Here is a 72,089-nt window from a genome sequence, read left to right as displayed (position 1 = left end):
TTTTTTTTACATGCGCATAAAACAACATGTGCAAGCCATACAGCGAAATGCTTACTTACAATCTCTTCTTTACTATGTAGTCTTTTTTCCCCGGAAGTGCACATAATTCATGCTGAATTCAATTGTGTAACGTTTGATTTTAAATCGTCTTTTAAAATAAACATAGGCTATCGTTGATCAAGTAATCTAATTTTACCCTGTATAATTTGCTCGATTTTAAAGGGTGACTTGGATATGTCCAACTATGTGTTGAGATGTGGCATTAATGTTTCAAATGTCGTCAGCAAAAAAAGTATACTGACAACTATTTTCCTCTCCCAATGGCCCATCGATTTATTTAAACACATATTGTAAATAATTACATTTTCATATTTTTAGTATTGATGGTGTTCCTATCAATTCTAAGCTATAGGGTGTGATAAGCTATAGGGTGTGCAGTGGTTTATTTGTCGGCTAAATCAAACAAACGGTTGATTTCATGTCCTGGTGGTTGTGCCTCGAGAGTCACAATCTTGAACTTGAACTTTGGTCTTCTAGAGAGGACCAGTTCATTCTACCAGACGTTGGATACCACGTTAGCTGCAGATAGGCTTCAGCACTGGATACAACACGGGAGACTGATATGGGGAGAAATGGGCCCATAAATTAGTTTATATAGGTGTTTTCTTACATTTCAACCATTATTATTATGAGAAGGTTATACTATGCAAAGAATATACTATTTGCGGATGGGTATGATAACATCATGTTGTCCAATAATAGTAATATAACACTGTCCTGATAATAGATTTATTACAAGACCCTATTTTTAATAACTAGGTCAAATTTGACAAACTCTGGATGGAGGAATTAAGAAATTGAGAGAGAGATGGTAATGGCTTAATAGATAGAGATCATGCTAAAAGTAGGTGACTACAGTAATGCAATTGTTTACCACAGTGTGCACCATACTGTGCTAATACTACAGTATACTGTAAGTTAATTTTCTATATATGGTATAAGTAAATATAGCAGATTGTGATGGACCTCTTTACTCTGGGTCATGCTTGGTTGCATCCCAAGAAGTGGTGGTAAATTAAAGTTAACTTCATTGGCATGGCTAAAATATGTCATTTATTTGAAACTACTACTAGTAGTAGTACTATAAAGCCGTATATAGATGCTATATCATAATGCTAGGCTATACATTTGCAACTGTGTTTCCCCCTCCCTAATGTGGCAGCAGGGTAAGTGCTCTGTATAGACAGGGTATCTATTTCCAGTGCTAGCTCTTAAATGTAAGGGGAATTGAATGATCACCTGATGCTAGTGCATAGCTATCCCTCATTATACCCTAAAATGGGGATGCGTCTCAAATGGCACCCTATTTTTTATATAGTGTACTACAGTCCTATAGGCCCTGGTCAAACGTTGTGCACTATGATGGGAATATAGTGCCATTTGGGATTAATCCATTCCTACTCTCCATCCCATATGGACCAATGCCTCCTCCCCAAGATGGACCTTCTCTTTGACTCTTTCCCCCAAGATGGCCTCTCCTCTTTTTATGAAGATGGACCCCATGCTCCTTGTCCAAAGATGGACCTCTTCCAGTTACGCTGGGCCATAGTGCTCTGTTACACCTGACTCGTTACACCTCCTCTTCTTATCCTCTACATCTCTTGGTTATGCTTGAAATTAAAAAGTTGGTTTTAAGATGTTGCATAACTTTTAACGTAGCAGTTGTAGAATAAGATTGCTAAGAATAGATCACTTGATATCTAGGTGCACTTGCTTCTTGTTTAAGATTATATTGTACTTTTATATACTATGTTAGTTTTTGAATTGCTCCATGTATACTGTTACCATCAATATCATTATCCTCAGATATAACTCACAAATAAACCCATTCCGTACCATATTACCCTCTTGTGTAGCAGTGGAATAGTTTTAGTGAAACTATCTTTATTTACTGAAACTGTTTAGACAGTATGACTACTCTTGTTAGAGAGGTCAATGGAAAAACTTGGATTAACCATGCTGCTCCTTTTTCTTACATTCAAACTATATCCTTGACATTAACTTCAAATTTGCTTCCCTTAGCGGCTCCTAAAAAAGAACCATAAGCCTACGTTTAAAACTTTAACAAGCTTCCATTGCAGGCTATGGGTGTTACTCTGGGCAAAGGCTCAGCCACTTAAACAAACGAGTCCTCACATTTAATTAAATCTGTTACTTTTCCACAGGCTTAAATCTGTGGCTCTCTTACCATACCATACCATACCCCTTAGGAATTTTTTTATAACAACTTAATGTTGACATCGCTTGTAATGACATAACCCTAATGGCTGTTGTTTTGTTTTATCTTTTCTATAAGTTATAGGCTACATGGAGGTACTTCAACCATTCTAAAGGCATCCAGGAGCTGATTTCACATATTTTACCTGTATCCACAAGTGCATTTCATATTTTATTGCTTATATAAGGTTTGGGTAGGAAGGTTTGTGTAGTCAGCATTCACAACAAACATGTTTATTAAACTATTGGGTATACAGTGCCTTCAGAAAGTATTCACACCCCTTGACTTTTTTCCACATTATGTTGTGTTCCAACCTGAATGTAAAATTGATTCAATTCATATTTGGTGTCACTGGCCTGCACACAATACCCCATAATGTCAAAGTGGAATTGTGTTTTTAGAATTTTTTACAAAATAATAAAAAATGAAAAGCTGAAATGTCTTGAGTCAATAAAAAAATCAACCCCTTTGTTATGGCAAGGCTAAGTAAGTTCAGGAGTAAACATTTGTAAGGGCATCTGTAAGGGCCCTCAGTCGAGCAGTGAATTTCAAAACACAGGTTCAACCACAAAGTCCAAGTAGGGAGATTTTCCAATGCCTCGCAAAGAAGGACAACTATTGTTAGATGTGTACAAATTTAAAAAAGGTCAAATTGAATATCCATTTGAACATGGTGAAGTTAATTACACTTTGGATGGTGTATCAATACACCCAGTCACTACAGAGACACAGGCACCCTTTTTAACTCAGTTGACGGAAAGTAAGGGAACAGCTCAGGGTTTTCACCATGAGGCCAATGGTGACTTTAAAACAGTTAGCGTGTAATGGCTGTTATAGGAGAAAACTGAGGATGGATCAGCAACATTGTAGTTACTCCACAATACTAACCTACATGACAGAGTGAAAAGAAGGAAGCCTGTACATAACAAATATTCCAAAACATGCATCCTGTTTCCAATAAGGCACTAAAGTAAAACTAAAAAATGTGGTAAAATAAATTAACTATGTCCTGAATACAAAGCATTACTGTTTGAGGAAAATGCAACACAACACATCACTGAGTATCACTTTTCATATGTCCATGCATGGTGGTGGTTGCATCATGTTATAGGTATGCTTGTCATCAGCAAGGACTAGGGAGTTATTTAGGATAAAAACACAGGCAAGGCCTCCTGAGTGGTGCAGAGGTCTAAGGCACTGCATCATAGTGCTTGAGGCATCACTACTGACCGGGATTCAATCACGGGCTGTGTCCCAACCGGCCATCACCGGGAGACCCATGAGGCGCCGCACAATTGGCCCAGCATCGCCCAGTTTAGGGGAGGGTTTGGCCCGTCAGGATGTCCTTATCTCCTCGCGCTCTAGTGACTCCTGTGGCAGGCCAGGCGCATGCACGCTGACACGGTCGCCGGCTGTACAGTGTTTCCTAGGACACATTGGTGTGGCTGGCTTCCGGGTTAAGCAAGCAGTGAGTCAAGAAGTAGTGCGACTTGGCAGGGTCATGTTTTTGAGGATGCATGACTCTCGACCTTCTCTGCCATCAGCCAGGATGTGGCCCTGGATTTAATTGATGGCAACACTGCAAATATTGACTCTTTGCATCAACTTCATGTAATTGTCAATAAAAGCCTTTGACTCTTATGAAATGCTTGTAATTATACTTCAGTATTCCGTAGTAACATCTGACAAAAATATCTAAAGACACTGAAGCAGCAAACCTTGTGGAAATTAATATTTGTGTCATTCTCAAAACTTTTGGCCACGACTGTACACTGGAGTTGCTTATCAAGACAACTTTGAATGTTCCTGAGTGGCTTAGTTACAGTTTTGACTTAAATTGTCTTGAAAATCTATGGCAAGACTTGAAAATTACTGTCTATTAATGATCAATAACCAACTTGACAAAGTTTGAAGAATGTTTAAAAGAATAATATGCAAATAATGTACAATCCAGGTGTGCAAAGCTCTTAGAAACTTATCCAGAAAGAATGCCAAAGGTGATTCTAACATGTAATGACTCCGGGGTGTGAATACGTAAGTAAATGATAATTTTCTGTATTTCGTTCTAAATAAATGAGCTTAAAACATGTTTTCACTTTGTAATTATGGGATATTGTGGGTAGATGGGTGAGAAAAAATATATATTTAATCCATTTTGAATTTAGGCTGTAACACAACTAAATGTGGAATAAGTCAAGGGGTATGAATACTTTATGAAGGAATTATAAATGTTATGAAACATAAAAGTATTCCAAATGCATTTGAACATGTTCAAGTTCAAGGTGTGTTCACAGGTGACTAATCCTGCTTCAAATTCACTGGTTAAGGTAACTGCCAATTTTATTAAGCAATTTTAAGGTATGATATGGGATCTGGGAACCTGTTCAATAGTCATTTCAATTCTTGATGTTTACACATTCTTGAAATGGGAAACTTAAACAGTGCATTCAGAAAGTATTCAGACTCCTTGACGTTTTCTACATCGTTACGTTACAGCTTTATTCTGAAATGGATTAAATCATTGTTTTCCCTCATCAATCTACACACTATACCTGTAGCGCTCGTCGATGGTGGAAGCGTGGAAAGTGTACATGATATTTATTTTCAGGCAACACTCAAACAAAAATAACAAATTAAAAAATGAAAGCGAACATTTCCATCAGGGACAGACACTAAACAGAAAATAACACCCCACAAAACACAAACGGAAAATCACAATTTATATATGATCCCCAATCAGAGACAACGATAGACAGAATGCCTCTGATTGGGAACCACTCGGCAAAACAACAAAGAACCATACAGAGAATAAATAAGGATCTCTAAGGTCAGGGCGTGACAATACCCCATAATGACAAAACAAAAACAGGTTGAGGAATTTTTGTACATTTATTAAAACAAAAAAACAGAAATGCCTTATTTCCATAAATATTCAGACCCTTTGCTAGGAGACTCAAAGGGGACTTGGTCAGGAAGGTGACCAAAAACCCAATGGTCACTCTGACAGAGCGCCAGTGTTCCTCTGTGGAGAAGGGAGAACCTTCCAAAAGGACAACCATCTCTGCAGCACTCCACCAACCAGACCTTTATGGTAGAGTGGACGAGACAGAAGCCACTCCTCAGTAAAAGGCACATCACAGCCTGCTTAGAGTTTGGTGTTTGGTGAAAAAGGTACCTAAAAGGACTCTCAGACTATGATGAACAAGATACTTTGGTCTGAAGAAATCAAGATTGAACTCCTTTGCCTTAATGCCAAGTGTCACGTCTGGAGGAAACCTGGCACCATCCCTACGGTGAAGCATATTGGTGGCAGCATCATGCTGTGGGATGTTTATCAGTGGCAGGGACTGGGAGACTAGTCAGGATCGAGGGAAAGATGAACGGAGCAAAGTACAGAGAGATCCTTGATGAAAACCTGCTCCAGAGTGCTCAGCATCTCAGACTGGGGCGAAGGTTCACCTTCCAACAAGACTACGACCCTAAGCACACAGCCAAGACAACGCAGGACTGGCTTCAGGACAAGTCTCTGAATGTCCTTGAGTGGCCCAACCAGAGCCCGGACTTGAACCCGATCAAACATCTCTGGAGAGACCTGAAAATAGCTGTGCAGCAACGCTCCCCATCCAACCTGCCAAAGCTTGAGAGGCTCTGTAGAGAAGAATGGGAGAAACTCCCCAAATACAGGTGTGCCAATTTTTCAGCGTCATACCCAAAAAGAAGGGGGCTTCAACAAAGTACTGAGTAAAGGATCTTTATACTTATGTGAATGTGATGTTACCGTTTAAAAAAATATACATTTGCAAACTGCTTTGTCATCATTGGGTATTGTGTGTAGATTGATGAGGGGAAAAAAATGTTTAATCGATTTTACATCTATGTTAAAAAAAATGTGGAAAAAGTCAAGGGGTCTGAATACTTTCCCAATAAACTGTAAATCCCTCATAAGCTTAGCACAACTGTATTACTGTGTAATAACCTATATGTTATTACTCAATTGTTTAAAACCAACAAACAATCCCCCAATAGCTTCAAACTGAAACGTAGATGTCTTGGACTGTCAATTATTGCATCTACATTTCCCCATGCCTCTGTATACAAATGAAAACAACAGGCAAGGATATCGTTTTACTCAAAGTCGAATCCCAGATTGTAGCTTTAATCCATGCATTTTACATGTAGACCTATATTACATATTTAGAGGGTGCATGTGGCCCTATCTTTTTCAAAACTAAACTAATAATATTAAGACATTTTGAAGGCATCTGTAAAGGTAAACACATTTAGTGATTTTAGTTTGATTGCAGCTCTATCCTAGTTGACAGACATGAGGGATGATAGAAGTGACATTTAAATACCAGTATTTTCAAAACATTTTGAGGGAGACGTGCACTTCTGACCTGTGAATAATCTCATCAAAACCAGTGATGTGGCCTATACCACCAGATCTGGTGCAGTATTGTGTATTTGCCTATGAACCCTCCCGGCCCCAAAAAAAGTGAAGCTGTGATTACTTTCCATTGTCCATTCAACAAGTGAAAAGTTAAGTAGAGACTTAAACTTCAAAATATAAACAGTAATATTTGCCTATTTATTATGACACCGCATTTGCATACCATTTCCTCAACCGAAACAGTGTTAGCAGAGAAATGTTTCCATGAGAGAAGACCGGCCCAATCCATGTCAGATGTATTGGCCTAGTGCACATGGTGGCCTAATTAGAAAGAGGTGGCCTTTTTGTGTTGCCGTCTGGAAAGAAGAAGGCAGTGGAGTCTCTTTTAACTTGAACTTGGACGTCTGAGGTACATGTGACAGGTATATTACCATCGAGCTATACAAAGAAACCACCTCCACATTGAGAGTGTAGTGTTTTACCATATTATAATAACGGATGATGTTGATTAGAAAAGACCGGCCAAATCCATGTGAGATGGAGTATAGTGCACATGGTGACCTGACCATAATAACGGATGATATTGATTATGCTAATTTGTGCCAATGTTAAATATTGCCTGATTAGCCTAATACAGTAGGTCCAGTTTGACCCTAATCCACTAACGGCCAATTTTAGACTCGCGCGCATAACTCGAATTCAAGCAAATTAAATTCGGTGTACAGAGATACCTCTCAAGATAGGTTGCAACGCCACGTGTGACAGTTTGATATAGTTTTACCCTTGTACAATTCAGCATTGTAAATTTAATTGAAATTGTAATATGTTTACAGTTATGATTTGGTAAAAGTGGAGATAAGGTAACCTCCAGTACCCTAAATTAGCAATATAGGATCATAACCCCGGCTTTTGGCTATACAAAGATTTCGATTCTCATATACTCCCAGAACATATACTATTTTCATCCAGGCTATTAGTACATCTTTATACAAATACTTTGTGGGCTTTTTTCTGTAACAACCTTTGCATTAACTTTTTCATGTAGGCCTATCTGACACGAATGAGTTTCTGTATTCTTTTTATGTATTTGATTTGACCTTTATTTAAATAGGCAAGTCTGTTAAGAGCAAATTCTTAAATATATAAATTAAATTTGCAATGACGCTTTTATCCAAAGCGACTTACAGTCAGGCATTCAATGGGTGGTCGGGGATTAACCCTGGCGAGCGCCATGCTCTACCAACTGAGCTACAGAAGGACCATTCTTATTTGCAATGCGCCTACCCAGGCAAACTATGGGACTCCCAATCACGGCCGGTTGTGATTCAACCTGGAATCAATCGAACCAGGGTCTGTAGTGACGCCTCTAGCACTGCGATGCAGTGCCCTAGACCGCTACGCCACTCGGGAGCACTTCTACAACTGGCACTTTCTGTCGTTGACGCAATTATATACTGGCGTTATCATTGTCTCTCTATTTAGGTTGACTGGTAAGCGTGCTGAAATTATCTCAAACTGCTACTTCGACTAATTCATGTGCGTAATGTTACATGTTCCAGATTTCAAATTGGAGTCCATGCTGTATAATATGACAGTCAATGTTACTGTAACTACATAGGAGCATGAATAACTAGTTTTGAATGTTATGAAGCACATCATCTCATTTACCTGTTGCATATTTTACATTCTGGAAAATATATATTATGACCTTTTCATGAATTCGTTTGGGAAATCCATTTGATGACGACCAACACTGATGTAGAAGTGTGGTGTAGAAGGGATATTATCTTAATTGTCATGTTTTTTGGATGCTTGTGATAAGAAGAAAACAATCAAAGAAATATATTGTTTTTTAAAAATCGACGTTTCAGGTAAGTGGACCTGGCTCACGTTCAGACGTGAGTGAAAGCATGTAGGCTAAATCAAAACCATGTTTTCCGTTAAGATTTAAAATACCTTTGCCATGATCCATGATCACGATAAAACCAGAAACCCTATCTCGTTTTTTGCATGAATCAAATGAATCACTTTAAAATAAATAAAAACATGTATGGACGTGAGTTTTCTATCAAGATTCTACAGAGGTGGATGTTCAATAGGCAACTGTCACAACCAATGCAATGACCAAGCTTAGATTTATACTAAATCTCCACCTACTGTTAGTTGTTATAACTGGGAGAAGGTATATGGGAAACTACTCTCTCCAACTTGACATTTGTTTCTGATACAAAAGATGTCAATTGGCCTTCGGGGGAAAGTGTCTGCCCAGCTCTATGAGGGACTCCAGCCAGCACTGGAAGCGAAAAGCATACCCACCCATGATAGGCTTACCTGGTTTGAACATATTGCCGGAAATAAGACTGAATAGCCTACTCATTCAGCGGCTTGGGTTTGTTCTTCAGTTACCCGAACTTTCATTAAATTAATCCTCTAATTTAGATGGCAGCAACATTGTATTGTTGAGGGTTCCGAGGTGGCTCTGCACAGTGTTATCATTCGAACACTGCTGAGGATCAATGAAAAAATCTTCCAGAGGGCTGAATCTTCACTAGGCCTTTGTTGTTTGCATGATGCCACGTGTCTGTGAGACAGTTCATACTTTTCACCAGGCCTATCAATACATGTAAATAATATACAAGTGTAGTTTAGCTTGCAGCTATATGGAATTATGTGATTAGTAGCTTATGTGTCTTCTAACTTTAGTCCGCATGAAAGCACCCTATAGGTCTAAGACTGAAACCAACTAATATAATAAAAACAAATATTGAAGCAAATCAGTAGGAGTTCCTCATTGGTATCTTCAGATAATGTTATGTCTTTTTTTGCAGAAAATATTATCTCAATGAGAATATGCCCCTTGATGTTTTAAGAGTTTGCCTTTAAAATTAGGTTATAACTGTGATGTAGTTGACTCATGTTGGTTCCTTTGACATTTCTAAACTTTGTTAACAATTTATGGACGATACAAATAATTAAGCTCTCACGGAATGCTGTGTACCCTGCATAGCAACACTTCTCATAAAACAATCTAGTATCGTGTTCCAATCACAGGAAGTGCTATTTATGAATGGACCTCGGGAATATTGCCCCAAAATGTACGTTTTTTTCGTGGTCCCATTTTTGATGGTATATTTATGATATTGTAGCCTATAGACCTATACCACGCATGGGAGATAAATATATTTTTCAACTTTAGTTAGTCAGCAACATTTCAAACAAGTTCAAACAATCCAGTCAGGCTTTAAATAAACAAATATTAATACAGTAAAAAGTAACAAAAATGAAGTTTGTACTCTGTAGCTCCATAGCATTAACAATTAACGTTAATAGCAAAAGGACCTCTGCAACTTCCAAAATTATTATAATAAAAGGGTTTTACTTGTTTTGTTTGTTTATGTTTTATTGGAAGACAGAATACATATTTATTTATTATGGACTGTACAATGAAATTCAGCGCTAAGCCAAAGTTTTTACCATGGAAATTAACTCAACCTTAGGCTACTATATATGCCTTTCAAGTCGTGAATTTTGAATCGCAAAATTGTGTCTTAGACTTTTAACATCCATGGATAAAGAAAAACACGTTTAAGTGTATCTTTCGAAATACAACGTGTCTTAAAGATGGCAGACTTATGTTACACTGTACCTTACAACTTTTACTTATAAAATATAGACACATTTCTGCTATACCTATGTCTACTGCTTGTAATTTAAAATAAATCCCCATGTGTTCATTATATAGAATTCGTTAGCCAGTTGATTTTGTGTCATTCTTGCTGAAAATGGAAATGCAATTATATTGTGTGTAGTTCTAATAGGTCTATGTGATCACAAAAACGGTTTAAGAAAATGTTTTGTTTTGCCATCTACCCAGATGTTGTTTCCATGATAGCTAAATGTTTGTTTTGATGTAGACTATGGCAAGACAGAACAGGTCCGTCCAGATTTTTTTTTCTGATCTAGCTAGTCGGAAGCGTCATTGATGGCTCTCCTAATTGGAACAAGTTTACACTTAAACTCCACAATGCCGGTGTGAAGTTCATTCTTGCCTGTCTAGACTTATTACGACAGTGTTTGTCCGCGTTCCCTACATTGACCTTGGACTTCCTTGTGTCTGCCATTTTTGAATGAATGATCAATATTTGTGAGTTGCTCCGCTGGCCGATATGAGTTCCTATTTCCTGGGACAAACTGAAGAGTTAGTCCAACGATTTTATTCCCTGTATCGCTTCAATTCCAATAGCCTAGGCCAGGGTTCTCCAACCCTGTTCCAGGAGAGCTACCATCCTGTAGGTTGTCGCTCCAACCCCAATCTAGCACACCTGATTCTAATAATTAGCTGTTTGATACGCTGAATCAGGTTAGTTACAACTGAGGTTGGAGAGAAAATCTGCAGGGGGTAGCTCTTCAGGAAAAGGGTTGGAGAGCCCTGGTAGGCTATGGTTTGTTTCATGTTGCTTTTGACACAGCGCCCATACCTGGTGCATTTAGCTATACAGGACTGCCTCGTGACCACCGTGGTGTCCTTCTTGTGCTGTACTAAAACTAACTGGGATTTTAGATGGGCTTACATAAAATCACAATTTGTGTGTTTATAGTGCGACTGAAACTTCACGAAACACGTTCTCACCCAGTACATACACGCCCCCCAAAACACTATTCTTAGAATATAGCAATATCCTACATTTTTGGCAAATATAGGCCTATATTTTAACTAGGTTTAGCACATCGTCTATGCAATTATTACTAAACCTGAAATGTAAGGCATTATGGTTGGTCAATAATGTATTGTCCGATTAAATCATTTGAGTACAGGTGCAAGCATGGCGTAAGACCAGGGCCTTGAGTCCCTAACACAGATTCTTGACTCAGATGACAAAAACGGCCAATACACATCTTTATTGTTCATTAGCCTATTCTGGAGAAAATAATACATTCTGTTAGATTGACGAATATGCATGGACCACTGCTTTGGAGAAAACGTTCATGTTATATTAGACAATATGCATATTTAGGAGGGGTAGATAGTCTGTAGCCTGTTTTTCATATTTTCAGTTTTGCCAAAATTGCACCGCAATTTATGGTTAATACCCCCAAATTATAAAGACCAGGCAGTTGCAATGGTGCACTCTAATCTTCTGGTTAGATTAGACATTTTGAGTAAATAGACTGTTGTTTAATGTCATATGCTACATTTAAAAGGTCCCACAGCCAACAAACTCAGGTTCTCTTTACAGACATTGTAACTTTTAAAACTCAAAACGTAGCCTATCCTTTCGCTGATGGTTGCTAAATGTTGTATTTCAAAACATTAGACTATAAGTGATGTACTTTAGCCTAGTTGATTACATCCGAATATTGGTTAACCAAAATACGCCATTCAAGCCTAATCTTTACCTTATCAAGAACCGAAAATCTTCACAAGTATCTAAATAGTATCACTGGCCCGGCGAATTCTTCGACATCGCCAACGTTATGTGGTTTAGATTAAATACTTTTCCGTTTTGTAAAATAGGAAGATTATGGCCTCTTCCACCTTCAAACTGTTGAGCATGTTTCACGTCCCCTTTAAGGATACTTGCCTCTGACAACCCAAGCCAATGAGAGTATCCGCTGGACTTTACAATCAAGAAACAAACACCAGTGGTGGTTTAAAGGGATGAGCCACTCGCCCCCACCCCGAGCACACTCTCGTGTCGGTCTCGTTATTTTATCACGTGTCAGCGGATGTAGGGTCTCAATAACGAACTGGACACTTGGGTATTGCGCATGCGTAAAATGTGCTTGGAGATGAGGTGTCAGTCTTGGAGTAGTCGACTTTTAAAAAGCTTCGGCAACCCGTGATATGACGACTTCGCTGGTTCTGCATCCACGCTGGGCGGACACCTTAATGTACGTATATGAAAAAAGCCCGAATGAAAATAATCAGAATAAAAACCAATCAATGGAGGGACTAGGCGGGAATTGTCCTGCTACTCACTGCAGGGAACTGATCTCGCACTCAGCGTTGGGACGACACTCCGGCAGCCTAAGCCACCAGGGTTCTGTGTACTCGGAAATACCCTCCCAGGACACAGGGCGACATTGCCCCGCTACTCAGACTTCCTCTAGCACCACCCTGGGTTATGGCTACCCGTTCGGAAGTCCTTATTACGGTTGTCGATTGTCACACTCGCACAACGTTAACTTGCAGCAGAAGCCATGTTCTTACCACCCTGCCGAGAAGTATACAGAACCAAGCGCGGCACTGCCCACGGAAGAGCTGTCAGGCAGGGCAAAGGAGTTCGCCTTTTACCCGAGTTTTGCTAGTTCATACCAGACTGTCCCAGGTTACTTGGACGTGTCTGTGGTTCCCGGTATCAGTGCGCACCCGGAACCGAGACATGATACTTTGATTCCCATGGATGGATATCAGCATTGGGCTCTATCTAATGGCTGGGACGGACAGGTGTACTGTTCTAAAGAGCAAACACAGTCAACACATCTCTGGAAATCTCCATTCCCAGGTATGAAAACCTTTTAACTTTTATTAAAATGCATGGTTCATGTAATGTTTAATAATACCAAGTGTTTTTTACGCTTCACACTTGTTAGTGTTACCTGCACTGCACTAAGACGAACAGGACCAGCAGTGTGTGTGTGTGTGTGTGTGTGTGTGTGTGTGTGTGTGTGTGTGTGTGTGTGTGTGTGTGTGTGTGTGTGTGTGTGTGTGTGTGTGTGTGTGTGTGTGTGTGTGTGTGTGTGTGTGTGTGTGTGTGTGTGCGCACGCACGCCCGCAGTGTTTCCCCTATATTCATTTAGCAGTGGTAGCCCACCGTTGCTAAATTGTTGCCACACCTGCAAAAAATGTCATAGAAAATGTGTATATATATGCATTTTTTTGCAGGGGTGGCAACAATTTAGCAACTTTGGGCTACCACTGTATACATATCTCTCTAAGAAAGGATCGACATTTCATGACATATATTTGCTTTTATTTATTAATTCATTTATTAATTTAAAACTCGTTTCTTTTGTATAGCCTTGTCATATAAAACAGCTTATGCACTTGAAGTGCATGATATCACAGGGTAGTGAGAGTGTTTGTTTATGTTCGTCTTTGCGTTCAATTCCGGAGAAGAGGCCATTTTTCAATAGCCGGATATTGAACTAGAAACAATGCAAAAAAACAACACCTTTGATTTCATAGTCGCTACAATGAGGTTTATGGATTGGAGCAGGGCACCGTTGCCCTCCCAGATAAAATAACAGATATTTGCTCATTGCAGTAAATCTAGTCATAACAGGGAGTGGTGCCTTGAAGCTCGCAATTTTTACGCCTTGCGTTTATTCTCAATTTGCTATTGTGTGTGTGTGTGTGTGTGTGTGTGTGTGTGTGTGTGTGTGTGTGTGTGTGTGTGTGTGTGTGTGTGTGTGTGTGTGTGTGTGTGTGTGTGTGTGTGTGTGTGTGTGTGTGTGTGTGTGTGTGTGTGTGTGTGTGTGTGTGTGTGTGTGTGTGTGTGTGTGTGTGTGTGTGTGACAAATAAATTATCCATAGGCTATGAATGCGTTGAGTCAATTCCTATAAATATGCATTTTCAGTTTTGTTTCCATTTTATAAGTAGCCTTAGAAACCTTTCATGTATAAATTGTCTAGTTCAACCGAATTGATCCGTTAGTTATGATGTGACACTCCGTTATATATACAGCAGAGAGACAAGTAGGCCGATTGCCACTATTGAATAGCACATTCGATTTCTGAATACTACCTTGTTGACGAATAGCTCATAGATTGATGGGCTTGATGACATTTGGAGCTTGTATTACCTCTTGTCGTAGGCCAATACAGTCAATAGCCTATTGTAATATAATGTAGTATTGGGGCTATATGCCCATAACACAGAATAGACTTACTGTGTTTGAACAGTCAAACATATTCATATATACTGTACAGTTTTATTTTTTATTGCCCTTGGTTCGATTGACCAATTAACCATTCATAATGTTGTTCATGACCTCATTAAAATAGTCCTTTATATAATCTCTGCTGTCCTATATTAAACCCTCTGAAATAAAACTCAGTAGAATGAATAAATATGCTATAATAGGACTGTTAACAAACCAAACTAATGAGCTTGCGTGTGCACATGCACAACCCAGCCGCATGATCAAATGAATAGGATGTGATGTCCTCTACTACATCAATTGAAGCTGCATTCAAGTTTAAAATCAGGGGCCATAAATATAGATAGGATTAGCTGCCCAGCCTATACCCAACCTATTACAAGTGGGTGAACTTGGGTGGTTCGAGCCCTGAATTCTGATTGGCTGACCTCCATGGTACTGTATATCAGACCGTGTACCACGTGTATGACAAAACATTTATTTTTACTGCTCTATTTACGTTGGTAACCAGTTTACAATAGCAAAATGGCACATCGGGTGTTTGTGGTATATTGCTAATATACCAAATCTAAGGGTTGTATCCAGGCCCTACGTGTTCTGTCGTGCATAAGAACAGCCCGAGGTGCTTTCTTGCTAATCATAGCCCCAATTCAGATTATTAAGGCTTAATATTCGCAGTGTTTTCCTGTCACAATGCCAATTTAATTTTTATGCATAGGTTACATATCTATGTTTGGACTAAATGGTCACCATGGTGTGCCTAGCCAGCAGGTCACCGTGATAGAAGTCAGTATTAGACATGCATCCATGTCTGAGGACTTCAGGAGATGGGCTTGGCAAGGCTGATGTAATTTAAACATTCAGATAATACACTATATATACAGAAGTATGTGGACACCCCTTCAAATTAGTGGATTCAGCTATTTCAGCCACACCCGTTGCTGACAGGGGTGTAAAATCGAGCACACAGCCATACAATATCCATAGACAAACATTGGCAGTAGAATGGCCATTGCTGAACAGCTCAGTGACTTTCAACGTGGCACCATCATAGGATGCCATCTTTCCAACAACTCAATTTGTCACATTTCTGCACTGTTAGAGCTGCCGTAGTCAACTGTAATTGCTGTTATTGTGAAGTGGAAACGTCTAGGAGCAACAATGGCTCAGTGGCGAAGTGGTAGGTCACAGAATGGGACCACTGAGTGCTGAAGCGCGTAGCACGTAAAATATCTTCTGTTCTCAGTTGCAACACTCACTACAGAGTTCCAAACTGCCTCTAGAAGCAACGTCAGGACAATAGCTGTTCATCTGGAGCTTAATAAATTGGTTTCCATGGCCGAGCAGCTGCACACAAGCCTAAGATCACCATATGCAATGCCAAGCATCGGCTGGAGTGGTGGAAAGCTCGCCACCATTGGACTCTGAAGCAGTGGAAACACGTTCTCTGGAGTGATGAACCACGCTTCATCTTCTGGCAGTCCGACGGATGAATCTAGGTTTGGCGGATGCCAGGAGAACGCTACCTGCCTCAATGTATAGTGCCAACTGTAAAGTTTGGTGGAGGAGAAATAATAGTCTGGAGCTGTTTTTTATAGTTCGGTCTAGGCCCCTTAATTCCAGTGAAGGGAAATTTTAACACTACAGCATACAATGACATTCTAGACGATTCTGTGCTTCCAACTTTGTGGCAACAGTTTGGGTAAGGCCCTTTCCTGTTTTAACATGACAATGCCCCCGTGAACAAAGTGAGATCCACACAAAAATGGTGTGGAAGAACTTGACTGGACTGCACAGAGCCCTGACTTCAACCCCATGAACACATTTGAGATGAATTGGAATGCCAACTGCAATCCAGGTCCACATACTTTTGGTCATGAAGTGGATATTTTGATATAACTATACCATAATGACTGCAATATAACCATAGCCTACCTCAAATATTTAGGCCCAGATTTAGGCCCTTAATAAAGTAGCCTATAGCCTAGCCCTGCCCAATCTACGGGACCATTTTAAATGCAATGCATCAGAATCCAGTGCTGGGTGCTTTCACATTGTTCTGCCTGTAATAAAATATAATAAAAAACAATATTTCCAATTGTTTCTTCTCATTTTCAAATGTTGGCTAACAGTCATTGTTTTCTCGGCCTTTCTTTCAGTGTGTTATGCCCTTCTTTTCTCAGATGTCGTCCCTTTGCAGCCAGAGGTCAGCAGCTACAGACGAGGCCGCAAAAAGAGAGTTCCTTACACCAAGATCCAGCTGAAGGAACTAGAGAAAGAGTACGCAGGCAACAAGTTCATCACCAAAGACAAGAGACGTCGAATATCTGCCACTTCTAATCTCTCTGAACGCCAGGTCACCATCTGGTTCCAGAACCGGCGGGTGAAGGAGAAAAAATGTGTCTGTAAATCTAAATCAAGCTCTCACATGCATGCCACTTGATTCAGTCCAATCTCACTGGCATGACAACTCAAATACTTTTTATCACAGAAACGCTCGATATTTATACATCGACAGAATTCTCACCTATGATGCATTGCACAACACAAACTTAATCTCACCTCCCTATTTGGACATAAACTGGGGGGAAATACAGAAGATTGAATGAAAACTGGTTGGAACGAATGATCACATCCTTACAGGGGCATCGAAAGCAATACCAGCATTGTTGGTATAGCCTCAGACCTAAATTACAAACTTTTGTGCCTGATAAAGTAAACTGAGGTCTTTGGGGATTTCATCCAGTTATCTTGTTCAGACATTGTCAGGTGTTGGACACATCAAGACTGAACTCACTTTTCAATTATATTGTATATGGCCGTTTTAGTTTGATCCCACGGGATTGAGCAAGGTTACTATTGTCTATTGTACAGTACCATGCATATTTAATTACAAGTTGTCTCGTATGACAGGGGTTGTAAATTGCTACAGACTATTTTATGGTTCTCCTATTTTGATCATTTTTGTCAGTGAAGGATATGTCTCTGTAATGCAACTGGAATGATTGTAATCCGTATAAGAATATTAAAAAGTATTGCAGAATATTTTGCCATTTGGTTTGTATAGTGAGTTAGGTCTTATAGCATTCGGGCTGTGCATTCCGATTGTAAGACGTTTTATTCCTTTTATTTGGTGCAGTATTTGAACTGTGATGTGGTGCTCGATCGTAATGTACTCAATGGAGACATGTTTCATAAATAAAGAAATATAACGATCAAACAATATCAAATGTACCTATGTTTTCTATGGAATCTGTTTTCTATTTTATCGACATGAACCTCTATCTGAACCCGTCTCCCACTTATCAGGTTTTATCGCTTAATGTCTACTCTGGGGTGTGGTGCCAGGAAGACGACCTCTCGCTCAACGTCAACAAAACTAAGGAGATGATCGTGGACTTCGGGAAACAGCAGAGGGAGCACCCCCCTATCCATGTCGATGGGACCGCAGTGGAGAATGTGGGAAGCTTCAAGTTCCTTGGCGTATACATCACTGACAAACTGAAACCCTCACAAACTTTTGCAGATGCATAAATTAGAGCATCCCGTCGGGCTCTATCGCCGCCTGGTACATCAACTGTATCGCCCACAACCGCAAAGCTCTCCAGAAGGTGTTGCGGTCTGTCCAACTCATCACCGGGGGCAAACTTCCTGACCTCCAGGACACCTACAGCACCCTATGCCATAAGAAGGCCAAAAAGATCATCAAGGACATCAACCATCCGAGCCACTGCCTGTTCACCCCGCTATCATCCAGAAGGCAAGGTCAGTACAGGTGCATCAAAGCTGGGACCGAGAGAATGAAAAACATCTTCTATCTCAAGGCCATCGGACTGCTAAACAGCCATCACTAGCATATCAGGGGTGGCTGCCAATAGACATAGATTAGGAATCACTGGCCACTTTTAGAAATGGATCATTAGCCACTTTAATAATGTTCTGTATCTAGCATTACTCATCTCATATGTATAAACCGTTATTCTACGGTATCTTAGTCGCTTTTAAATTGTGTTTACATATTTCATCACATTCATCGATTTGAATCTTTCTATCTTTGTCTGACGTCTTCACCAACTGACACACACTGGTTGAATCAACGTTGTTTCTATGTAATTCCAATGAAATTACGTGGAACCAACCTGGAATTGACGTTGAATTGCGCATTGACAATTAGTTGGTGCATGAGAGCTAAGACTGTATACGCAAATGTTGTGCAAATTAGAAAAGCATATGGACTTCTGTTGAGATACCAAATTATGGACCACAATCTAAAAAAAGGAAATAATAACCTATGTTGATATTCTATAGTTAGGTTATTATGATGCATGTTGGAAAATGTTATTATTTGGTAAATAAACAGCAGTCCCAACCTCAAATGTTCAAGTGGAATCGTTCATAAAAGTGCCGTAAATTGGCCACAGTCTAATTTGATAACAATACCTCTTTGAACTTGCATGCAACCACCTTCACTGACGTTAAGCAGGGATACTCCTGGACTAAATGGTTAAGAACCCCTCAACTGAAAAAGGATCCATGACTATGGTTTAGATTCCAGAATGATTACGCAATCCAGACTTTGTCCTCGTCATATCATTTTAAATTCTGCTTTCAAGAGCAAAAAGTCGATCTACTTCAGGACCATCTGATACAAATGAACCTCCTTACTATCTTAATTCGATATTGGAAGATTGCCATGCCAATTAAATCACTTTCAAAACTGGGTTTAGTCGGTCTATAGGTTAAGTGAAAATATCTCAGTGAAAACTAAAACTACATATTCTGAATATGATTATGTCAAAATGGAATGATAGGCTAGGTATTTTGTCAAAAGAAGAATTGTCTGTGTAGATTATTAACAAAATCTTTACCCTAAAAAAATCTGTTACGTCGCTTTGCCGCTTGGCTGTTTCAGTTTTTATTCTCCGCAGCAATGTGATGAATTAATTATATGTTCCAAGATATGGCATTAACTAATTTGAGATTATCATATGACTCTTATAGCCTACATTTGTAATATTATAATATATTATATAAAGCCTATATATACCTATGTAGACTACATTTTCTTTTATCGAAATTCGACAATGGAAATGCCACACAGTTTTGAAACAATCGGTGAATAAATGGATAATATTCTTGAGGAAATTGGCCTTTTACGCACGCGTTTAGTTGTGCGTTAAAAAAATAACCCTCGTGTAGCACGTATTCCTTGAATACCGTTCATTTTACCCTAAGACATGTTAGGCTATAATTTATTCATCATTATTCAAAAATTATTTTACAGGTTCATAATAATCCATATTTCAACTCTATTATCTTGCATCTGTGTCTCAAATTCACTTTTTTTGCGGAAAACCTTTAGTGAACATGCGAGCCCACCATTTCAAAATGAAGGTGTAAACGGATACCGAGCTACTAGTTGCGTGCGAAGACTGCATGAAGCATCTCCTATCTGAATTGACAGATCCTAATGGTTTCATTTTTAAATCTCGACTAAATACTCTATAGGCCTACGTGATAGTGCTTTTGGCATATTGCTTGTGGATGACCGTGTGATTAGAGCACACAAGAGGCTATACGTATCTTTAAATATGCTATCTAAGGTATCCTGAGTGTTTCTTAATTTAATCGAGCAGTAGTCCATGAGCTCAAATAGTAGCCCAATTTGCGCCATAGTCGTGTTGATTATTAATGTAGGCCATACTCTCTAAAACGCAACAAATCCGTCCTACGTTTAACCATAGGCCTTGTTTGCTAGTATATTTTGTTAAATGAACTTTTAGCAAAAGTTTTTGGGCTTGTATCCTACCCTGAAATGCAACTGCGGAGCTCCTTGTCTTTTGTGTCTGTACGTGACTTCTTGGCTACCCTTGACCATGACTATGCAGTCACTTTGACCTTGACATAACAACAGCTCGCGCATAGCAAACTTGGGAAGGTTGTGCTTCCTTTCTCTGGTGGGATGGATGGTGGGCCTCGCGGTTTGTTTGCAAGGCAATAGAATGTTTGTTCTAGTCTAGACAGGTTATCGCTAGCATCCCATAAAAATAGTTTACTGCAAATGCTTATTTGATATCATCCCCAAAGTATAGCCATTTGAATCCGTTTCTGTCGTTCATTTATATTTCTTATTCTTAGTATGTTTCCTTATTTTCTGCCTGGCGGTTTTACAGAATAATCTCGCCCCGGTCTCCAGACCTTAAATTATACAGCACACTTACACAGTCATCATAGGGAGTGTGTCGTATTTTGAGCATGTATAACAGGTAGACAGACCATTGACTCATTGACTTCTGCAAGTCCATCAGGGTTGACACTGACAAGTTTGAGCTGAAGCGTTCTTTTCAAATCGAGATTTAAGGTGTGCGCCTTGCGATGAGCTGTGCATCTGCCTTAAAGGAAAACAGACGTGGCCCATGAACTCATTTTGAAGGTATGTAGGCTGTTTTTATACCTTGAGTTGACATAGATGTGCAGAACTGTATGGCTATATCAAGAGTGTATACCTGCTCCGTTTCAGATTTAGGACTTCAATAATAGGAAAGAGAATAGCAGCATGAGATTTGTCCTCTTAAGATGTAACTTTATTTATGTGTGCATGCACACCTATGGTCGTATTTTTGCATGTGGGGATTGCAGTAGCCCAAGGTTATGAACTATCACTCATTTTGCTTACACAATTTCATGAAGTAGCCTAGATGGCACTGGTAGAAAACAACCTTAAAGGTTCTGTAATAGGAATAGCATGTTTTAGTGAAGACAGGCATCGTAGAAACTAATTGGTTTGTTATTTTGTTTAATTTTAAATAGCAAGAAAAAACTATTTTATTGCAATATATTGCGATAATTGTACAATCATAGGCCTATTGGAAGCGTTTAAGCGCACACTTTTGATACTGTTCATATTGGAATAGCACGGCCTAATTCTTGCTTGGTTTCGATCACTGCTCTTATAAAACCAAATATCTGAAAATCTACAAATTCATTTCTAGAATGGAAATAAGTCACACACACAACCATTTGAAACAGTTGTTGAACAAATGGCAAACATTTTAAAGAAGTAGTGAGCCTTTTACACACGTGTTTATTTGTGTGTAAAATAGTGTAGCATTCACTTATCCAATGAAATATAATACAATGTGGATTATATTTTCAGTTTAGATTGTTCATGTTTAGGCCCATGCATTACGTTTCTGAGCTGTGGGCAATCGGTATTCATTAGACTATCTGGAGTTTCAATTTCACATTTCGGTATATCGAAACATTTGAAATGGCTTTTGACAAATCACTTTGTTATGTCTCTGTAAAGCACGTAGTTGAGCTGCTTGTTTACATTTAAAATCACTGGGCATCGATACCGTAATACTGCACTATTTTGTCTCACTTGTAGCCTGCCTACATTTGAACAGTGTTCCTTAACTAAAAAGTCCACAATGTAGCACGTTTTTGGACAACATCTTAAAATATTAGGTTATATTTCTTTGTTGAATATCTTGTCACATTATGTCTTCAGTTTTGTTTTATAATTTACATAATTTACATGATATAATTTAGCCTACATTAACACGAGGATTTTGTCCACTCGTGTGAGTCAATATCTTACATTAGTACCATGGGGACCAATCTAGGGAAAGAGCTCAGAGAGAGGAGGCTTTCATGGTCAGTCGACCAGAGTTTAAGCCGGAGTATGAGTGAGTGAATATGTGCAGTCCTGAGTGGGCATGCTGAACTGAGAAAGAGGATGACAGCCTCTGGTGGTGGATGGATGGAAATTTCAGGAAGTAGTGGATGGATTAACCCTTGGCAGTATATAGGTGAGCAGAATTGGAAGAAGAACAACACTGTCGCGTTTTAGATTTTTTTATCAAAAGATTTGTCTTAATGATCTGAGATTTTATTACGTATTGCCTTACTCTAATCCAAACAACCACCTCAACCACCCAACCAGAAATGTTTCGCTTTTATCAATTGTAGTTGATAGTAGTAGTCTAATTAATCTTTTTTTGAATTGAGGTTTTTATAGCATGTCATGTTGCATGATTTAAAGCTAGTTTGTCAGCCAGAAGAATTGCCTTTATCCTGAACAGCTGAACTGTGTTCGAGTTGACATTGCATCAGCAAAAAAGCTGCAGCCGTTCCTTTCAGATGACGCATTCACACGCAGGGAAATTACATATTGTAACATATTATGGCAGATGTTTATTTTAAACAAAAATTATTGGCGACGAAATATGATTAACAGTTTTTATTGTTATAACTAATTCTGGATTAGTAATTTGGTACTTAATCGGAAGTCTTTATGACACACACAATCATACACACACCACACACAGACAGATTTATGAGATTTGTATCACAGTGCAAAAACCGCATGTGGGTCCATAATATGCGTTTGTGCCTTACCAAACAAATCACACGGACTGTTACAAAATAGGTAATATATCCTACAAATAGAAAACATAATTCCAAAACTATTTGAAGCCATCCCATTTGATGTCTTGGGCTATGTATTTGTTGTATATATTCAGGGTTTAGGGTAAACAAAATGTAGCCTACCAAATAATGTAGGCCTATCGATTGGAGTAAAGATGCAATTGACTTAGTATGAATATTTTCTTAATCAATGCCCATGAAGTATATAATGTGCCCATGAAATATATTATGTGCCCATGTAGTAGCCTAAATTTCATATTACGAATTGCAGATGTCCTGTAAAGTAAACCTTATAAGCCTAGTTAAATTGAGGCTTGTTTATTTCATCCAACTGCTTAATATACCCTCTTCCTTTTGTTTACTTTAGCTGTCTTTATACGATAATACATTATACGTTACCATTTTGTTTAGATCAAGCCATTGATTGTGGGATAAATTGGTACTTAGGTTTTTCATTTAAATTTGACTGAAGTAAAAACAGGTTCTGTTTTTATTGAGTTGTAGACTAATCAAACGTGGATTACATTTAAAATAGCCTTGTAATCTGTGTCAAACTCAGATTAAAATTGTACAAAATGATATCGATGCCATGTTGATGAAGTTGTTGAAACAATGAAGAAACAATCCAGTGCTAACATGTGCTCTGATGAAGGCGCCCCGACACGCGTCAGCATTAAACATTATTGAAGGAGATTAAGTTGCAGTCCTAGTTTCTTTTACATTCCAGTGTCCAATTGTGTTTCTTAGATTTCCCATTTAATATTGCTATTGGTGTTGCCTGTACGAAACCTATAGGCTGTAGACTGAATAATTATATAATTTAATTCTCACGAAAAATCATTACAAATTACAAATATAATTAGGCTACTCAACTATTAGATAACTCAAGTGCTATACTTTTCTATATGCTACCATCTAAGAATGAGCTATAGTGGCCTAATGTAAACACGTCTGATAAATATTTGGCTTCAGGATTATTTTGGGAGGGACAAACGAGTTTCAAAACGGTGCTGTGACTTTGACGACGTGTTGTAACGAACTCAAAGGAAGGAAACGCCCTTTGTTGACGCTATTGCCCCTGCCTGGACATGGCGAGAGATTCCAGTTGTGTCAATGAGCCAGCAGACATCAATGCACTAGACAGTGACCTTGAACTGCCGAAGCGCCAATTGGTAGGCCCATTGCGTTCTACGTTTTTTTTTTAAACGTAAAGAAAGAACTTGAGTCAGAGAAACGCGAAAGTTCCATCACCTTTTTACAACTAAACTGTATGTTAAAATGTTGTGTTCAATAATAATATAAGTGATCTTGTTGTTTTTTCTTCCTTTCGAGGCGTCAGGTTTTGTAGTTATTCTTTTTGTTCAATGGTTTTCATTATGCGGCATTATCTTCTCTTTCACCAAGGTAACTTCTGTGTTTGCCAAACGGACTGTTCTTTAACCTCATAACTTGTGATAAGCACTGTGTGCGCTGAGAAATGGATAGGCTACATTAATGGATAGGCTAAAATATATATATATTTTAACGAATCCGAACGCTATTGATTTGAAAATCCACGGCAAATGACCCATACACAAAATTTGTTTTGAACGATCCAATAACTACATCAGTTATTTGAGGCAGAACAAAACAGCTTACAAGACCACAAACACTCCTTGGAAATCCATGTCATGTGTTTTATTAGTTTTGTATTTGCAGTAATTTGTTTATGGAAAGAGTCCTATTTGGGTAGTCTATTAGGCACGACATTATTTTAAATACTCGCCCCGTAATCTTTACCCCCCCCCCCCCCCCACAAAAAAAAACATACTAGCCTGGGAATCAGATATTGTTTATTTTTTATTCAATTGTCTTTTATTATAGATAAAAATGGGACACATTGATTGACAGCTGAAACAGGCTATGCGTGCTCTTTGAATATCTATCGCATATTCAGTTTAAGACCCGTGTCACAAAAATTAAAGATTGCACGTATTGTAGCTATATTTGAACTCCTTCTGACCTCAGGAGCCTTCCTTCCGTAGCTCTAATGCAAAGCTTTCGTTATCCCATTTAAATGTTCCATACATAACAACAATCTTTATCTTGTGACTAATGTAATATTTTCTTTCTCACAGAAGTATGCAAATCCTTACAGACACTATAATTTTTTTTTCGCATCGCAGAAGCTGCTGCAGAAGCCAACGCTTCCATGAAAGTGATATGTATAGCAGGTTTATTACACATTGATAAAATAGCGACTCCTCTCTTTAAGATGTGGAGTATGCACACATAGGCCCACTATTGCACTGTAACAAGAATGGCAATCCATTAGCAATTTCTTAATATACAATGTTTTGTTTACAGCTTACGTAATTGCTATCATTTTGGCAAGTAGGCAAATTATTAGAAAGCGGTGAAGGTTGTCAGGAATTTCGAGAATAGCAACATTAGGACTACACGAGTAATGTTAAAATGAAAAGTGGGTAGTGGGTAGTGGGTAGGCTTATGTCTAAACCAAAAATTACGTCTTTGTTCAATTTCATTTCATACACGTTGTTGTGTTTAGAGGCAATGGAACACTTTCCTAATTGCACCAGCCAGTCTCCTCATGGAAATGCACGCACGGCTCAATGCATGCCTATTTTGCCATTTCTTTCCATGAAATATTATCATTAATCATTGAGCCCTTGTTTCGCAGTATCATACAGTTGTTTAGTTACCTTACTCAACTTGTTTGGGACAGGGGCGCTCAATTGCAAATCATTGAATAAAAACGCACTGTGATGAATTTCGACTGATGAAGCGCTTTTAGACTGCTTTTACCACCTTGTTAAACCCACATAAAAATAATAGTTTATAACAAGCTACCCAATGTATGGCTACGAACGTTTAATGGGATAAATGTTGAAGTTGTTCCTTGGAAATGCTCTTAAAATAACCTTATTGCAGATCATCCTTTTTTACAGAGCCAAAGGTTTCAACTTTACTGACCCTGCTACTGTAAATACGAGAGAAGTGAGGCGGTGAGTATCAGTCGTTCCCTAAAATAGACCCGTAAAGTGGAGCATCACAGCTTTATATGACATTCAGTTCGTCTGTAATTTGCTCTAAAATAAAGAGTGAGGCATGCACACCCAACAATGGTAGATATTTGGTGGGGGGGGGGACAATATAACACTTACAGGCCTTTGTGCAGCTGCCTTGTAACCGTTAAATGACATATTAAAAAGAAAAGGCAGGCTCTGGGAAAACTTTACTAAGATAAATATGGCCTGTAGCCTAATATTAATGGATTGGGTCATCACTTGAAAATTAAAGAGTAGAGTATTTTGAAGCAATAAAGAGAAATCAAACAAGCAATGAAGAGAAAACAAACCCAGATTTTATTTGGCATAAAATCTACTTTAAAAAGCATATAAAACCCATAATACAGAAGTGAATGTTTTGTTTGGTCAGACATGGACATAGTGGGTGGCACCTTCTGTAACGCAAGTTGGTGAAGACATGTGACTATTCCGACCAATCAGGCGCGCCGCTCGGTTTCACTATGTTAAATGTCAGATCGCTATAAACTAGAAGCTCTTGGTCGGCCCACCGAAATGGGCGAGCATAATCTTCTTAATCCCGGTTCCGGGTTTGTGGGACCTTTGGTAAACATCCACACTGGAGACACATTTTACCTCCCCAATTTCAGAGCGTCCGGGGGACAACTGGCGGGTCTAACCTCTCTCTCCTACCCAAGAAGGGACAATGTATGCTCGCTCCCTTGGACCCCTTCGGAGCCGTGCCATGGATATCCTCAACCCTACTTTAGCAGTCCCATGCCCATTAATCCCTCTTTCAACCGTGCATGTGAAATCACCAGACAAGATGAAAGCAAATGTTTTTACAGCAATGGTGTCGGCAACAGGGAACCCTGCGCTGAAAGCGCAATCCTCAAACGTGAAGAGAGGGCAAGAGGAGACTCTTCCTCCATAACGATGGAGCATGGACTGCACAACGGGATGGGCAACAATGGTACATTTTCCAAGTACGACTATGGCCCCGAGCAGTTGACCCAAGATCCGCCATCCTGTCAATCCCTAGAATCTGACTCCAGTTCATCGCTGCTCAATGAAGGGAGCAAATCTTCTGCAGGCATCACTCAGGCGTTGACATCCCCTGGCAATGCGGGTGGAGGTGAGTTATTGGACATTAACAATGGAATGTAATGCGCTTGTTTTGTCATTGGAATCTTATTTCTTGATTTGTTGATAGTCCTGTTGCTCGTCTTTATAAATTCTTAGGATCCTGAATTTACACGAGGCTTGCATGTTGGGGTGAGCGCCACTAGGGGAAGCATTCAAGGAAATGTACATATTTTCGTTTACACTCAGCCTTTTACACACCAGTAAACCCTTACTTACAGCACCATAAAAATTCGATGTTGTTTGTGGTAAAAATGAGAATGTCTTGTGGTAAAAATGAGAATTGACACACAATATTTTGAACAATTTCAACCTATAGGATTTCAGTAACAACAATAGACTCAAGGTTTTTGATAGTTTGTTGCAAATAAAATCAGACACCGAAAAAAATACATGCTGTTATTCACAAGAACTCGAGCTTGCATGCCTTTGGCAATTCGATATGCTTGCATGCTTGTGTGAGACTATCGTTATTGACGACCTTAACTGCCACTGTAAACCTGACACAGACTAATGTGAATTACAGTGTATCAATCCACAATCAAATTACAAGATGTCATGCGTCCCACTGTCTCACCACACATTCTTTGGTGAAATTCAAAATTGTGAATACCTTTTACATAATAAACAGTAGTGGTATAATATAATTTGTTTGTTTTAAATGAGTCTGTTTTAAGACTGGGCCAGGAACTGCTCACACTGTTGACAAAAGTATTCAAAATACGTTTGATAACCAGCTCTATAGAATCAACTGATGCAGTGCAGGACTTTTACCTTAGCTTGGCGATGTATGCCAAACTATAGGCTATAGAGCCTATACGTTCATCCATGCTCACCCATCCACTTCTTCTCCCCCTCCCCAGGCGCCCCGTGGTATCCAATGCACACCCGAACCCGAAAGAAACGTAAACCCTACTCCAAACTCCAGCTGGCTGAGCTGGAAGGCGATTTCATGCTCAATGAGTTCATCACCAGACAGCGGCGGAGGGAACTCTCTGACCGCCTAAACCTCAGCGACCAACAGGTTAAAATATGGTTCCAGAACCGGCGGATGAAGAAGAAGAGATTGATGCTTAGGGAGCAAGCCTTATCCTTCTTCTAAAAGGGAGAGAGAGGCGAAAGAGAGATTGTGAAGTACTGTATTTTGGTGTAATCAAATTCGATCGCATAGCATGCACAGTATGAAGTCTGATGTCCTTAAGAAGGAGGACGCATCTGGTTTATCAATACATATTTCGAAAAACAAATGAATAGTCCAAATATATGTTTATCTGACCTTGAGTCGCATAAAACGTTACTAAAGTAGTGACAGTGCAAGGGGTTAAGTATTCCCTAGCCTGTATTCTGTGTTCTTTGATAGGCCTATAGAAAAATCTCATTCCTAAACGCCCTGGAATGAAAGGCACAGTAATTTGGCAAAATATAATTTGTGATTTGTACATTTTTTGATACACATATATTTGACTTTGTAGTTTCCCATAACTTTACCAATACAATACCTACACACTTGTGGCTCACTCGCTAGGGCGGAACGTCCTAGATCAACCATGATCACAATCATTGAAAAAATGTTTTGGAACTAATCAAAGTTTACCTGGGGTTTAAAAATGGATTTGATTTAAGATATGAACAAGTAGCCTATAGATGTGAAGAATATGAGGCTAACAGAAAGTTACGGATTTCATGCTATTGGATTCAAGTATCAATTAATAGATCAGTTCAATTCACGAATGCATAGCAGCCTGTATTTATAAACCATTTACGTCCATCGCCTGAGTTTAGTGGAATTATGATTGAACTCACCACGATTCTGTTTCATAAGTTAGAGTTTATAGGGCTTCTATAGCCTACACGCCTATGTAGGCGACGGTACATTATGGCTATGGCACATAATAGTTTACATCTAATCTACATTCCACCAGTAGTCTATTTAATAAGTCTTGACATGATATTTTTCCAAAATCGACCCAAGAACCTATAACAATCATTAAATTACAGAATCCTAAAATAATTACAATGGAAATGCAAGGCTGAATTTGGGCTATGGTCTAAATAAGCATAGGCCTATTATTTGATAGACTATTGTCTTGATCGTATAAGACAGTTTTGGGGCATGCAATTGAAATCCTTAGTTGTGTATTTTCAATCGGTCACGGGCTCCAGGGGACGTGCATGGCCACGGTCAAGGACAACAACTGGCCCTACACCCTACTGCTGTTTTTTAAATTGCGTTTCGATATTGTTTGTCAATCACAACACTTTTATTTGCCAATACCGGTTATCTGGTATTACATTTCTCGTCCCACTTAAACACACAAACACACACACACACACGCATTTGCTGAGTTGCAGTCGTTAAAGGCTGGGGGGACTGCGATAAGCTATTTGAGGGTATTTTGGGACGGGTGGGCAAGTGTCCATGCTGCTATTTCTGTGCGGAATGATCCGCGGATTCTCTCGACGCTTGAGCGCAAAGTAATAGCCTATGTACCGTCATGACTATTTATCGACTGCGATCTGTTTACTGCAATAATAATTGGCGGCTTGTGTAGACTAATATCTTTCTCCGTAAACACTCGGACACATCCCTATTAGATCCCTCTTTAAAACGTGTATTTCCTGTGTAAATAACTGAGCAGTTGTCATGGAGGAGGTGAAAATGGTCTGGTTTAAGGCCGTCCCTTACTTAATCCCACAAGGGCATGAATGAGGGCAGTGAAAATGGGTCCTAACTGCAAACGGCTCTTCTTTTGATTGGATTGATATTAATACCAAAAATACGAATACATGTTTTGAGAAGTACATGTAATGTAGGCTTGTATAGGATATCCACTGTAAGATGTGAATTAGGTAGAGAAATTGCGCAAAAAGGATTTATTGTCACGCAATTTGGGCCTATCAGTTCCATCACCAAATACTGCAATTCACTTACCTTCTATGCATTGATGATTATTGCTTGTTGTCTTCTATATATTTTCTATTATCCTTATAGTCATTATCATATTGAAAGCTTTAACTAGGCTATATTTTAATGTTATAAAATGTAGTCAGTAGCTGTATCATTGTCGAAGTGACAGTGTTTGCAAGGAATTTGGAATAAGTTCTCCCCTATAGGAATTTAGTTCATGAAAATACAGTATAGATGTCCTGAATTGTTTGTGCTCTCTCTCTCTCTCTCTCTCTCTCTCTCTCTCTCTCTCTCTCTCTCTCTCTCTCTCTCTCTCTCTCTCTCTCTCTCTCATCTCAGTATTATTCAATATGTTACCCGTTTGTTGTCTCCACGTAATCAACTCACTTGCGAGTAGGCATATGCTATATTGTAAAAATTAGAATGTAGATGACTGCATTTTAGAATGTCCCATGTGATAAGATTTTCGTTTTGTCTGTGTTGTTATGTAACATCATATCCAGTGTATAGAATACATTGGCGATTGTGTGCCCTGCCCTACACCAATATGAATTACATGAATGTTTCAATGTATGTGTAAGATTTATTGTGTCTATTAAAATATGTTAACTTTTATATTATTATCATATTGTTAAGGTAATTATCCTGATTTCTCTGAGTTACAGTTCATATAAGGAAATCAGTCAATTGAAATAAATGAATTGCGCCCTAATCTATTGATTTCACATGACTGCGAAAACAGATATGCATCTATTGGTCATAGATACCTTTAAAAAATGGGCCTCACAATGGGTCTCAGGATCTCGTCGCGATATTTCTGTTAATTCAAATTACCATAGATTAACTGCAATTTTGCTCGTTGTCCGTAGCTCATGCCTGTCCATACCGTAATTCACAAGGTTGACGTCACCAAATACTGAAATTCACTTACCTTCTATGCATTGATGATTACAGCTTGTTGTCTTCTATATATTTTATATTATCCTTATAGTCATTATCATATTGAAAGCTATAAGTAGGCTATATTTTAATGTTATAACAAGTGGTCAATATGACGCCATACACGGTCTGCGTTTGTGAGGCCAGTTGGACATGCTGCCAAATGCTTTAAAATGACATGGTAAAGAAATTAATGTTAAATTATCTGTCAAAAGCTCTGGTGGACATTCCTGCAGTCAGCATGCCAATTGCAGCTCCCACAAAACTTGAGACGTCTGTGGCATTGTGTTGTGTGACAAAACTGCACATTTTAGTGGTCTTTTATTGTCCACAGCACAATGTGCACCTGTGTAATGATTATGCTGTTTAATCAACTTATTGATAGCCACACCTGTCAGGTGGATGGATTATCTTGACAAAGGATAAATGCTCACGAACAGCGATGTAAACAGATTTGTGCACAAAAGTTGAGAGAAATAATATTTTGTGCTTATGGATGTTGGAGTTATGATTAATATCAATATTGCTACAAGTGGAGGGGTTATAGACGTTTCTGTGTGCATGTAGGCTAAACATAAAGCACACGTAGAGTACACGCCATTCTGTGCATCCTAACAACCAACATAATAATGCAAACGCATTCACCTTACCCGAGGCGCACTAACAGAGGTAGCCTGACGCCTTTTTGATTCTCAGCCACTCATTTCAAGCAAATCATTTTATAAGGTATAGTGAGTGGTACAGAGAGCTGATAGCTGATAGCAATGAATCCAGTTATGTTTCCTTTTATAAACAAGCTGGGCGTAGCAAGCTATGCTTTTACAAGGCTGCGAAGAGGATGCAATAAAATAATATATTTGCTGTGTAACACTTTTCCCTCTTTTTGCACATCCGCATAACAGTATGGTTAAGCAATATAGGCCGATTATCGGAAATTGCAACATGACGATATTTTTTTAGGAACGCATCAGTCTTTGTTTTGCTTTGCTCTTGAAATTTGTCATTTATCTTCAACCATACACGTTGCTTAATAGATTTAGTTTTATGAGAGGAACTTTAATTTGTGAAAATGTTTGTTTCTCAGCGCAGGTTTAGAACCATTGGATCGGGCCTTGTTACAGCTCCAGAGACCAAAAACATCAATAGCAACTACCACCTTGTGTTCAGAATAAAAAAGCTTATTCCATCATATTCATGCTTTTGCATAACTGGATTTGTCGCACTGAACTTGAGTTAACTTAAAGCTTTATTTATAGAAATTCACACGTAGGCCTGCCTCTGATCACACATAGCCTACCTCTATTCAATTTGACATTGGGTTTAGCGAAAACATAGTATAGCGTTAATTTCGTCCACTTTTAACTTTAAAGGCCATCCATAGGCTCTCTAGCCTAAATTAATTTTACAAATAACTTAAGCATTATCCAAATGTCTTGACTTGACCATATATCTGCGTTAAAAACATGTATTTAAAAGCCTTTTTGAGATTTTGCTAATTATTTTGGATTTTAGCCTATCGTAATCGGTTCTTAAATCTAACCTAGATATTGTATGTCTGCGAAAAATAAACGAAAAGTGAATTAGGCTGCACTTAAAGGTAAAAGTCACTAGTTTTGGCCATGCATGTTTAGTGGGGGGGGGGGGGCAAGAGTCACAAATGTTAGGCATTACTCTTTATATAGAGCTATGTGTCTACACTGATTATACTCCTGTTCTTGCTGTCAAACAACAAGTCGTGTGGTATTTAGATTTAGTCTCAGGGTTACATTTGATCAAGTTGGCTAGTCACAATGTATTATTCTAATTATTAATGCAGCTTTTGGTCAAATGTGTCTGTATAGACTTAACCTCCCTTTGCATCTGGTACGTCCAAGTGGAGCTGCTGAATGTATATTGGAAATACAGATGCAAGTGTATGACATATATCAAATTGGATAACCAACAGCTAGTTTTGACTTTGAGACGGTCTGCAGGCTCTTTTATGGGGGCTTGTCTGTGAAGCTCAAAGGTCAGAGCTGTCTACGTTGACGCAGACCTTGAATGTGAGACCAAGGCCTCCCTCTGCGGAGAGAGACCGGCTGGGAGATTCTGTTTGTGAGTCTCTGCGCTCCATAGAGTTGTGTCATATCCAAAAGGACCTAAATCGCAATTTTGCCTCAAGAACGTTGTGTGCATTTTAGTTTTAGAGTTGAGTGTACTGTTTTAATAATTATATATCTTTACAAAAGATAGGATAGAAAAGGCCAAGATAGCCTTCTTCCGGTATTAATTATGCCACGAATGAGAACATAATAAATGTTTTCCATGTTTTCGGATGGTTTTACTAGATTTGTATGAAATGTTATGTGACCATTTATGACATTGTTTTTCCTTACTTATTTTACTTATTTATTTACTTACTTATTTTTTCTATTTTCCATGTAAATGTCATAATTGATTGATTAGGTGAAGCGTAGGCCAAACACAAATATTAAATTGACCTCGGTCCAGGGATAAACAAAGAGAAAAGTTATAGGCTAGTTTCAAGAAGTGAATATCACTGTTTTACGCGTGAGGTTTGTGTGTAAAACCAAAATACATCATTTTTGTCGTTTTCTGTTATGCCTTTTGAACTCTGCTGTAAGCGAAAACAATTATAGGTTTCCCAAAAAGTATTATTGTGTTCATTCAGCATCTTGATAGAAAAACTACGGGATGTAACATTTGAGCGCTTCAGTATTAGCCTATAGTCAGATCACTAGTCTTTAGACGAGTAAGGCCTACATGTCTGGAACTTCAGGATTTATTTTCATGTTTTTTATTTTACCTTTATTTAGAAAGGCAAGTCAGTTAAGAACAAATTCTTATTTTCAATGACGGCCTAGGAACAGCGGGTTAACTGCCTGTTCAGGGGCAGAACGACAGATTTGTACCTTTTCAGCTCGGGGGTTTGAACTTGGAACCTTCCGGTTACAAGTCGAATGCTCTAACCACTAGGCTACCCTGCCGATGAAAAACCAATGGCATACCTTAACGTGAAGAAATTGTGTTTATTTTTTTGCTGGTACGTTTCCTAACCGATAACGACTATTTAATAGGCTACTCCCCTCAGTTTTCTTCTTTCGAGTTGATCTATTTACAACTTAATTCCATTATATAAAAGCCTATGCCAAGCAGCATATGCGAATACTGTTCGACGGATTGTGTGTAGTCGTTATCCAGGCTTAAGTTAATAACCATGCCTTGATAAAATCTCAAATGACATGATATACCTACATTATATACAGTAGGCTATAAGCATGAATATTACAATGTTAATACCAATAATGTTTTCTATCATCAATACGCAAAAATGTTAGTTTCTAATTAAACACAATAGTTTTATCAAACCAAGTAGAGAAAAATAGCCTGCTCCTGGATTTTATAACAAACACGAGGACTGATTATAGGTCCATGTGCCTTTATTTTGCTTACAATAATGTATATTTATATCCACTAACCTGTGGGTCTAGATTAATCACTGGAAAATGCTTCTGGATACATTGTATTCTTAAAGAGGAAGTTTCCTTCATTCTTGCCCTTTCTTCCACCATTTGCTTTTCACTTCCAAAGCCAATTGCCAAGTTCAGTCACCATTGTTTGTTTGTTTGTTTGCGCGTGCGTGCGTGCGCGTGCGCGTAAGGGGGAAATAAAGAGAGAAGAAAGATAGAGAAGAAAGAGAGGCCTACACAATTTAGCCTGGCGTATTCACTGTCTTTTATTGTCATAGCACTATTTAACGAGTTTCAAACCTTAGTTGTAGCCAACTAAAGTCTAAAGATTTTTCCCACTAAATTCGGTAAATCGGTGTCAAGGTCATATTTGGAGCATGTGCTGCTTATTTACAGACACCGTATCACAATTCTATATCAAGCAACCGATATATCTTCAAATATGGCTTTGTGGACAATATATCAGTGATATCTAAACAACGAATCTAACGTAATATTGAATTACACTTCATATCCAAACCTCAGACGAAGTTGTTCGTCGGTGACAACAAATTAATTGAGGTTTTGTTTCAAAATCTGTATGGGCGATGCCATTTTATAAAGTGTTTAAACACAATTAAAACAAACAAACTCATCTAAAACTATTTTAGTTTTATCCGTTTGTATAAACTATTAAATTGTAGTTGGGCAATTTGTTCAACTCGGCAGATGTTGGTGTTTGTTATTAAGACTCTTCCAATGGAAGGAAGATGCCTTATTCTTCTTCATTTAAAAAAATGTGTATTTTCACAGATATAATGTAAACAACAACTGAATCAGAATAAGCATGTGAATGTATACGCCCCAATATAATATGGGAGCATGGTAAAACAAAAAGATGGCCTATGCCAAATTAAGATTAGACCCTACATTCTTTACAAATGGTTTTTAAAAATGTATTCTGCTTAGATTCTAAATACGTTTTATACACGCCCTTTGTCTCTTCTTTTTGCGATACTGCTCTTTAGACAGACGTTATCATGTGCGTCTCCTCATAGAATTTCGACCTTTACGCACGCTAAGCATTTTGACTTCATACACACTTATCAGATAGGTTTAAGTTTGACGCACACATTTTGTCTATTCTTATATTCAAAGTAGGCCTGTTATTAAATTGCCTAATTTAATCGCCATAATGTCTTGATAACTAAAACGCATCACCTGCGTGTTCTTTAGAGTCATTGTCATCACTATACTGTATTTGGAATCTTTTTGGGCTGTTCAGTATGCATGTGCTAGGCCTTTCGACATAATCCTTCGTCATATTTGCCTTTGGGCTATAGGCCTACCTACTGTATGAAGACCTACATGCTTACTGAAAAATGCCATGCGCAAAACTATTTCAGAGGTGGATATCAAATAAACATTTGTTTCCACATGAGTGCATCATACAAATGGCAGTGTTTTGATGTTCAAGGTTTCCACACATCTGCCCCAGAGGACGATGCGGCACATCGTCCCAGTGTTTCCTGCCGTCTATGTGGGCGGGAACCCACATACAAATTGAAGGTCAAGTTAGTAAGCTCCTTATATGGGACTCCACTGTCCATCGCAAATGTTTTGGGAAAAGGGCAAGAAAGACCGGTTAAAAAAGAGGGGGGGAAACTGTTCTTTATAAATTCGTAGCTATATGGTGGTTGTATTTTATTTTAAAGTTCTCGTTGAGTATAAAGAAAGACTTACAACTTAGGTGGATAGAGAGAGACAGGAGAGGAAAGGTTCCAGGGCTCGGTTTGAAAGAATAAATTGTTTCTCAACAAGAATAGAAGATGTAATATATCCAAAGTGATCGGGATGCCAACTTCAAAAGCGGCAGTCTCCGCTAGATCTGAAGACAGCAGTGTCTTGAGTTGGAAAGGAAATTAAACATCATAAAGAGAGAGGCTCAATTAGGGGCCCAATGCTTAAGCGCTACCGAATCCTGTAGGAAACAAAGATGGAAATTCGGTAAGAAAATACAGATTCTATTTCCTCTCTCATAAATCTACTTTACCTTTCAGATACTTAAGAAAAACGTTTTACCGCGTATTTTTGTTTTGTCTTAGATAGTCAAATGCCAAATGTCTCAAGTCAGCGAAAGTTCATCGTGTATTTTGGACATGTCGTGATTTTTAACCCAGGCTATTACTAAAGCAATGTTATCCCATTTATTAATACTATAGAATCGGAAAAAGACTACCTTTTAGTTTGCGCTCGCATAGTAGCACGCATAATCTGAGCAGCGCTATTTCCCTTTTTTAATGAATAAATTCACACATTTGTGGTTACTTAGGTTCATGTTTATTTTCACAAAGGTAGCACGGGATTTTATACGTTTTGTCAGAACATTATCAAAGTCAATGATGCATTATAATTTAGGCTTCCTTGTTGATTCGTGCATTGGTACGCACTGATATTGTCATTCTATCAGTTGATTTTAGAGTATGTCTATGCAAAAAGGAGACATTGGCTGGTCCTGGGATATCGACCACATGACTTGTTATCCAAACTCCATACAAATATATGAAGGATAATTCTCAATTCATGAAGTTTATGATGCCTCTCGTCAAATAGCCAATGGAACGAAGAAATAGACACGATTTGGGTTCAATTCCATTGAAACTCGGGCAGTTCAGTAAATGAATACAAATTAAATTAGCGTTTTTGATGGAAACTATCATTCAAAATATACGGTAGGCTAAGTATGTCGGCCATGCGGGAATCAAATATAGGCCTACCCAATCCTGATCTTGCAGGCACCATGTTCAAACCAACTGGGTCGTCATAACCCTAAAATTGGACAATTTCCAGTTGAATCTCAGCTAATTAACGGAATTGACTGATGAGGCCTTGGTGCAGCCATCACTTGCATGCCCATAGTGGGTTTGAGAGCTCCACGGGACAGGGCACATGTAGTCTGAACGATAAACACATGTGGGCCTCATTGGCTTATTATTATTTGTCGTAGTGACAATATAGTGGTGGTATATAGTACTTGTATAGCTATTTAGGTTATAGGTTGTTGTTTTGAGCGGGTATGCTTTCCACTGGATGTCCGTTTAATATTCCATTTGATAAATATTTGTTTGTTGTTGGCTTAATTACCATGTGACAGACACTACTGCATGTCGGTGTATTTTGGTTTGAACCAATACAAGTGTGTTTTGTTCGTTTTTAATAATCTAATTGGATTTCAACGTTGATGAGACCTAATCACCTTGACGAGTTTTGTCTGAAGTATTACTGTTTTTGACAAGTTGATTCTTACCATTAGGCCAACTGCACAAACGTTACATTTGTTCCTGCACATGGAGGTACAAAGGAAATCTAGACACTTGGATGAATGTTGAGTCCTTTCCAAATACGGTGACATAGGCTAATGGTTATTTGGGCTATATTAGGATTGAAAATATTGCCACAATTCGGCGTATTCATGCTCCAACGTATGTTAGTTGAATAATGGATCAGATATATGACTAATCTATACAATGCCGATATTGCAAATGTATATACAGTATACAAAAAAAAATCGGCTTTATGATTGGCTTTAATCGTCAACTTTTGATAGGTCTTTCATGGCTAACTCGAACATTGCTTATCGCTTATGGACCCACTTTATAAGTATTTGTAATAGTTTTTTTTTTTTAAAGAAATAAGCTGTGCCTAATCAAATGTGTTCATGAATTTGTATGTAGCTTATTTAAGACAGAGGAAACGCAATTAACCACAGCTTTGGTAATAGCAGGCTATATTAACTTGTTGCTGCTTTTGGGATCATAACAAAATGAGTATTTGGTAATGCTCATTTCCATATTTAAAAACCAGTGTAAAAGTCGCACACTAGGGAAGACAGACAACCGACCTTAAGTTTAATTATAACGTTTTCAGTGTTTGTTGATACTAGTTTTTCCTGACAGCATCTAGACACATTGCTGTGCACAAGGTTTTCTCATTATTTTTGCCCATTTCCTATTTATCCTAAGAGATGATAGTCCAGTAGGCTTGTTCACGCCAGTCGTGCAGATTCAACCGACATATGACAGACAATTCTCACAAATGCATCTGCAAATTGCAGCCTATTCGGTTTTTTCTTCTTCGTATGATGCAAAAATGCAGTCATTGAAATAACACTACATTCTAAACCATACGCCCACAAATGACTCTGCCACAAGGTGGAGAAAATTGTCCACTAAAATCAATCCACATCCCTTAATTTTTATATTAGACCCTATTGGAAGTGACAGACGTGCTATGAATAAACAAGGAATGAAGAAAAAAAATCGTTATTATATATTGTCGCGGTTTTGGTTTTGGTGTTTATTGCGCACACAAGCATAGAATACATGTATTTCGTTCGAATATCGCTCCTCGAACGAAATATATTTATTCTATATTTATTCTATGCAACAGTTTGTTATATCCATGAGTGGACTACCCTCTACATAAATTATCCTACCAATAACGAGACAGAATAATCCACACATTTAACGTTGGATACTTTATCGTAAAGTATTTTATTCATTGTTTATCATTGTTTTAGGCTATATATTGTAGCCTATGTTTATAGCCTATCATCTATATGGCTAATTTCCATAATCAATAGGCTATCACATGATAAATCCTCTCTTCTTCAATTATGGTTCGCCAAACAACTTGCACAACCAAGGCCCACTGTTGTGTGCTTCGGCCTACTGCACAGTTAACTTATGGTATCTTCACGTAAGGGCCAAGTGTTAGAAGCCTGTTTCCCATTTTCAGTCGCTGTGGCTCGTTGCTTTTGCCAGGACCTCAGTGTAACCATGGCCTTTTTTGTTGATGCTTGAATCTCTTCACAGCTCATACAACCGAATTTAATAGGTTGGCTTACATCCAATTAAAATTATCTGGCCCATGAGGGGACAATAATGTTATTTCATACGCTTGCCACATTGAGCGCTTGTTTCAGCTCGAATTTATGTAGGTATATACATTTGATGAAGCTAACTTGACCACTGTCTTGAGAGAAAATATAGCCTATCCTCTTCTCCCTTTTGTCTCTATTTTCATGATTTCTCTTTGGATTAAAAATACTCAAGGTCTATAGTTGTTGGTTTACTATAATGGGTGGTGTTGCCTGACGTGGATTTCGCGGACAGACACTTTGTCAAGTCTTCTCCACAACAGTGTTATTTTCAAGCAGCCCAATGGCAAATATTTACAAAAAAAGATCGAGTTCAAGTCTCATGACGCTAGAGACAATTGACGCTTTTAGGGATATTAGGATACCCTCATCGAAATTATATTTGCTACACACAATATTAAACGGTTGAAGAGAGACCGACAGTTTTAGGAGAAATATCTTAATTCAAGTCGAAGGAATATCTCGATTTGTTTTATATCAGTGTCCTATTGCGAGCAGGCTTGAACTAACCTAGCGTTCCAAGTGCACGCAGGCCTTCATGAAAGCAACATAGCCACTCACATTCAGATGCTATAGGCTACATGCTAATCTGTATTGAGAAATAATCTGTAGAAAGAATGTGTATTGTGCCTAAAAGAAACAGTATAGACAGTATGTTCAAATGAACACTGTATAGTGCACTTGGCATCCCTGCAGTTTGGAAAAGAGCACTTAATGGCCATACACGGCCGACGGTCCCAGGAAGAGAATACCATTTTTATGGCAGGCTATTTGTTTATTAGTTCTACTGCTCTCCGGGTGCAGTTTATGCGTACCGAGATTCAATCTTATCTTTTGCTGAATGTGACAAGAGATATACAGATATATTTCAAAGCAAACGCTATTGCTAACATTATATTGTGCACACATCGCACCTCTCTTTTCTTGAATTTCAACAGCTTTAGAATGCATGCATGTAGCCTATGACATATTCAACACAGTAAGTAAACACGATGATGTATAGTCTTCATGTAAGTGTCTGTTTCGGGTATGCTACATTTTGTGATTGTGGTCGAGATGTAAGGAATTAAAATGGCACAAATCTTTGTAAACTTCGCTCCTTTCGACAAAAGCCTACTAGCCAAATAGGTGAAGAAAAGTCCATTTACTGCAGCTCTTCCGCCTTTTATGGTGGTTGCTTGCAGGATTTTGGTGGTCAAATTCAAGTGCTGTGTCTGGACAGCTGTCGGATTTCTTTGTACTTGATTGCAGGCTTCTTGCGCCCAGGTCCTGAACATGTTCCTGCTTTTTTATTTTTACTTTTATTTAACTAGGCAAGTCATTTAAGAATTAATTCTTATCTTCAAACTTTTATTTAACTAGGAAAGTCAGTTAAGAACGAATTCTTATCTTCAATGAGGGCCTAGGAACTGTGGGTTATCTGCCTTGTTCAGGGGTAGAATGACAGGTTTTTACCTTGTCAACTCGGGGATTCGATCTTGAAAAATGTCGTTTACTAGTCTAAAGCTCTAACCACTAGGCTGCTTGCCGCATGAAACTCAAACGATGCGGTATTTATTTGTCCGCACAGCATAACGCTGAACTATCTTAAATAAATAGTAGTATTGAGCGCTTTTCCTAACCTCTAGTTCAATGAAACTATTTGGTCTTTATTAGTGATGTTAGTGATGGAAAAAGTATGTTTTCGAATATGCATAATGGCTTGTCATCCCGGGTTCTGGTTGATGCAAAAATGCATGGAAGAAATCTAATGTGCTATAGAGAGCTTGCATTCCTTTTATGCCTTCTCCCTTTGTAGCCTATTCCCAACGTGCAAAGTGCAAACGTAGAGACATCCGAACACGTGTAGGGAAATGTTATGGTAAAGCCATATTTATATGTGGATGTATCTTGAATATAAATTAAATAATAAATTAAAATGAGTGAAATGTCACAGACCGAGCATTTATTCCATAAATAGATGGCCAATATACAAATACAATGATATTAAGTGGTTTGTATAATTAAGCTAAAGCTAAATCTACATATGTAAAGCCGGGTTAATGTCTAAACATATTCATACAGGGAAAAGCATGGGTGCGCGCGCGCACGCACACACACACACACACACAAAAACACAGGTTATAAACTCAAGAACTATGTTTTTGCTCTCTGACTTCCTTGTTTCCATCACGTCGCCAAACACTGGCCTAACAAAAAAATATATTCAGAGTTTCGATGCAAATGTACATTCATGTTTCTTTCTTTCCGTGATCTTGGTTATGGGGGTAGAGCAATGACCCGCGTTAAAATTGGGTTCTTAACGAGATCTTTAATAAACCAGTTATTACAACAGGTTTACTTGGAATTCATAACATATAAACTAAACCATCCGACTAGATGATAATAAACATTTGATCTACATTTTATTTGCTGAAATATCAGGCTATATGGAAATTGGGCCTTCATTGCAAATTCATTCACAAAAGACGACTGTAAGAAATTCTAAGTGTTATCATCATTTATTTGTAATAATTCAAGAGTTTGTAGAATATGTTCAATATTCACTTCAAGTTTTTTTTGATAGGATAGAGGATTAATAGAGGTCTTTCATTGGTAGGAAAATAAATTGGGGAATGGGGTAATCTCAAACACTGCACGCTCACGTGGTCGAAATTCACTAAGGGCTGCAAAAGAATCATTATAGCTGACATTTGCATGGCCTCATAATATTAATAACCATAATAATAGTAATAAGAATAACATTAATAATCATTATTATTATAATCAAAAACCCGTACCTGTTAGTTATTTACTATGCATTGCATTGCGCGTGTACTATACGGTACAAGAGTTTGTATTATGATTATCGTTCAGAGACTAAAGCAAAAAATTGTAAGATACCTGATATTGATTTTTATAATACTCATGCGGTGTTGGAAAACCAATCGTTTGAACCTTCTATATTTTACCTAAGTGAACCACTCCTACACATGTAAGTGTTCCAAATTGATATATGACAATATCTACTTTCAATCACGTGTCTTGGGGCGACTTAGACGGATAGCACGTCATCTCGCCTTCCCAAATTCTCTCCTTCTGCAGTTCGAATCCAAAACATCTATCTATAGTGCAAGAGAACGGGGAGAAAGATGTTTAACTCGGTTAGTCTGGGAAGCTTCTGCTCACAGACGCGAAAAGACAGGACTTCCGAGTTCGGAGACAGAGCGAGCTGTGCGTCCAACCTTTACCTCCCCAGCTGCACATATTACGTCCCCGAATTTTCTGCTGTCTCTTCGTTCCTGCCACAGGCCCCATCTCGGCAAATCACCTACCCGTACTCCACGAACCTCTCCCAAGTGCAACCGGTTCGGGACGTTTCTTACGGTTTGGACCCCTCAACTAAGTGGCACCATAGAGGGAACTATGCGTCCTGCTACTCTGGGGAGGAACTGGTACATAGAGACTGCCTTCCGCCATCGTCCACCATGACAGAAATGCTGATGAAAAACGAAAGTGTATACAATCATCACCATCATCACCACAACCACCCAAGCTCCAACCACCTATCCACGGGCTTTTATTCGGGTGTGGGGAAAAACCACGTTCTACCGCAGGGCTTTGATCGCTTTTTCGAAAGCACACACAATGGGACCGAAAACAGCTCGACAGAGAACTGTGCTCAGAACGGCGAATCCAGTAAGCTGGATTCGGCGTCTCAGCCGCCTGCCGCCCTCCTCCATAGCGCCACAGGCCCTGAGAAAGACCCAGAGAATGAAGAGGAAAACGTTAATTCTGGTTCTTGTGCTTCTTCATCGGGCAAGAAAGACGACAGCGCCAACAAAACAAGCCACTCGAGTAGGTACCGAAGCTGTAAAAAAGGTTAAAGGACTAGCCCGGTATTTTTGTCGGTCAGATTTTATGTGGAGTTTTATAAGCATTCAACGGATTTTATTATAACCTACAAAGCTCTTTCTTCCAACAAGAAAACATTTTACGATGGGAAAGCGCTTTGAAAAAACCGATACGTTACACACAGGCAGCAGGCAGCAGCTCTCCCAGTCTGTGAAAATTTAATAGCCCGCTATTGTGACAAACGCTAACTTTGGTCATGAACTTGCGCTGGGCGATGTTTCACCAAGTTGTCGAGGGTAAAAAGCAATTGAGCAGAACACTGCTTTTGGGTGTCCTTTGATTCCCCCCCCCCCCTTCTCAGCAGCCTCCTGTAAAATGCAGAAATGCTACTGTGTTGCTACTGTGTTGCTACTCTGGACAGGTTGCTTTACGCATTAACAGCAGCTAGCATATTTGTTCGATCGAGATTGCATGTACAAAATAATAGCCTAATAATAGTTGTGATAATCATATTGTTTTGTTTCTTTGGGACCTATGCTCTTCTCAAAACGTGCATATGTATTGGTAACCGTGCAAGTAGGCTAGCCCAGTATTTTAGTTTGTAGGGTAATCAATTATTTAAAACTTCCAAGCGTTGAGATCTTACTCTAGGCTATTCTGTAAATCACCAACAAACTCGTTCGGTTTTGTTATAGTCCATGTAGAATATGATAAACCAATAAGCAAATAGCCTAGATATAATTCACTCATATTCATTTGAGACTAATAAACAGTGGCTCCCAGTCCGTAGGCCCAAGCGCCCCCATAGTGGCATGGAAGAATTTGTCTCTAGCCTATAATTATATCCCACCTATTTGATTCGGCAGTAATGCTATCTAGATATCTAGTGTTAATTCGCTATAGAGGATCGCATTATGATATGAAAGGAAGGTTCATTTTTCCATGATAGCCATATATTCCCATGTATTATGGCAGTGTTGAGTGGGGAATGTAAGGCAGGTAGTGAGGTGATGAAGTGCAATGTTTTTGTCGTTTCGTGAATAGCGTTACAAAACTCGTCAAGAGATTTTATAGAGATGGTTGATTATAGTTGTATGTTACAAGAGGATGGCACTGGGGGCCATGGATTTAAGGATACAGAGAAAGAAAATTAATGTGCAGGCTTGAGGGTAGGCTACGTGTTTAGGACTCTTGCATTTGATCAAACTTAACATACCCACGTTCTGAATCCCCATACGTTTCAGCGTGTATCGTAATGCTTGTTTTATCTGAAAAAACACTCGACCTTACATTCTCCTGATGATTTGTTTTATATTGCTCTAAGGTACACCACGCACCAGGAAGAAGAGGTGTCCTTACACGAAGTTCCAGATTCGGGAACTGGAAAGAGAGTTCTTCTTTAATGTTTATATCAACAAGGAGAAACGGTTGCAGCTCTCCAGAATGCTAAACCTCACTGACCGTCAGGTCAAAATCTGGTTCCAGAACCGCCGAATGAAAGAAAAGAAATTAAGCCGAGATCGGCTGCAGTATTTTTCTGGAAATCCCTTATTGTGAACTAAACTCTAAACTGGTAGCTTTGGTGAGAAATAATCATAAATATTATCATCTCTAAAACTGAATTGCCTTCGGAGGACAAGGCCGGACACGACTGGCCAAAAACAAGTGTTAGGTCATTAATGGAAACGCTGGGACTAGAAAGAAAATAAGTTATCAATATGTTTTACGTTTCCTTGTTTTGTTGAACCAATAACATGAACCAGCATAAAACAAGACATTAGAGAAATGTATCTCTGACAATAGCAGAGCAATGAAGGTAAACTATTCCATTGTTTTCCAATGAAATATTTATATTTACCGTTTGTCACATTCGGCCAAACATTTGAAACATTGTAATGGCAAGTACAACATCAGTAATTCTTTTTGTTTGATTATATCCTATTTCGATTCACTTGTGAAATTCTGTCTTTCCAGTGACATTTCTCTCTTTATCTCTGTATTACATCATTATCCTTTCTTTGTGAAAATGATTTTGCTACAAACTGAACCGACTTGAGGACAGCCGCACATACTCTTCTTCATAGATATGCAGATATATAAGCATTTTTGCAGCAACCAAGAACTTCGACACGAATCATCGGTCCCAAATGAATCTCCGTAGACTATATGACTGTATATATATATTTCATTTGTTTATAAAATGTTATCACTGAACCTAATTATTATATTTTCAAGAATTCTGAAAATAACTTAGCTCTAGGGCTACAAGCTCTTTGACTATAGCGAGCTTTGTGTTGATTGCTTCCCATTTACACGTTATGCAGTATTAAGATATGACGCCTATATGCATCAAGAGAAAGAATGTAACATAAAAATAAACGAATAGTGATTCTTACAACAAGCCATTCTTTGAGAGTTTTATATTATTATTTTTTATTGGGTCTAGGTCTGTATTTCAACGAACAACTACCAAGAACGTAATATTATACTTTGTGTATTCATGCAGAATGCTTGGTCTTTTGCAGAATCATTTGGGCTAGTCCTCAATGCTTGTGGAAGATCATTGCAAGTTACGTTCTACTTGCCTTCTTAAGTAGGCCCTTAATAGCACAGTATACAAATAAAACGCTGTGAAACCCTATACATGTCCCTGACAAGTCGTTGAGATTTCATGTTAAGATTCATGGAAAATAATTATAGGCTCTTTCTCAGAACTCAACTAGGTAGGCTAATTGATACAAATCAAAAATACTTGTCTACACACAAATCAATAGGCTAAAACTAGGTAAAATGTCAGATTAAATATTGGGAGTGCTTGTGACATAGTTAAACTATTTGTCATGAACATGAGGGTGCTACATTTGTCTTAATTGCCCACTTCTCTTATTTTCACGGAAAACTCTGCAAATAATTAGAGGTGCTATAATGTTGAATTTGTTTTCGTCCATGTATGACCTATAGGCTATATGTAAAGTAAAACACAGTTGCGTGTGCGTGCATGTGTGCGCGTGTTAGTGATGTTGTTGAGTGAATGTGTCAATGAGCTGGCCTGGTCTAGACACTGTCATAAAGACAGGGGCACTAAATAGCTACTTTTCTCTTAATTACACCGTCTGCCCAGTGGAGAGATTCCTTCCATCATAAATAGAGAGGTCGAGTAGGCTATAGGTGGCCGTTTACGTAAAAACATATAAACATCCTATTTGAAACATGTCTGATTTAGATAACATCCCGAGCGCACTATCTTCAGGTCATCCACTAGGCCTATATCTTTATCCATTTGCGCTTGGGACAACAAAACGACGACAACTTGGATATCCGTTTCTGGAGAGAAAAAAACTCAAGTTTATCGACCATTTGGTATAGGCCTTTACCTCACCACTGATGTCCTGCGGCGGTGACATGTTTTTTACTCTGTGGCTGCCGACGCATTTACGCATAGGCTATATCTAATGTAATTCATACCGATGCGCAACAATTTACAGATATGGAGGACTTTGAACGTTTAGGTGTATTTTGATGTATTGCAAGAAAGAAAGAGATATTGTCTTTGAACTTTCGTGAAGTCAAGGCCATCACCTTTAACCCTACGCAATAAAGTTGAATCCGAGACTGGCTTTGCTCTCGAAAATGCGGGTACCAACTGGTGAGCCAGCCAATGAGGGTTGCAAACGAAAGAGTGTCGGGGGGAATGGGGGATGGAGTTTGAAGGGAGATGTTTAGAGAACCTACCATTGACCTCTTGAAAACTGACGCTATAATAGGCTAATGTTGTTTTTTTCAACCTAGATTTTTGAAAAACAAATTTCCATGTTTTGTTTGCTATTGTTTAATATCTGTTTAATTTGAGGTATTTGTGAACCCAAAATAAGCAAAACAGTTCGTCTGTATTGGATACGCTTTATATGCATGATCATACTATTATAATTAATTTGCTGTAGGCTAATTGAAATGGAAAAGCAACCCCAATTTGACATCTGGAGTGCAGCAATTTGAAGTCCTCGAGCAATTGAATAGTGTAACATGTATTTTGTTAAAACCAGATTGGAACTTTGAGGTCTAAGTGTATAACACTGTCCAACACTCCAAATAACCTAAACGTTTTGCATTTTCCATATTTTCATGTGGCCTCATATGGGCTACTTCAAAAGTCTCATACATACAGGATGAAATAATAGTTAGATATAGGCCTACATATACTGAGTGTACAAAATATTAGGAATAGCCTCTATTTCCATGACATAGACTGACCATGTGATTCCAGGTGAAAGTTATGATCCCTTATTGTTGTCACTTGTTAAATCCACTAGAATCAGTGTAGATGAAGGGAAGAATGATTTTTAAGCCTTGAGACAATTGAGACATCAAATCAATCAAATGTATTTATAAAGCCTTTCTTACGTCAGCTGATGTCACAAAGTGCTGTACAGAAAACCAGCCTAAAACCCCAAACAGCATGCAATGCAGGTGTAGAAGCACCATGGCTAGGAAAAACTCCCTAGAAAGGCCAGAACATAGGAAGAAACCTAGAGAGGAACCAGGCTATGAGGGGTAGCCAGTCCTCTTCTGGCTGTGCCGGGTGGAGATTATAACAGAACATGGCCAAGATGTTCAAATGTTCATAGATGACCAGCTGGGTCAAATAATAAGAATCACAGTGGTTGTAGAGGGCGCAACGGGTCAGCACCTCAGGAATAAATGTCAGTTGGCTTTTCATAGTCGATCATTCAGAGTATCTCTACCGCTCCTGCAGTCTCTAGAGAGTTGAAAACAACAGGTCTGGGACAGGTAGCACGTCCGGTGAACAAGTCAGGGTTCCATAGCCGCAGGCAGAACAGTTGAAACTGGAGCAGCAGCAAGACCAGGTGGACTGGGGACATGGTCCTAGGGCTCAGGTCCTCCAAGACAGAAAGAAAGAAAGAAAGAGAAAGAAAGAAAGAAAGAAAGAAAGAAAGAAAGAAAGAAAGAAAGAAAGAAAGAAAGAAAGAACGAAAGAAAGAAAAAGAGAGAGAGAGAGAATTAGAGAGCATACTTAAATTCACACAGGAACCCTGATAAGACAGGATCAATTCTCCAGATATAACAGACTGACACTAGCCCCCCAACACATAAACTATTGCAGCATAAACTATTGCAGACATGGATTGTGTATGTGTGCCATTCAGAGGGTGAATGGGTAAGTCAACAAATGTAAGTGTCTTTGAGTCGGGTATGGTAGTATGTGGCAGGCACATTGGCTTGAGTGATTCAAGAATTGGAACACGTGGGTTTTTGACAGTGTTCGGTGTGTATCAAGAATGGTCCACCATCCAAAGGACAGACATCCAGCCAACTTGACACAACTGTGGGAAGGTTTGGAGTTAACATGGGGCAGCACCTTTGTGGAATGCTTTCCACACCTTGTAGAGTCTATGCCCCGACAAATTGAGGCTGTTCTGAGGGCTAACGTGTGTGCAACTCAATATTAGGTAGGTACTCCTAATGTTTTGTACACTCAGTGTATTTCAAATATGCTTTTTCCATTTAGTTCCAAATACAAAATGGATTGGCTGATGACCAAACATGTATAATTTTGGCTTATAGCTCAAGTAACCCCCCCTCAAACTAATTTAGCATAATATGCCTACCGTGTGATAAAATACATATGGCTGAGGGAAGAGGAGTAGGTTCTGGATCAATGATGGAGATCAAGACTCTCACACTACTGCTCTTACACCCCGCTGAGGGACCTTGGGCCTGAACTGGAGTTTTTCACAATTCAGGGTCCCTCTCACGGCATCAGATTGCCTGCTCTTCTTGGCTCTCGCCTCTCCTTCATTTTACTCTTGTGTGCATGTGCCTATGAGACCAGCAGTCTCTGGAGTGTGTCTGGTGGTGTCAAACGTCACTCAAAGGTGTGTCAGATCTCTGTTTACAATATTGACATAATCAATACATGCTCTCCTAATTGACCTCTTGACATTATTAATCGGGTAGGAATCGTGGCTGTGGTACAATCAAATAAATCCAGACCCCCACACAAATCCAGACCCCCACACAAATCCAGACCCCCACACAAATCCAGACCCCCACACAAATCCAGGGCCCCACAAAAAAACTGCGCTTTATTTGGTGTTACGTCAATTTTGTTATGACCACGAGGCGACGCTTCCGCACCAGATAGACAATTGTTGAACAAGGCCCTAATGGTACGATAGCCCTCTATTGAGAATAATAATAATAATAATAGAACCACAGGGAGGAGAAAGAAGAATAGCTACTTTGATTATAGCCTACATTGCTTTTAAGCTACAGGCACAACTGCGATACCAGCGTGCTCTTTTGAAGGCTTTGTTAGTATGGGTCTTAAAAAATCATATTTAGCCTATAAGCTAGCTAGGCTTATGGTATGAAGGCATGCAATTGGACGAGAGGATGCAGTGATCTTTAGGAAATCAAGGTCAGGTTTCCAAAAAGCAATTGTTTGTGCGTAAAGGTCTTTCTGGTGTATGGTGTGCATAATGGTGGGTGGGTGTGTGACAGAGAGATAGACTGTGTATATGCCTATGTGTGTGAGTGCGCATTATTTCAGAGAACGATATTTCGCTTAACCCAGCAAGGCGATGACAAGCCTATGTGCAGTTTGGTAAATTGTTTAAGATTTTTTACGATGTTCAAATGTAATATTATGCTGACTTATCTTGTGGGCCTATATCACACCTGGCAGATTTATAATTTGATTTAAGGCAGAGAACCTGCGTCGAGCGGGCTTCAATTGCAAAATAGCTCAACGTTGTTTCAAATGTAATATTATTTTACTGTTACTTTGATGGCATGAAGGCGGACTCCATTTTAGTGTGTGTTGTGGAGGATTAGCTGCGTGTTACACCATCAAGGATTTAGGTTTTTATTTTACTAGGCAAGTCAGTTAAGAACAAATTCTTATTTTCAATGACGGCCTAGGAACAGTGGGTTAACTTTTATATTGTTACGTTATGCTTCGTGAAGCATGAAATAGTAATAAGTAGCCTAAAAAACAAATATAATTAGCCCGTATAGTAGTTAATCATATTAAGCTAAAATTAATTACTAATATAGGAATGTGAATGTGAAGAATAAGAACATGGATATAAATAATAATAGTCCGTTTAATGTTGGCAACGGGTGTTTAACCATTAAAACGTTTCCATTGATGCAACTTCTTATCATTAAGATTTCAATTTTCAGAAAATGTGCATGCTATTTTTAAAATCAGACTGGTATTTTATGTGCTCGTGTTTATATTCTAGCTTGTAAACTTTCTATGCAGGTCTAGATCCCTGGCCCGTTCAGCGTACCCCGCGCAGGTAAGCTATATGTGTGCATGGGTGTGCATATGTTAAGGTCGTTCACCCTGGGGTATTGGAATGTCACAGGATTTGAACACGAGTGTGTGTTTTGTGTAATAAGATTATATATTTTAAGGTTTTGGGGTGTAGTGAGTCGGCAGCAAGGTGACGTAAAATCAATAAACGAACGCCGAAATAGCCTACATCTGGCTCATACCTTCTTATTTAAGCAATGTTTTCAGATGTGTTGAATTCCATCGCGATACCCAATAAAACCAATAGATTTAGACATATTTGAAGGCTACTTTATTAATCGAAAACCCTTTATAGAAAGCCCAGATGTTCATATGTTTTGCCTACTGAAAACATCTGACTGATCCGATGTTTTTCTACTGATCTTATTTATGAAATATACACTTATATTATGTTATAGTGCTATTAATATGTTATACAGATTATGAAACCATGGTAATCCAATGCGTTTCATATCAAAATTAAGATAGTTGCACATTATGTCCTCCAAATAATAAAATTCAGCACACTGTGCCTACTTCAAGGCTTTTTGGAATTATAACGCTGATTTTACTGAAAGCTGACGGGTCTATTCATTTATTTAATTATACAAGAGCCAACAAGCAATCACAATGCCTTGGATCAGTTCTGTCTAAACACACCCTTATAAACAAATATTAGTTTTGTTCCTAATGATATAGGCCTACTGACAATGTCTTGTTGATATTCAAAATGTGTGGAAGACGGGTTGACCAGGTGCTACGGACAACACTCAGTCACATAACTTCTCTTGCTCCTCACCGTCAGCCCATCCTCTTTAAAAACGTCATTGATATCAAGTAGGCCTATGCTCCAGAAATGGGCTACATACCCTTTTTTGTGATCTTAAGAACCAACCTCTGAATGTAATCCAGTTCCTGCCATGTATTAAACTCACATAGCCTCTAAGCCAACTCACCACACTGAACGAGGCGGGATCTCTTAAATTAACAATAATTTTTAAGATTGTAAATTAAGCCTCTGTGCCCTATAGGCAGGCCAGCTATAGGCCTAGCTGTTTTGTTTTATTTCATACAAACATAAGGACGCGACATTAGCAATTGTAACATGGACAGCCACATCACTATTTTATATTGCTTTGAAATCAAGCTCATTCTCAAAGGGCTGAATTCTTATTTTAGAAATGGCCAAGTACAGGATGTTTCGCATAAATCATGTAAGCTATTGATATAAATGGTCGATTTAAGATGCGTGCAGATATAGCCTAGCCCTACCATTATAGGATTCGACCAGCATAGCCTACATTCACTTTCTATCCCCCTGATCCGTGTTTAAATCGTTAGGCTACACCATAACATGCTGTGAAAAGGCTGGATCATTGTCAGTGACCTCCCCGTCGGCGCCATTGAGGGCAAAAGTCGCAGCAAAACAAACCAGTTTTTCAATAATTCTTAGATGGTAGGCTATAGTTGACTAATGTGTGGATTACATTTATTTTGAATTGCAAGGCTCTCTGGCAGATTATGACAGCGACACGTTAACTGAGAAGTTATATCAAATATAGGCTTATATGCATATCTGTTCGAATAAAGGAGAATGTAATGTTATGTTGTATTTTCTAAATCACCATGGATTATGTAGGCTAGGTCAACAGGAAGATAACTTAACTAAGTAAAATATGAACGATTCGGATGCACATCTAGTATAGTTGACCATATATAATAATGCATGCCACTAGCAAACTACATTTTGTTTTTGTAAGTTATCTTTGCGGAATTGAACCCACGATCATAGCATTTCTAGCAGTGTGCTCTGTAAGCTACTTACTGAGTCACACAACATAATTAACACTTACATGATTGAATCCAATGATTAAGGATCAGCGAAGAAAACTCAACATTCAATTGTCACTATATTATTATTCTCTCTTCTGTAGGTTTTCTCATGCTATGGGGAAACAGATGACTCTCTATGAAATTGCCTCTCAAACAAGTTTTTTTACCAATATATTAGCATAGAAGCCTCAAACAAGTAATGGCAGTAAGTTTTACAAGAAAATAGATGGAAATAGATTAACCATGATAAAATGGGTTTATTTAAAGCAACAAGGCCCGATGGGGTGTGGTATATGGCCAATATACCATGGCAAAGGGCTGTTCTTATGCAGGATGCAACGCAGTGTCTGGACACAGCCCGTAGCTGTGGTATATTGTCCATATCCCACAAATCCACGAGGTGCCTTATTGCTATTATAAACTGATTACCAACTTAATTAGAGCTGTAAAATGTTTTGTGGTATACGGTCTGATATACCACGTCTGTCAGCCAATCAGCATTCAGGGATCGAACCACCCAGTTTATTATTAAACTGTATAATGAACATTACGTTGGTAGCCAGTTTCTAATAGCAATAGGGAACATTGGGGGGTTGTTGCCAATTTACCACGGCTAAGGGCTGTATCCAGACACTCCGCATTGCGTTGTGCGTAAGAACAGCCCTCAAACTTAGTATATTGGCCATATGCCACACCCCCTCGGGCCTTATTGCTTAATTACATCATGGCATTGATGAAAAATCTTTCTGATTGGCTTGAAGAGCATTCGATATTTCCTTGTAACGCACGGTATATCAGTTAAATGGTTATAGTTCATTCTTACATGTTCTATTGAGCTGCTTTTGAAAGCTAAAGTCGAATTGAAAACATTTTCTGGTATTGAATTCGATTTTCATAATAGCAAGCTAGGACGGATAGTTTGGTTAGCTATACTAGCAAGTATGTTTGTTTGGTTACCAATACAACTGCTGTAGCTTTCAAGTAAACTTGCTAGCTGCTTTAGTGGATGTTGACCACATTTCTACCTGTAAACAGTGCTAGACATGGGCAGGCGCTCACTGGAGCTGAGTACAGGCATCTCAGGGTGTCTACTGCTTGAGCTCCTGTTTCTCTTATAGAATCTTAGCTCAAAAGTATTGTAGAGCTCCCGCCCCTTAATATAAACAGTACCGGCACCCCAAATGAGTACTGGAACCTATTTCAGTCCAAGTCAAGTGTAACAGTATAACTTTAGACCGTCCCCCGCCCATACCGGGGCGCGAACCAGGGACCCTCTGCACACATCAATAGCAGTCACCCTTGAAGCATCGTCTATTTAGCGCGCATCACCACTAACTAAGCTAGCGTTTCACATCCGTTACACAAGCACTGCTTGGAAATGAACACATTTCTAGTGGCAAATGTGTCAAATTATAGCCATTATAGCCAAATTATAGCTCTGGAAAATATTGAAACTCAGTGGAAGGTGAGTTTAACTCCCGTAGCGCATCGTGGAACACACCTTCCACGTCGTTCATTATTTTCCAGAGAACGCAGTTGATTATCCTTTACATAATTAAATAATATAATTATGCAAATGTTTGCATCACTATTATAGCCACTATTGTAGCCAATAGCCTATATGTGGTTCAACTATATTGATCTGTGATTAACGCAAGAAAATGGACAGTACAATTTTTTAAAACATAAACAATTAAATGGTTTAAATAATTTTAATTAAAAAAGGCAAACAAAAGGGGTAGTAGCCTTTTGCTTACTTTTGAATTACTTGTCAGACAACGACTGTCTAAGTGTATAAAAACAAATGTAAAGATTTGCACACAAAAAAAAGGACAGGCTTTTGATAACAGGTTAATGCATAGTAATGAGAGAAATTCTCTAAAACACATTCATTACCTTTTGGCTATAGATAATAGTGTTTATTACATTTATAAACCTGACAATATACACTTTCTCATTCCACTCGTTTCTTTATCACTCTGGCACAGCCTATAAACAAAGCTACTGCGTTCGTCAATTGTGTTGTTGTTTCTCTTTTATTATACCCTACTATTACATGCCATTTATAGAACTCTATGAAAGAGACTACTGCCATGTCTGCCATGTACTGCCATGTCCAGTTTTAATGAACTATAAGAAATATAAACAACAGATAATGTTTCGTTATTACCTTTAGAAAACATAGTTATAATAAGAACACAAGTATCAAAGACAGCACTTATATGTGTAATGTCAGCCTATATGTTGTGCAATTTACATAACATATCTTCTTTAGGTTTATCCTCTTCTTTTTCGCCAGCTCCATTGCTCACTTTTGTTTTCTAGAACACATATTTCAATAGAACACTATTTTAATTAGTCTCTACTACTGTATGTTCAGGAACTTGCGTCTGTACCCTATCTGTATCTGTCCTGCTAGATGGCGCCCTTACTCTGTCATAGAGCTCGACAACTTGACCCTGGTGTCGTCATGGCAGTCTGGTTCATCAAGGCCACTTTCAAACACCTAATGGTCTGAAAGTCACGTGACATGCCTTGTACGTCCATAATTATGTTGATGAAGTTTTTTGATGCTTTACGTCCCCGACTCGAATATGTCAGCTTCCTACCCGACTATAATCCCCTACGAGGGCTCTGAACAGTGGTCAACATAAGAAAGATAACAATACAATTGAATTTCCAAATAGAATCCCAGCTTCTAAATTCCATGTTGAATAGTTGGTAGGAGGATCCTCTGTGTGCAGAGATAAGGGCTATTTTGGCAGTTCCGGAATGTAGGTTCTTAGAGGTTTCGACCGAGTGTGACTGTTCGACGGTGAGAAATGATGGAATCGCGTCTTCGCCTCTTTCCAAATGACCAGGTGCGCCATCTCTGACAAAGATGGCTCTCACCACCCACCATCACCAACATTACCTAACGGAGCTAAATTGGCTGAAGATAAAAATGCATCCCAGGTTCTTTCCCATCAGAAAGTGTGACGGAGGACTCAATGTGCTTCCTATATAGCGGGGATCCAAACGGACGCACGGAGACTGTTTCTCCTTGTTCCTACAAAAGGATGGCTGACAGACGCCATCACAGTCAAATGCACGAACATTCTCGTCCGGAATCACCTACAGCCAGTCAACGGTACCCGAGAAAGGAGAATGTGCATGGCTTCGGCCTATATAGTATATTCTCTGTGGTCGAAACTGGGACAGAGAATCCAGAACCATTTAACTACACCTGCGAAACCAATCAGGAGGCGTATCTGGCAGACAGTAAACTTGAGGAAAATTACAGCTCAACGAAACGACTCTCTGAGAAAGAGATTGTCCTCAAAACGGACGGAAGCACAGACAACTCAGACAGTGAGGTTAAAGGTAACACGCACACGGATTATATCACATAAATAAGCATTATCATCCCACGATGATTAAGTAGACATTTCCCCTAAATTGAGTAGCCTAAGCCATACACTTCCCTCCCTACGCCATCTTTCCTAAACATCTCCAAATAACATTCACACAGTACCGGTTAACGCACAGGCCTGCTTGTTGGCTACTTTTCGTTGTTTATTTCACTGGACTACGAGGGTGATCTGGAAGGGTAGACTGCATATGCTCTTGACATAGCCCATATTTACCAGTGCCAATTTTCTGGGAGGAACATAATCCGTTAACCATTGAACTACATTTTTGATTTTGAGAAATGAAATTGCACACTGCACACAACTTTGCAGTTGAGATGGAGCTCATTTATTCTTATTTTGAGAAATGAAATTGCACATGGAACACAACTTTGCAGTTGAGATGGAGCTCATTTATTCTTATTTTGAGAAGGTTTAACAAATGAGATTTGCTATGTCTAATTGGTGGTCATGATAATAATAATAATCAGATTGGATAGACCTACTATAGTCCCGATGTCTCGCTTGGATTTCTTATAATAAAGGAATTGGCTACTAGTAAAATGGGAGGCCTATCCAAATGTATACACAGTAAAAATATAGTTATGGCAATTAATAAAATAAAGCATAATTCACGTTATGTGCTTCTAATATAGCCTGGTTTATATCTCATTGGATTTAAACAGATGATGCTAGTTTCCGAGACACAGATTCCTAGACTAAAAAGCATGTTCAATGGAAACTCACTGTTTAAACTCTATTTAATCTGTACCCGGGAAAGCGAGCCGAGAAGACATAGCCTACAGACAAACTGCGCAGAAAAAAAAAAAAAAATGTAGGCGTTTGGTGAAGGGTAACGGAATGGGTGTTTGTATGCTTGCTTATGTTTTTGCAGCTTGTTCGCTTTCGAAACAACATTTTGTAGATACATTGTCGGTATCTACTTTTTCGAAGTATAAAACAATAAATCTAAAACACATACAACCTCAAGTTATGACGTTTTACTTAGTAAGTTCAGGAAAAACAAATAATTATAAAAACAATTGTAGGACCAACTGATGAACTTCAGGCTGATGGGGATTCGTTTATTATTATTAGGACTATTATTATTATTATCATTATTTATGTATTCATCTTAGGCCTGGTATTGAGCATATCTGATCCGCGGCATGTGCATCCGAAATTCACGCCAATGCTTACACAATGAATGCTTTATTTATTTAACTCTTGTTTAAACCCGGCAGATGTGAGGCTTATATTTCCATGTAATTAAGAACAACGTATGATTTAGGGCGAAATATTAAATGTTGCTTCAGTCCCTAATTTCTATCTTCCTTAAATCTAACAAATTCGTTACAGTAGGCCCTACTAATAACTTGCTATTAAAATATTAGGTCTTTTATCCCACATTCTAAAAGAGTAATTAATAAGTAATTCACTGAAAAATGATCAAAACACTGCGCTGCGTTGAATACTAGCCTTTATGATTTCCGGATTGTTTCCCCATGTGAACAGTGTGATTAGCTTTATTATTCGTGCCCGCTGCACCATGTAGGCCTAATCAAGACAGAAACTCCTCCGGACTCCTTTATGGATAGACTCGACTATACACCCCGGACATCGTCCGTGGTATCTATCCCTCTTACCAAGACCTGTATTGCGGCAATAACTAATATCTACATTTAATGTATATCTTATATCTTATGCTATTTGGTCCAGTTGGTCCAATGAAATAACATAATGTAATTCTTATCGCCAAAAAATACACAAGTTACTCATATGAATTAACAATGTATTTTTATTAGCCTATTTGCCTGATGAGATCAACTCACATTTTTCATATACCCAGTGTTTCTATATAGTTAACTGTTTCAATTGGCCTTGATTGAGCGTAGGCTTCTCCAGATACGCAAATAATGGTGCATTAGTTAAGCTATATTCTCTAAGAGGTCATTTATCATCTCACTAAAGACTATGATTAGGCTATACCTCCGTGCATTAAGGCATCATAGACAACGACATGTTATGACCTTTATGTAACCTTGAAAGAAAACAATTGGAGTTGAAATTATATATTAGCATCGATTAGCAACTCCATTAAGCTATAGGCCTACAGTGCAAAGTGCAATTCTACTATAGGCCTACAGTGCAAAGTGCAATTCTACTATAGGCCTACAGTGCAAAGTGCAATTCTACTATAGGTCTACAGTGCAAAGTGCAATTCTACTATAGGCCTACAGTGCAAAGTGCAATTCTACTATAGGCCTACAGTGCAAAGTGCAATTATACTATAGGTCTACAGTGCAAAGTGCAATTCTACTATAGGCCTACAGTGCAAAGTGCAATTCTACTATAGGCCTACAGTGCAAAGTGCAATTCTACTATAGGTCTACAGTGCAAAGTGCAATTCTACTATAGGCCTACAGTGCAAAGTGCAATTCTACTATAGGCCTACAGTGCAAAGTGCAATTCTACTATAGGCCTACAGTGCAAAGTGCAATTCTACTATAGGTCTACAGTGCAAAGTGCAATTCTACTATAGGCCTACAGTGCAAAGTGCAATTCTACTATAGGCTTACAGTGCAAAGTGCAATTCTACTATAGGCCTACAGTGCAAAGTGCAATTCTACTATAGGCGAAGGTGTGTTACATATGCCAGTGATTATTATGTTCTATCACAAATTAGGATACGTTTAGGCTATAAACGAATAATTATGTTAATTCAACTAATTCCTTTTTTACAGGATTGGAGAATTGCATTGGAAACTGGATCAAAGCTAAAAGTGGACGGAAAAAGCGTTGTCCTTGCACCAAACATCAAACTCTGGAACTGGAAAAATAGTTCTTGTTCAACATGTATCTGACGCGAGAGCGCCGCCTGGAGATGAACAAGAGTATTGACTTATCTGACAGATAGGTCAAAACATGGTTCCAAAATCGACGCATGAAACGCAAGAAATTCCGGGAGAGTCGAGCGCTAACCTCTGCTTATGACTACACCTTATTTGAAGAGAAACTTCACAAAAGCTACACTTAGGCTACACATTAGCTAGCAGACTAAACTCCACTCCATTGTTAATGAAGTTTGCTACACATAGGCAAACAAGGTCCAGCTTTGCACACGATACAAGCATGCAGGAGAAATCATCTAGAGCAGGTTATAAATTGAGTTCATGCATGGTTTTGTCAAACGTTTCAGTTTTTAGGACTTGACAGTGAAATGCTATGAATCTCTCCAGATGCACATTGTTTTAAAACGCTGGACATGAATTATTTAGAAAAATGCCTTAAAGTGACAGTAGTGCGTTTGCATTGTTTTCCATACACTTTTGATGAATTTTGATGTATTTACTTGGTCTCTGACTTTCTTTCGTTTATGTTGTTTTGTTTTTTGTTGTTTTTTGTTCATCTGAACTTGATGTCCTGTGCATTACAGCATCATAAAGTCAATGCTCTTCCAAATAATTATCGCAAACAGTATGTCTGGACGTTTTGTAAAGATATAAAATAAGCCTATACAAAAATAAATAAAATGTGTATGGAGCATAATTTCCCCTTGCTGTCCTTCTCCTTCGTTTCCTTTATGGCTTGCTTTGAGAAAGAGAGGTTAGAGGGAAGGGGTTTTAATGTGAGTGGAAAGACCGACCATATAGTGGTGATTTAAATAGCCAGGTGACCACAATAATTCAAGGTCATAAAATAGTAACGTCATAATGGTCGGAGTACAGCGCTAGAGGTGGTTTTATGATCTGCAAGTATAATGTGCACCGCAGCAGTAAAGATGCGTTTAAAGGTGAGAAGGAGGAGGTCTATACCCACGGAGCCGGGGTAAAATGGGGTTGGTTAAACGGGCGCACGCCACTTCTTTCACCAGATGAGGGAAATGTGACCTTCTCCAACGGATGATGGAGCAAATGATGGAGCAAAAAGAGACCGGGTGATAACTTTAACGGAATGGATATGATGGAACAGAGTCAGCAACTACACGACTGCAGGAGCATGGCAACGGATCCCCGCATGCAACCTGCGTTGAAGGTAGGACTAGCCGCTGGCATTTCCCTTCTTTGTTTTGGACTAGATCACGTCTGGCTCTGTTCATTTGTCATATTTGCATCAGGCAGCACATTCATTTCCATAACACCGAAGGTATCTCGTGTTTTTCTGTTGCTGTATTTTAACCTCATGCAGACATTCCAGATCCGACCAGTGATGGTTGTGGGGGTTTTCTATGTTGATGAGTTGCTCGAGATTTGCAAGTGGATTTTGGATTACGATGTGTGCTGTGACAGTTTTGTTCAATTGACCTCTGCCTTGGATGGACAACGATGTTTTGTCATAGAATGAACAGACGACTGTGAACCTGAATGTGTTCATGGAGCATGCTATCCTATCAACAAAAAATAGAATATTACAAAGAATCTTACAAAATGTGATCACTCCTTGCTGGATATGCATTCAAGTCGTGGACATCATAATATTAGGCCTATCTTTCTATTTTCAAATATGACTAATATGCGAAACGACATCAAGCATATCAAAGGAGTCGTTAGTCCAGTATCCTATTGTCGCAATTTAACAGGTAGGCCTAGATCTAATGGATGAACATGGAAACGCAGCATAGCCTAGGATTGTTTTGTCCTTGTCTACATATACAGCATTTTTGTTATTCTTTTATTTTCTATAGAGTTTTTCCCCCCATCGGCACATAGAAAAACATTTGACTATGAGATACGTTTGATATTGTCTCTAATCCTCAATGGATTGACCTTTCACGTTCAGCTGTTGCGTGGTTTAGGTAGTTTCATGTTGTTGGGATTGACTTCCTGGCTCGGCAACAAGAAACTGCCTTGATTACGTCAGTTAGCCTTCATCAAGGGCGTCCATTTCTACAAGATTACACACTCAACTCAGGAGTCGCCGCAAATGGCATCAATATCCACGACGAGCCCTTTTTTCTTAGCTCTTTGGCTTTATGTGGTGGACACTAAATGGTCTATTGCTGCAGTGGGAGAATTTGGGTTGTAAACATCACGGGGTAAAAAAAATCCTTTTCAACTTTGTGTTGTTGCGCAGAGACTTTAGAGGTCTAACCTTGTAGACGGGATTATTGACCGGAGGTATTTTAGGGATTTACTCAGCATTCCAAGAGAGTCTCCAGGTGCCATGGGACATCTGCCAAGTAATAAAACTCCCAGTCTCATCTCTGGACTCATGCTTTTGTTGTAATAGACATATTTTATTATATTACTTGTATGATCACTGAAATATAATCAAATAACATCGAAATGACCATTTGAGATTATAATCGTTTGTTTTAGGCCTATATTGTTCGTCATTATGGTGGCTTGCTTTCTCTTTTGCACTTTATCTCGGCTCAAATATAGCCTACACAAAATGTTGAAATTTTACATGGATTGCAATATAAACCATTTTGAAACATTACATTCAGTCGACATCACAAAACATTATACCGAGTTTAGCTACTTATCTTCGTTGAATATGCCAGTAAATTGAGGAGAAGCTAGAAAACAATATGACTCATTGGAATATTATTAGGCCTTTACTTAATCCGCCGTGTATGGTGGCCATCTCCGATGTCAAATATCTTTTAGCAAATGTATAGTCTACAAATTTTAACCCTCGTAAGAGAAGGTATGGGCCTAGGCAATACTGCTGTCGTAATATGAATGTCTTTACGATCAGAGCTTTAATCAATCGTTTCCAGTCAGTAAGGCCTTTAAGTGGTCTTTAAATGTGTTTACGAGTTCGCAATGTTACTCCAGTCCACTCCACGAAATTAACGTCTGTAATAAACAGCATTCTTCCAATCCGACTACTCTCAATTTTTAATCCCAAGGTATGTTATGTACTCTATTGCTAGCAACATTTTATTTAACTAGGCAAGTCAGTTAAGAACAAATTCTTATATTACAATGACGGCCTACCCTGGTCAAACCCTCCCCTAACCCAGACGACGCTGGGTAACTGTGCGCCACCCTATGGGACTCTCGATCACGGCCAGTTGTGATTCAGCCGGGATCAAACCAGTGTCTGTAGTGACGCCTCTGGCACTGAGATACAGTTTCTTCGACGAAGTAAGTCAGTTAATACAATGATGGCCTACCCCGGCCAAACCCTAACGACTTTGGGCCAATTGTGCGCCGCCCAATGGGACTCCCAATAACGGTCGGTTGTGATACAGCCTGGAATCGAACCAGGGTCTGTAGTGACGCCTGTGATGCAGTGCCTTAGACCGCAGCACCACTCGGGAGCTTAGTCCCCTGAGCCTTGATATCCAAGAAATAACGTAATATTTGTATTTATATTTTTGGCTTTATGAGAATTTATGAATGCTTAAATCAATATGGCTGTGTTGAATTAGGATAGGCATATACAATTGCATTAACGGAGAAATAGCTTTTTCTTATTTTTACGTCCATTCTCACACACGTAAAACACCTTCAAGATGAATTTTAAAACCACCTGCTTGCACACACTGAGCTGTCAGTCTCTTAGCTAATTTGTATTCATGTTCTTAATGTTATTATTAATGGAATATATTTTTTTATTGGCAATAACAATATTATTGATGATGTTATAAACATAAACAGCATTTTTTTCAATCCTCTTACACCGATAAAGGTTTTGTAGCCTGAAACTTCTATATTTTTTAGTTAAAAAAAACCCATCAACTTTTAATTAACTAATGAACGATAGTCCCACCTATCTTTGCAAATAGGCAGGAACCTAGGAAGAAACCTAGAGAGGAACCAGGATCTGAGGAGTGGCCAGTCCTCTTCTGGGTGGAGATTATAACAGTACATGGCCATTTAAGAGCAGTATGTTTTTTTAAATGTTTTCAATAACGTTTTCAAATGGCTAATGATTGTTTTATTCATTAGGACCATTATTCAGTGATCAGTCAGTGTAGCCTATACTTTACAGTTTAGCTGAAATACAAGTAGGCCTATATACCTCACATTAGCCTACTGCTGGCAGTGATGATGTCACCTTAAACTAGGCCTACTAGGCAAATGATGAGCTTAGATTGCCTAAACTTGGATTGACTAAATAATAAAGCCAATATAGCTGTAACGTTGAATAGAAGTCAAGGCCTCATGTTTACATGTCTTGCACTAGACTGTGGAACAGTGATGTCACCGGAGTGGACCAACGTTGCATGCAGTGTGGCTGTGTGTCATTTCCATTTTCTTAGCAACCGCATGGTGCTCAAATGCGCTTGAAGTGGGTGATTAATCAAAGTAAAGCCTCATATGTATTTTAAGTATATTGTTGTTATGTAAGTCATAAAAAACGTTGTAAAAAATAAATACAAAAATATCTTAATGGAATCAATCAGTTGCAACTGGTCTACATTGTGCGTGTGTGTGCATGTGTGTCTGTGCATGTCTGTGCGTGTCTGTGTGTGTCTGTGTGTGTCGGTGTGTGTTGGTTCAATTGGATCTGCCCAATATTATGTCAGGGTTTTTTATATGTCAATTTCACTTCAATCCAGATATTTTATTTATTAAATTAACTGAAATGTAAAATATCCATCCCTGAAACGAATATTTTAGAGGATCTAGGATATTTTACAATGTGAGTTGTTTGAAGTTTGAGTTAACACCTATTTTGATTTATTTCCAGAAATTACAATGGAAACAAATGCTCAATCATCATTGTTTATTTGTTCAGTTTAAAGGCAAAACAAAGAAAAAAAAGCACAACAATCATTTGAAGGCTTACATTGATGTAGATTCGTCCATAACTAGAATATGGATGATGTTATATGAGTGCAAAACAAGTCCTACACCGTTACAACTCAATAAAGCCGTAACTAGAACACGGTACGCAAATCTCTCCAAATACGCCCAGGAGCAGAACGTGTAAATGTAGGATAGGCCTACGTACAAACATCTGTAATTCTATATCCTAAGTAGCATTCTCTAATTTTACACACATGTTGATTGGCCAATCTAGAGAACATACAATTATAAAGGTTGAATCATGATTTATATGTAAACTACTGTACACGATGGTAATCACGAGATTATCTTATTCATAAAAATGTCCTTAGTAATGTCTTGTCTGTGTTAGTGGTTGGGTGTGTAGGCCTACTGGATGTCTGCTGGCATTAATATTGGTTCTCAGACGCCAGCAAAAAGATAGCAAGAAAAACGATTATCAAGGCTATACAACAGACAAACCCTATCGCCTCTTGTTATAAACATTTCCATACTTATCCATTTGCAGATAAAGTCATGGGCACCCCAGTCCGTGACCTATATATTCGAGCCCATGTATACGTGCAATTTGGATAAGAATCTAAACCAAATTCTAATGTGTAGGCAGGCCTACATTTTATTGTGATTGATAGGTTCACCAAATGAACATAGCCTACAGCCAAGACCTACTTTTTCCAACGTTTTGTGTTTTACATACCAGTTAACATCGCTTTTTGATGTTCAGCATGGCACAAGGCTACATAATTGCCAGCAAATTATATTTTAATAACATGGATCTTAGGCTGATCATTTAACAAAGGAGTTTGATTCAGTTTTGGATTGGAGAAGGCGCAACAAGCAGTCTATTTGTTTTCTCAACAACAGTCAGAGTCATGTAGCTAGTCTGCAGTTGTTAAATGTATTGAATCGATTAATCGAAGTGGCTTAATTCAGTCAGACATCCTTTCCATTAGGTTTCAAAAGACAGCATTGTAAAATCTTAAAATACAGGTGTTATTGCATTTATAGTATATTGCATTTGTGAATAGAAGGTGATTTGAGCCTTGGCACCCTATTATCAGGGAAAAGAGAAAAACGCAGCTTGAAGTGTCGTGGCAAAGGGCTTAACCCAGACTGAACGACAGAGGCTGCGTCGAGACAGGCAGCCGAATTGGTCTTTTATTTTTTTTATCAATCAGATCAGCTCTGAAAAAGATGTGATGTTAAAAGATGTGATGTGATTGGTCAAATGACCAACTAGTGGGACAAAAATGACAAGTGGGCTGCCTGTCTAAATGCAGCCCAACTGAATGACAATGGCTGGTCATCCGACGCCCAGACACTGCATTGCACTGCAGAGTTCCCTAGTACTCCATGCATGCCTCTTCATCTTTGGAGAAGTTATATATCGAATTTCCTGAGCCAATATAGGCTATACTTATCCCAATGGATCATCATGTTACTAACTTTCCAGATTTAGGCTACCCATACCAAACATTTCTTAAAAGAGATAATGTGGCTATTGTAGGTTTATTATTTTGGTAAGGTTATTTAATTTACTATTGTAAATTGTTTTTGTGCTTGTTTTTTATATGAGACGATTTTACGAGTTTCCCTGATGACCACAATGGAAAGTTTGAGGTTGGGAGATGGATAGAGCATGCACAGATTTGTGGGGAGGTTGTTCTTCTAAGATGACATATTGTTTTAAGGTGGTCATACTATGGATCATTTAGCTATTTGATTTTAGGACACCTGTAGGTAACCCCAAAAATATAAAAACATTATTTGATAAAATATTTAATTTGTGCTTTACTACTATAGCCCATAGAAACGCATTGAATAACACATGAATAAATGGAAAAGCAGCCAGGAAAAACAAATCATAAGGAATGAGCTCAGGAAATATTTTCGTTTTTTGTACACACATGTAACCCTTTTTTTGTTGACACTAAACTACCTCCATAATTCCATTCAGTTTTTAAACCAGTACATGGTTACCGTCAGACGAGTCCCGGGAGAGTTGTGGGGGTCGTAGAGCAACACAGACAACAACATCATGTTCGTGTTCATAGTGGGGTCGCATTAGTTTGTAACCCAAATGGTTCAGACGCTACAGAGATAAGTTGGCATGCTTTTTTATTTGTATATTTAACTAGGCAAGTTAGTTAAGAACACATTCTTTATTTACAATGATGGCCAACCAAGGCCAAACCCTAACCTGGACAGCGCTGGGTCAATTTGCGCTGCACTATTGAACTCCTAATCACGTCTGCTTGTGATATATCCTGGAATCGAACCAGGGTCTGTAGTGACGCCTCTAGCACTGAGATGCAGTGTCTAACACCATACCCAGACCGGACGCGCACTTGTGCAGTCGTGCGCGGTCGTGCGCCATCGTGTGCAAGTGGATTTTGTCCTCAAACACGAAACACGATCACGACATGCAGGTTGAAATATCAAAACAAACTCTGAACCAATTATACTAATTTGGGGACAGGTCGAAAAGCATTAAACATTTATGGCAGTTGCTAGCTAATTTGTCATCTTTAGCTAACTTGCTTTTGCTAGCTAATTTGCCCTGGGATATAAATGTTGAGTTGTTATTTTACCTGAAATGCAGAAGGTCCACTACTCCAACAATTAATCCACACACAAAACGGTCAACGGAATCGTTTCTAGTCATCTCTCCAGGCTTTTTCTTGTTTGGACTTTATATGGCGATTGGTATCTAACTTTCATAGTATTACCACAAAGACCACAACCTCAGATCATCTTTCAATCACCCACGTGGGTATAACCAATGAGGAGCTCGCACATGGGTATCTGCTTCTGTTAACCAATGAGGAGATGGGAGAGGCAGGACTTGCATCCGTTCAGCGTCACAAATAGAACTGACTTCTATTTTAGTGCTTGGCAACGCAGACGCTCCATGGCAGTGTGGGTACAATGATTGAATAACATGTATGTGTACATTTATTTTGCAACGCCAGTGGTGTGGTCAGCATGTTAGACCTGCTGCGCCACTCGGGAGCCATGTGTTCTCAGTCCGACTTCAGACAAACGCCATTGTGTTCCTGAGAGTCTCATAATATTAGTTTGTAGGCTGGTTCAGAGTCTCCAGGCCGATTTGCAGGATGTCTCCTGGTCTGACAAACAGTGCTGTAGCTCTGACACTTTTCCACTGCAGATGCGGAAGGCCAACATAAGCGGGACCAAAAAAAACATATACTGTATCTCTAGCTTAAACTATTATGTTAATTAGTTTGACGCGCGGGTGCATCAATAGACTCTTAAGGATTTGTGCACACCATGTAGGCCGCAATATTACCACTTAAATCCAAACTAAACTGGGTTTACTCCACATGGCAGTTTGTCATATTATTACTAGTGCAGAAGCACGAGACTGGAACATTAGATTGCACATACCTCACTCAGTAGATGCGCAATTAAAGGGGAATTCAAATCGTTTTTTTCTGGTCTTCTGATGTGATTTAAGTATTAACATGGACTCAGAACATCCAATCTCGTTGTTTCTCTACGAACAATTGTAAATTTGAGAGTGAAAAACTTTAAAAAATCTAAAACCAGGAATAATAAAACTGAGAAAACATAATTTTGGAAAAAATAAAACAGAATTTGGGAAAGACATCACAGATTTTATTGGGCCTCCCTTAGAGTTGTTTATTAACAATTATTTCCCCAGGTATATTGACAGAAAATATAGTGCACTACTTTCTCTTGTACACTAAGGACCCAGGAAGAGTTAAAGGTGAGGGGAGAAGAGAAGAATATGCCTATTTGAATACTAGAAAAAAATTGTAGCTCGGATAAGTTACATTTTTCTAAATGTAGCACTCATGCTAGAAAAGGTTGGAGACTCCTGGCCTACATGATAAAAAACACATTGTATTGTGGTAGGCCTATAGGCTACTTGCTGTTATCACAACAAGCTCTCAAAGCCTCGAGTCAGAATTAGACGTCCATCCATTTTCCTCAAACATAACATTTTGAAGTTGTTCCAAACATCAAATTTCGAAGTGTTTAAGGTTAAGTTTAGGCAGTAAGTCCACAACTTTCAGGTTACAGTTAAGTTTAGGCAATAACTCCGAATCCTATGGTGGGGCATTAACTACGAATGGTTAAGGTAAGGGTTCAAGTTTGGGATAGGATTAAAACAACATGTGAACATGCAACCTTTTGAACCAGAGGTAGATGCTAAAGCCCATCCGCCATGCCCATCCACAGCGCCCTAGCAAAACAGCGCTCACTGTTGCCTCTAGTGGGCGCTTTCGACGTAATCTCCCGACATTCTGAGACATGGATGGACGTCGAATACTGACTTGAATCATGGGTGACCTGCCTGGTTATAAAGAGCTTTATCCTTAAAAATAAATATTCACCCACAACTATCCAACCAACTTTTCATTGTAGGATATGTTTATAGGCCTTTTTCTACTTTTGACTGTTGCTCAGACCAGTGATGCCCAATTCCATTCTGTAAAGTAGGTTAAGCATGTTTGTTTTTTCCTGCATAACATTTTTGTTGAATGTTGTTTTTATATAACTCCTGCCATAGTTGTATTTCGCATCTTGTTCTTTTGGTAATATGTTCGTTTTATGTTTATGTGATATGAATAACTCGGTAGAGTTTTTTTAAATTAACCACACGTTTATGAACAATGAAATGGTTCTCGTAAACATTTATTGAGGGACATAAAACATGAGCAGCCTCTCTCCGAATTTAGCTGCAGTGGTGAGCAAGTGTTCCGAATCTCTACACAGTCACACAGTTTTACAATATGTGTGTTATGTGTTTCTTCAATATAAAAGCCTCATATGAATCACACATTTGGGGTATATTGTTATATTATTCGATCTTTAATCTATTGTTGCTATTGTGCATGTTACAACAATGTTATACCCATTAAAGTCTATACAATGCATTAAGATTGGATAAAAACTCTAAAGGAAAAAGGAATTCTTATTTTCCAAACGGTTTTATCTCAATAATAATTAAAATTGTCGACAAAGACAAATTAAATCGATAAAAAGTGCTTCATGCACTGTGATCAACGTACCTCATGCTCCAATACGAGGGGATAATCAGTTTTCCATGCTTTTAGGACAACAAGGAAAAACGAAAACATTATAGGTGGTGAATCCTTCTTAATGATTGATCATAGAATATCATTCTTGTACATAAATAGCATTCAAAGGTCTACACACATCCCTGACCTGTGACTGCTTGCGCATTAATCGAATGTAAAATTTTGTGGTAAACATAATCACGTGTTCAACCGTGGCCAATGAGAGTCAAAGAACCTCGGGATAAATAATTACCTGCCTTGATTGTTCTAGGGGTAAGATAAAAGTACACATACACTCCATATAATAATCTGATGCATGTAAAAGAGACCAGAGCATCGTCATGTCGACCACGGGTCCCATACGCAATTATTATGTGGATTCTTTGATAAACCATGAGAGCGAGGACGTGTTGGCGTCGCGGTTCTCAGAGCTTCCCCCCACCCGCTTGCGTCAGACGACAGTAGTACCAGAGTGCTCCGATTTTCCCTCCTGCAGTTTTGCGCCGAAACCTTCTGGCTTTTCCTCCTCCTGGGGCCCAGTTCACTCCCAATCCTCAGTGGTCTACCACCCATACACCCACCAACCTCACGTTGGAATGGACTCGAGGTATGTTCGCTCATGGCTGGAGCCCATATCTGGAACAGTATCCTTTCCAGGCTACCCGGCTAACTGCAGACACTACGGACTCAAACCCGATGGTTTCCCTCAGCCCAGTACCGGAGATTGCATCACCTCCAACAGTCGCGGATACCCAGACTATTTCTACAACACCTGCGTGGACATCCGAGACAAGGCCCAGCAGATAGTCCCTTCTCCAGAGTCGGAGGTTTTGGCTTCCGGGAAGCACAAAGACGAAAATACAGAATTCGACCCAAGTAAGTGGAAGCCATGCCAGTCCACAAACGGGTATAGGAGCCGTGTGTGTGGGAGGTGGCGGTGTTCGTCATCCATGGGGTTTTTGCTCGTGGTTGTTGTCCCGCTATAAAACGAAATGGTCGTCTCTTTTCTCTTCCCTTTGAACGAGAAGGGAACTGGAGGGGCTGTTAGACAGTGTTAGACAGAACAAACGCCAATCCCCTTAAGGTTGTAAAATATGAATTAGCTATAAACAGCTATACAACGGGGAAACTGGAAGCAAGCTTTTCATTGGCGAGATCAGAATCTCTAGTAAATTCCACTCCACTATCTTCTTACATGGCCAAAACTTGTGCCTAAAAGAATGTTTTGTGCGTAAAAACATATTTTATTTTACTTCTCGAGACATTTTATTTTGTTTCATTTATACACAAGAGGTGTGGCCTTATATAGGCTTTGTGTTATAGTGGATTATTATTATTTGTTATTATAGCCTTCGATTGAAATGCATATCCAGAAGCCTAAAATCAACCAACAAGCTAATTCGGATGATCCATGTTTACAGAAAAGTTTGCAGAAACCACCAAGAGTCAACATGGTTTTTATCTGCAGTATGATTATAATGGCTAATTTCATTTAATTCAATGTAAACCTATACTTGTTTATTTCCCCGTATTATTTAGTCAATAATGGCTGATTTTTCACGTGATTATTCAACTTTCTGGTACAACCGAAACCAAGCAAATCACAAAACATAACTTTGCTCAAATACAGCCTATTCAGCAAGGACCAAAACCATTGATATGGAAGTTTCCTCATATCAATACTTATAAAAACATGACAACACCGAGCAAACGCCCTACAATAAACACAGAACAGAATATTTAGGCCACAACAGGATTACCAGGGTGAAATGCATCTAGCTGGCTCGGTTGCAGACCTGCCGAGACTTGAAGTTAAAGGCTTTTAAAATATTTTATGGGCCAATAAAGCAAACGGGTGCACTCACAATTTTATGCCTCGGTCCTTTTCTAGCACTGTTGAAGATGAATCATGTCTATAAGAGAGATGATTGTTTATAATTATTAAGGAAAACATTGATGACACATTTGACAATGCACATGGATTATATTGAATCATAGACTTATTCCCCCCCAAAATGTATAAGAGAGTAGGCCTGCTCTCCGTCTGGTCTATTGTTTGTCGAAGTGTTTATGATATTGATTTGGGTTATACACTGGAAAAGGTCAGCAAAAGTGCTCAATGTATTCACTTTTTTCTGATTTATCATATTACAGGCAACCCGGTGGCGAATTGGATACACGCTCGTTCAACGAGGAAGAAACGGTGTCCTTATACAAAATATCAGACTCTCGAACTCGAAAAAGAGTTTTTGTTCAATATGTACCTTACCAGGGACCGTCGATATGAGGTCGCTCGGGTTCTTAATTTGACCGAGAGACAGGTCAAAATTTGGTTCCAGAATCGGCGAATGAAGATGAAGAAAACGAATAAAGAGAAGACAGAAAGCAATTAGCAGTAACGTGCTGTATGGACAAATTGACTTGTACACGTTCAGAAAAATGTCACTCATGTTCTCTCCTCTTCAGAGCTACTGTTTTCCCGTTTGATCTGATATAATTGAGATCTATAGGCCTATTCTTGACAAAGTAGCACATTGCAAATTGGGGTCACGTCTGTCTGTGACAGTATGCAGCTTGTTTTGACTATTTATCCTATATTACGGCTTCATAGTCAAGACACGAATAGGACATTAGTAAAGAAATGTATAGGGTCAAGTTGGATAACTGTATAACAAAACCTGTGTATTTTTGTAGATATTGCATCTTTGGCCTATTCAAGTTTATATTCATGTTTTGTACACGAAGTACATGGAACGTGTGTCTTGTGTTTCGTCTAGACCTATGTGGATATATATTTTGTTGTATGGTTTTTATATTATTATCTCTCGACGCTACACGTTTACGTTATACTGCAGATTGCGCTCATCTTTCTATCCGAAATCATTTAATTTCCTGTCTTTGTTGGGTCATTTTTAAAACGTTAAAACCTTACCTTTATCATAAATATTAACACTTGCAAAAATGACACTCTGAGATGGCTTGACAAGACAGTAGGGTACAAAAATATAATTCGCAGATGTTGTTGGGATATAAGTAATTCAACAATTCCAATAGTCTAGCATTAGATACGGACTACTCCTTATTGAAAGCAGATGTGTATTTTAACTCATTATTCTTCCTTGTCTATTTCCTTTTATAAAGCACGTTTCCTGACCAGTTCCAGCCGCTGTGTTTTCTGAATTGTGAATGATTCTGGGGGGGAAATAACGTGACATTTAAGGCCTTGTCTAAACGCATTACATCGTGTTGTTTCCTTTATACGTGTTATCCAATCATAATCATTGAAGATTATTGTAACTATTTCAAGGAAAAGCTTTAGCGTGTTATTCTGGCACTGAAACGTTTTCAGTCCGTAATCTGTCCAGGCCTGGCCATATTTCTAATTGGTGGCCATTTAACAAAACCTGCCACACATAACTTGATTTTTGCGATTCAGGTATAACGGAGGTGGGCATTGAGAGTTCATTTCGTGTAACAATGTGGCATAGGCCTATCTCAATATAGGCCTA

General features: G+C 38.8%; 4 protein-coding genes and 1 pseudogene across 4 annotated transcripts; all 5 read left to right on the top strand.

The window, feature by feature from the left end:
- The first annotated feature begins 12,409 nt into the window (after positions 1 to 12,409).
- On the top strand, positions 12,410 to 17,760 carry LOC124019499 (homeobox protein Hox-C13a-like). Its single transcript, XM_046334854.1, has 2 exons — positions 12,410 to 13,174; positions 16,736 to 17,760. Exons 1-2 carry the CDS (start codon positions 12,514 to 12,516, stop codon positions 16,993 to 16,995), a joined length of 921 nt encoding a protein of 306 aa, XP_046190810.1. The 5' UTR covers positions 12,410 to 12,513; the 3' UTR covers positions 16,996 to 17,760.
- An 8,806-nt stretch (positions 17,761 to 26,566) lies between these two features.
- LOC124019489 (homeobox protein Hox-C12a-like) lies at positions 26,567 to 28,256 on the top strand. The gene is made up of 2 exons (XM_046334843.1): positions 26,567 to 27,152; positions 28,009 to 28,256. The coding sequence occupies exons 1-2, from the start codon at positions 26,567 to 26,569 to the stop codon at positions 28,254 to 28,256; spliced, it is 834 nt and encodes a 277-aa protein (XP_046190799.1).
- A 14,264-nt stretch (positions 28,257 to 42,520) lies between these two features.
- LOC124019480 (homeobox protein Hox-C11a-like) lies at positions 42,521 to 45,092 on the top strand. The gene is made up of 3 exons (XM_046334831.1): positions 42,521 to 43,226; positions 43,997 to 44,005; positions 44,548 to 45,092. The coding sequence occupies exons 1-3, from the start codon at positions 42,521 to 42,523 to the stop codon at positions 44,778 to 44,780; spliced, it is 948 nt and encodes a 315-aa protein (XP_046190787.1). The 3' UTR covers positions 44,781 to 45,092.
- Positions 45,093 to 46,853: 1,761 nt separating this feature from the next.
- Positions 46,854 to 58,803, top strand: LOC124016850 (annotated as a pseudogene).
- A 10,013-nt stretch (positions 58,804 to 68,816) lies between these two features.
- Positions 68,817 to 71,739, top strand: LOC124019471 (homeobox protein Hox-C9a-like). The gene is made up of 2 exons (XM_046334820.1): positions 68,817 to 69,456; positions 70,735 to 71,739. Exons 1-2 carry the CDS (start codon positions 68,922 to 68,924, stop codon positions 70,971 to 70,973), a joined length of 774 nt encoding a protein of 257 aa, XP_046190776.1. The 5' UTR covers positions 68,817 to 68,921; the 3' UTR covers positions 70,974 to 71,739.
- Positions 71,740 to 72,089: the final 350 nt, after the last annotated feature.

This window comes from Oncorhynchus gorbuscha, linkage group LG03 (assembly GCF_021184085.1).
Source record: "Oncorhynchus gorbuscha isolate QuinsamMale2020 ecotype Even-year linkage group LG03, OgorEven_v1.0, whole genome shotgun sequence".
Lineage (NCBI taxonomy): Eukaryota > Metazoa > Chordata > Actinopteri > Salmoniformes > Salmonidae > Oncorhynchus > Oncorhynchus gorbuscha.
The sequence above is the reverse complement of the archived record's forward strand: the minus strand, read 5'-3'. Positions and strand labels throughout refer to the sequence as shown.

Coding starts and splice junctions, on each gene's coding strand:
- LOC124019480 (XM_046334831.1), top strand. CDS start 42,521: ATGTTTAACTCGGTTAGTCTGGGAAGCTTCTGCTCACAGACGCGAAAA.
- LOC124019499 (XM_046334854.1), top strand. CDS start 12,514: ATGACGACTTCGCTGGTTCTGCATCCACGCTGGGCGGACACCTTAATG. Junction 13,175..16,735: donor CTGGAAATCTCCATTCCCAG/GTATGAAAACCT, acceptor TTCTTTTCTCAG/ATGTCGTCCCTTTGCAGCCA.
- LOC124019471 (XM_046334820.1), top strand. CDS start 68,922: ATGTCGACCACGGGTCCCATACGCAATTATTATGTGGATTCTTTGATA. Junction 69,457..70,734: donor AAATACAGAATTCGACCCAA/GTAAGTGGAAGC, acceptor ATCATATTACAG/GCAACCCGGTGGCGAATTGG.
- LOC124019489 (XM_046334843.1), top strand. CDS start 26,567: ATGGGCGAGCATAATCTTCTTAATCCCGGTTCCGGGTTTGTGGGACCT. Junction 27,153..28,008: donor CAATGCGGGTGGAGGTGAGT/TATTGGACATTA, acceptor ACTTCTTCTCCC/CCTCCCCAGGCGCCCCGTGG.